Source organism: Bufo gargarizans, chromosome 1, assembly GCF_014858855.1.
Source record: "Bufo gargarizans isolate SCDJY-AF-19 chromosome 1, ASM1485885v1, whole genome shotgun sequence".
Taxonomy (NCBI): Eukaryota; Metazoa; Chordata; class Amphibia; order Anura; family Bufonidae; genus Bufo; species Bufo gargarizans.
This window is the reverse complement of record NC_058080.1, coordinates 737,314,345-737,386,433: the sequence shown is the minus strand read 5'-3', so window position 1 is coordinate 737,386,433 and position 72,089 is coordinate 737,314,345. Positions and strand designations below refer to the sequence as shown.

The 72,089-nt window shown below is 45.3% G+C and overlaps 1 protein-coding gene, 1 long non-coding RNA gene and 1 pseudogene across 4 annotated transcripts; 1 reads left to right on the top strand and 2 right to left on the bottom strand.

Annotated features, from left to right (window-relative positions):
• Positions 1–20,448: 20,448 nt before the first annotated feature.
• LOC122930353 lies at positions 20,449–29,382 on the bottom strand (annotated as a pseudogene).
• Positions 29,383–45,784: 16,402 nt separating this feature from the next.
• On the top strand, positions 45,785–48,329 carry LOC122924905 (zinc finger protein OZF-like). 2 transcript variants are annotated; one of them, XM_044276447.1, is made up of 2 exons: positions 45,785–45,830; positions 46,686–48,329. In XM_044276447.1, exon 2 carries the CDS (start codon positions 46,751–46,753, stop codon positions 48,116–48,118), a length of 1,368 nt encoding a protein of 455 aa, XP_044132382.1. In that variant the 5' UTR covers positions 45,785–45,830; positions 46,686–46,750; the 3' UTR covers positions 48,119–48,329. The 2 variants fall into 2 exon arrangements, with proteins under 2 accessions (XP_044132382.1, XP_044132381.1); XM_044276446.1 differs by having other exon boundaries at positions 45,790–45,830; positions 46,683–48,329.
• Positions 48,330–64,237: 15,908 nt separating this feature from the next.
• LOC122924922 lies at positions 64,238–70,534 on the bottom strand. Of its 2 annotated transcripts, none has more exons than XR_006387450.1 (4): positions 70,489–70,534; positions 67,447–67,529; positions 66,924–67,071; positions 64,238–64,595 (listed from the first exon to the last, which is right to left on the bottom strand). It is a non-coding gene; the product is annotated as an uncharacterized LOC122924922 (long non-coding RNA). The 2 variants fall into 2 exon arrangements; XR_006387451.1 differs by lacking the exon at positions 70,489–70,534 and adding an exon at positions 70,139–70,186.
• Positions 70,535–72,089: the final 1,555 nt, after the last annotated feature.

The following is a 72,089-nucleotide window of genomic DNA, read 5'->3' as shown; positions in this document are numbered from 1 at the left end:
GAGGAAAGGGCACAGCACAGGTACAACTAAACCTGGGCACAGGTGATAGATCATGTGATGCAACATACAGCTCTGCTGTACACATACAGCTCTGCTGCAGCCTGCATACATTACCTACACACAGCTCTGCTGTACACATTACACACACAGCTCTGCTGTACACATTACACATACAGCTCTGCTGTACACATTACGCACACAGCTCTGCTGCACACACATTCACACACAGCTCCACTGTACACATTATATATACAGCTCTGCTGCAGCCTGCATACATTACACACACACAGCTCTGCTGTACACATTACACACACAGCTCTGCTGTACACATTACACATACAGCTCTGCTGTACACATTACGCACACAGCTCTGCTGCACACACATTCACACACAGCTCCACTGTACACATTATTTATACAGCTCTGCTGCAGCCTGCATACATTACCTACACACAGCTCTGCTGTACACATTACACACACAGCTCTGCTGTACACATTACACATACAGCCCTGCCGTACACATTACGCACACAGCTCTGCTGCACACAAATTCACACACAGCTCCACTGTACACATTATATATACAGCTCTGCTGCAGCCTGCATACATTACTCACACACAGCTCCACTGTACACATTACACATACAGCTCTGCTGTACACATTACACACACAGCTCTGCTGTACACATTAAACATGCAGCTCTGCTGTACACATTACGCACACAGCTCTGCTGCACACACATTCACACACAGCTCCACTGTACACATTATATATACAGCGCTGCTGCAGCCTGCATACATTACCCACACACAGCTCTGCTGTACACATTACACACACAGCTCTGCTGCACACACATTCGAACACACAGCTCTGCTGTACACATTACACACACAGCTCTGCTGTACACATTACATATACAGCTCTGCTGCACACACATTCACATACAGCTCTGCTGTACACATTACACACACAGCTCTGCTGCACACACATTCTCACACACATCTCCACTGTACACATTATATATACAGCTCTGCTGCAGCCTGCATACATTACTCACACACAGCTCTGCTTTACTCATTCACACACAGCTCTGCTGCAGCCTGCATACATTACTCACACACAGCTCTGCTGTACACATTACACATACAGCTCTGCTGTACACATTATATATACAGCTCTGCTGCACACACAGCGCCACTGTACACATTACACACAGCTCTGCTGCAGCCTGCATACATTACCCACACACAGCTCTGCTGCACACATTATATATACAGCTCTGCTGCACACGCAGCGCCACTGTACACATTACACATACAGCTCTGCTGCACATACATTCACACACAGCTCTGCTGTACACATTATATATACAGCTCTGCTGCAGCCTTCATACATTACCCACACACAGCTCTGCTGTACACATTACACATACAGCTCTGCTGCACACAAATTCACACACAGCTCTGCTGTACACATACAGCTCTGCTGTACACATTACGCATACAGCTCTGCTGCACACACATTCACACACAGCTCCACTGTGCAAATTATATATACAGCTCTGCTGTAGCTTGCATACAGTACCCATTCACAGCTCTGCTGTACACATTACACATACAGCTCTGCTGCACACACATTAACACACAGCTCCACTGTACACATTACATATACAGCTCTGCTGCACACATTACATATACAGCTCTGCTGCAGCCTGCATACATTACTTACACACAGCTCTGCTGTACACATTACAAGTACAGCTCTGCTGCACACACATTCACACATAGCACCGTTGTACACATTACACACTGCTCTGCTGCACACATTACACACACAGCTCTGCTGTACACATTACACATACAGCTCTGCTGTACACATTACACATACAGCTCTGCTGTACACATTACACATACAGCTCTGCTGTACACATTACACATACAGCTCTGCTGCACACATTACACATACAGCTCTGCTGTACACATTACACATACAGCTCTGCTGTACACATTACACATACAGCTCTGCTGTACACATTACACATACAGCTCTGCTGTACACATTACACATACAGCTCTGCTGTACACATTACACATACAGCTCTGCTGCACACACATTCACACACAGCTCCACTGTACACATTACATATACAGCTCTGCTGCAGCCTGCATACATTACCCACACACAGCTCTGCTGTACAAATTACACATACAGCTCTGCTACAGCCTGCATACATTACCCACACACAGCTATGCTGTACACATTACACATACAGCTCTGCTGCACACACATTCACACACAGCTCCACCGTACACATTACACATACAGCTCTGCTGCAGCCTGCATACATTACCCACACACAGCTCTGCTGTACACATTACACATACAGCTCTGCTAAACACACATTCACACACAGCTCCACCGTACACATTATATATACAGCTCTGCTGCAGCCTGCATACATTACCCACACACAGCTCTGCTGTACACATTACACATACAGCTCTGCTACACACACATTCACACACAGCTCCACTGTACACATTACATATACAGCTCTGCTGCAGCCTGCATACATTACCCACACACAGCTCTGCTGTACACATTACACATACAGCTCTGCTGCAGCCTGCATACATTACCCACACACAGCTCTGCTGTACAAATTACACATACAGCTCTGCTGCAGCCTTCATACATTACCCACACACAGCTCCACTGTACACATTACACACACAGCTCTGCTGCAGCCTGCATACATTACCCACACACAGCTCGGCCTTACAAATTACACATACAGCTCTGCTGCAGCCTTCATACATTACCCACACACAGCTCTGCTGTACACATTACACATACAGCTCTGCTGCACACACATTCACACACAGCTCTGCTGTACACATTACACACACAGCTCTGCTGTAGCCTGCATACATTACCCACACACAGCTCTGCTGTACACATTACACATACAGCTCTGCTGCACACACATTCACACACAGCTCCACTGTACACATTACACACACAGCTCTGCTGTACACATTATATATACAGCTCTGCTGCACACACATTACACATACAGCTCTGCTACAGCCTGCATACATTACCCACACACAGCTCTGCTGCACACACATTCACACACAGCTCCACCGTACACATTACCCACACACAGCTCTGCTGCAGCCTGCATACATTACACACACAGCCCAGCTGTACACATTACACATACAGCTCTGCTGCAGCCTGCATACATTACACACACAGCCCTGCTGTACACATTACACACACAGCTCTGCTGCAGCCTGCATACATTACCCACACACAGCTCTGCTGTACACATTACACATACAGCTCTGCTGCAGCCTGCATACATTACCCACACACAGCTCTGCTGTACACATTACACATACAGCTCTGCTGCACACACATTCACACACAGCTCTACCGTACACATTACCCACACAGCTCTGCTGCAGCCTGCATACATTACACACACAGCCCTGCTGTACACATTACACATACAGCTCTGCTGCAGCCTGCATACATTACACACACAGCCCTGCTGTACACTTTACGTACACAGCTCTGCTGCAGCCTGCATACATTACTCACACACAGCTCTGCTGTACACATTACACATACAGCTCTGCTGCAGCCTGCATACATTACACACACACAGCTCTGCTTTACTCATTCACACACAGCTCTGCTGCAGCCTGCATACATTACCCACACACAGCTCTGCTGTACACATTACACATACAGCTCTGCTGCACACACATTCACACACAGCTCCACTGTACACATTACACACACAGCTCTGCTGCAGCCTGCATACATTACCCATACACAGCTCTGCTGTACACATTATATATACAGCTCTGCTGCACACACATTACACATACAGCTCTGCTACAGCCTGCATACATTACCCACACACAGCTCTGCTGCACACATATTCACACACAGCTCCACCATACACATTACCCACACACAGCTCTGCTGCAGCCTGCATACATTACCCATACACAGCTCTGCTGTACACATTACACACACAGCTCTGCTGCAGCCTGCATACATTACCCACACACAGCTCTGCTGCACACACATTCACACACAGCTCCACCGTACACATTACCCACACACAGCTCTGCTGCAGCCTGCATACATTACACACACAGCCCTGCTGTACACATTACACATACAGCTCTGCTGCAGCCTGCATACATTACCCACACACAGCTCTGCTGTACTCATTCACACACAGCTCTGCTGCACACATTATATATACAGCTCTGCTGCAGCCTGCATACATTACCCACACACAGCTCTGCTGTACACATTACACACACAGCTCTGCTGTACACATTACACACAGAGCTCTGCTGTACACATTACACACAGAGCTCTGCTGTACACATTACACACACAGCTCTGCCGTACACATTACACATACAGCTCTGCTGCACACATTAAATATACAGCTCTGCTGCAGCCTGCATACATTACCCACACATAGCTCTGCTGTACACATTACACATACAGCTCTGCTGCACACACATTCACACACAGCTCCACTGTACACATTACATATACAGCTCTGATGCAGCCTGCATACATTACCCACACACAGCTCTGCTGTACACATTACACATACAGCTCTGCTGCAGCCTGCATACATTACCCACACACAGCTCTGCTGTACAAATTACACATACAGCTCTGCTGCAGCCTTCATACATTACCCACACACAGCTCTGCTGTACACATTACACATACAGCTCTGCTGTACACATTTTATATACAGCTCTGCTGCACACACATTCACACACAGCTCCACCGTACACATTACACATACAGCTCTGCTGCAGCCTGCATACATAACCCACACACAGCTCTGCTGTACACATTGCACATACAGCTCTGCTACACACACATTCACACACAGCTCCACCGTACACATTATATATACAGCTCTGCTGCAGCCTGCATACATTACTCACACACAGCTCTGCTGTACACATTACGCATACAGCTCTGCTGCAGCCTGCATACATTACCCACACACAGCTCTGCTGTACACATTACAAATACAGCTTTGCTGCACACACATTCACACACAGCTCTGCTGTACACATTACACTCACAGCTCTGCTGTAGCCTGCATACATTACCCACACACAGCTCTGCTGTACACATTACACATACAGCTCTGCTGCAGCCTGCATACATTACCCACACACAGCTCTGCTGTACTCATTCACACACAGCTCTGCTGCAGCCTGCATACATTACCCACACACAGCTCTGCTGTACACATTACACATACAGCTCTGCTGCACACACATTCACACACAGCTCCACTGTACACATTACACACACAGCTCTGCTGCAGCCTGCATACATTACTCATACACAGCTCTGCTGTACACATTATATATACAGCTCTGCTGCACACACATTCACACACAGCTCTGCTGTACACATTACACACACAGCTCTGCTGCAGCCTGCATACATTACCCACACACAGCTCTTCTGTACACATTATATATACAGATCTGCTGCACACACATTACACATACAGCTCTGCTACAGCCTGCATACATTACCCACACACAGCTCTGCTGCACACACATTCACACACAGCTCCACCGTACACATTACCCACACACAGCTCTGCTGCAGCCTGCATACATTACACACACAGCCCTGCTGTACACATTACACATACAGCTCTGCTGCAGCCTGCATACATTACACACACAGCCCTGCTGTACACATTACATACACAGCTCTGCTGCAGCCTGCATACATTACTCACACACAGCTCTGCTGTACACATTACATATACAGCTCTTCTGCAGCCTGCATACATTACCCACACACAGCTCTGCTGTACACATTACACATACAGCTCTGCTGCAGCCTGCATACATTACCCACACACAGCTCTGCTGTACACATTACACATACAGCTCTGCTGCACACACATTCACACACAGCTCCACCTTACACATTACCCACACAGCTCTGCTGCAGCCTGCATACATTACACACACAGCCCTGCTGTACACATTACACATACAGCTCTGCTGCAGCCTGCATACATTACACACACAGCCCTGCTGTACACATTACATATACAGCTCTGCTGCAGCCTGCATACATTACTCACACACAGCTCTGCTGTACACATTACACATACAGCTCTGCTGCAGCCTGCATACATTACACACACACAGCTCTGCTGTACTCATTCACACACAGCTCTGCTGCAGCCTGCATACATTACCCACACACAGCTCTGCTGTACACATTACACATACAGCTCTGCTGCAGCCTGCATACATTACCCACACACAGCTCTGCTGTACACATTACACATACAGCTCTGCTGCAGCCTGCATACATTACTCACACACAGCTCTACTGTACACATTACACATACAGCTCTGCTGCAGCCTGCATACATTACACACACACAGCTCTGCTGTACTCATTCACACACAGCTCTGCTGCAGCCTGCATACATTCCCCACCCACAGCTCTGCTGTACACATTACACATACAGCTCTGCTGCACACACATTCACACACAGCTCCACCTTACACATTACCCACACAGCTCTGCTGCAGCCTGCATACATTACACACACAGCCCTGCTGTACACATTACACATACAGCTCTGCTGCAGCCTGCATACATTACACACAGCCCTGCTGTACACATTACATATACAGCTCTGCTGCAGCCTGCATACATTACTCACACACAGCTCTGCTGTACACATTACACATACAGCTCTGCTGCAGCCTGCATACATTACACACACACAGCTCTGCTGTACTCATTCACACACAGCTCTGCTGCAGCCTGCATACATTACCCACACACAGCTCTGCTGTACACATTACACATACAGCTCTGCTGCAGCCTGCATACATTACCCACACACAGCTCTGCTGTACACATTACACATACAGCTCTGCTGCAGCCTGCATACATTACTCACACACAGCTCAGCTGTACACATTACATATACAGCTCTGCTGCAGCCTGCATACATTACTCACACACAGCTCTACTGTACACATTACACATACAGCTCTGCTGCAGCCTGCATACATTACACACACACAGCTCTGCTGTACTCATTCACACACAGCTCTGCTGCAGCCTGCATACATTCCCCACCCACAGCTCTGCTGTACACATTACACATACAGCTCTGCTGCACACATTCACACACAGCTCCACTGTACACATTACACACACAGCTCTGCTGTACACATTACACACACAGCTCTGCTGCAGCCTGCATACATTACCCACACACAGCTCTTCTTTACACATTATATATACAGCTCTGCTGTACACATTATATATACAGCTCTGCTGCACACACATTACACATACAGCTCTGCTACAGCCTGCATACATTACCCACACACAGCTCTGCTGCAGCCTGCATACATTACCCATACACAGCTCTGCTGTACACATTATATATACAGCTCTGCTGCACACACATTCACACACAGCTCCACTGTACACATTACACACACAGCTCTGCTGCAGCCTGCATACATTACCCACACACAGCTCTGCTGTACTCATTCACACACAGCTCTGCTGCAGCCTGCATACATTACCCACACACAGCTCTGCTGTACACATTACACATACAGCTCTGCTGCACACACATTCACACACAGCTCCACTGTACACATTAAACACACAGCTCTGCTGCAGCCTGCATACATTACCCACACACAGCTCTTCTGTACACATTATATATACAGCTCTGCTGCACACACATTACACATACAGCTCTGCTACAGCCTGCATACATTACCCACACACAGCTCTGCTGCACACACATTCACACACAGATCCACCGTACACATTACCCACACACAGCTCTGCTGCAGCCTGCATACATTACACACACAGCCCTGCTGTACACATTACACATACAGCTCTGCTGCAGCCTGCATACATTACACACACAGCCCTGCTGTACACATTACATACACAGCTCTGCTGCAGCCTGCATACATTACTCACACACAGCTCTGCTGTACACATTACATATACAGCTCTTCTGCAGCCTGCATACATTACCCACACACAGCTCTGCTGTACACATTACACATACAGCTCTGCTGCAGCCTGCATACATTACCCACACACAGCTCTGCTGTACACATTACACATACAGCTCTGCTGCAGCCTGCATACATTACACACACAGCCCTGCTGTACACATTACATATACAGCTCTGCTGCAGCCTGCATACATTACTCACACACAGCTCTGCTGTACACATTACACATACAGCTCTGCTGCAGCCTGCATACATTACACACACACAGCTCTGCTGTACTCATTCACACACAGCTCTGCTGCAGCCTGCATACATTACACACACACAGCTCTGCTGCAGCCTGCATACATTACCCATACACAGCTCTGCTGTACACATTATATATACAGCTCTGCTGCACACACATTCACACACAGCTCTGCTGTACACATTACACACACAGCTCTGCTGTACACATTACACACACAGCTCTGCTGCAGCCTGCATACATTACCCACACACAGCTCTTCTTTACACATTATATATATAGCTCTGCTGCACACACATTACACATACAGCTCTGCTACAGCCTGCATACATTACCCACACACAGCTCTGCTGCAGCCTGCATACATTACCCATACACAGCTCTGCTGTACACATTATATATACAGCTCTGCTGCACACACATTCACACACAGCTCCACTGTACACATTACACACACAGCTCTGCTGCAGCCTGCATACATTACCCATACACAGCTCTGCTGTACACATTATATATACAGCTCTGCTGCACACACATTCACACACAGCTCTGCTGTACACATTACACACACAGCTCTGCTGCAGCCTGCATACATTACCCACACACAGCTCTTCTGTACACATTATATATACAGCTCTGCTGTACACATTATATATACAGCTCTGCTGCACACACATTACACATACAGCTCTGCTACAGCCTGCATACATTACCCACACACAGCTCTGCTGCAGCCTGCATACATTACCCATACACAGCTCTGCTGTAAACATTATATATACAGCTCTGCTGCACACACATTCACACACAGCTCCACTGTACACATTACACACACAGCTCTGCTGCAGCCTGCATACATTACCCACACACAGCTCTGCTGTACACATTACACATACAGCTCTGCTGCACACACATTCACACACAGCTCCACTGTACACATTACACACACAGCTCTGCTGCAGCCTGCATACATTACCCATACATAGCTCTGCTGTACACATTATATATACAGCTCTGCTGCACACACATTACACATACAGCTCTGCTACAGCCTGCATACATTACCCACACACAGCTCTGCTGCACACACATTCACACACAGATCCACCGTACACATTACCCACACACAGCTCTGCTGCAGCCTGCATACATTACACACACAGCCCTGCTGTACACATTACACATACAGCTCTGCTGCAGCCTGCATACATTACACACACAGCCCTGCTGTACACATTACATACACAGCTCTGCTGCAGCCTGCATACATTACTTACACACAGCTCTGCTGTACACATTACATATACAGCTCTTCTGCAGCCTGCATACATTACCCACACACAGCTCTGCTGTACACATTACACATACAGCTCTGCTGCAGCCTGCATACATTACCCACACACAGCTCTGCTGTACACATTACACATACAGCTCTGCTGCAGCCTGCATACATTACACACACAGCCCTGCTGTACACATTACATATACAGCTCTGCTGCAGCCTGCATACATTACACACACAGCCCTGCTGTACACATTACATATACAGCTCTGCTGCAGCCTGCATACATTACACACACAGCTCTGCTGTACACATTACATATACAGCTCTTCTGCAGCCTGCATACATTACTCACACACAGCTCTGCTGTACACATTACACATACAGCTCTGCTGCAGCCTGCATACATTACACACACACAGCTCTGCTGTACTCATTCACACACAGCTCTGCTGCAGCCTGCATACATTACACACACACAGCTCTGCTGCAGCCTGCATACATTACCCATACACAGCTCTGCTGTACACATTATATATACAGCTCTGCTGCACACACATTCACACACAGCTCTGCTGTACACATTACACACACAGCTCTGCTGTACACATTACACACACAGCTCTGCTGCAGCCTGCATACATCACCCACACACAGCTCTTCTTTACACATTATATATATAGCTCTGCTGCACACACATTACACATACAGCTCTGCTACAGCCTGCATACATTACCCACACACAGCTCTGCTGCAGCCTGCATACATTACCCATACACAGCTCTGCTGTACACATTATATATACAGCTCTGCTGCACACACATTCACACACAGCTCCACTGTACACATTACACACACAGCTCTGCTGCAGCCTGCATACATTACCCATACACAGCTCTGCTGTACACATTATATATACAGCTCTGCTGCACACACATTCACACACAGCTCTGCTGTACACATTACACACACAGCTCTGCTGCAGCCTGCATACATTACCCACACACAGCTCTTCTGTACACATTATATATACAGCTCTGCTGCACACACATTACACATACAGCTCTGCTACAGCCTGCATACATTACCCACACACAGCTCTGCTGCACACACATTCACACACAGCTCCACCGTACACATTACCCACACACAGCTCTGCTGCAGCCTGCATACATTACACACACAGCCCTGCTGTACACATTACACATACAGCTCTGCTGCAGCCTGCATACATTACACACACAGCCCTGCTGTACACATTACATACACAGCTCTGCTGCAGCCTGCATACATTACTCACACACAGCTCTGCTGTACACATTACATATACAGCTCTTCTGCAGCCTGCATACATTACCCACACACAGCTCTGCTGTACACATTACACATACAGCTCTGCTGCAGCCTGCATACATTACCCACACACAGCTCTGCTGTACACATTACACATACAGCTCTGCTGCACACACATTCACACACAGCTCCACCGTACACATTACCCACACAGCTCTGCTGCAGCCTGCATACATTACACACACAGCCCTGCTGTACACATTACATATACAGCTCTGCTGCAGCCTGCATACATTACTCACACACAGCTCTGCTGTACACATTACACATACAGCTCTGCTGCAGCCTGCATACATTACACACACACAGCTCTGCTGTACACATTACACATACAGCACTGCTGCACACACATTCACACACAGCTCCACTGTACACATTACACACACAGCTCTGCTGCAGCCGGCATACATTACCCATACACAGCTCTGCTGTACACATTATATATACAGCTCTGCTGCACACACATTCACACACAGCTCTGCTGTACACATTACACACACAGCTCTGCTGTACACATTACACACACAGCTCTGCTGCAGCCTGCATACATTACCCACACACAGCTCTTCTGTACACATTATATATACAGCTCTGCTGTACACATTATATATACAGCTCTGCTGCACACACATTACACATACAGCTCTGCTACAGCCTGCATACATTACCCACACACAGCTCTGCTGCAGCCTGCATACATTACCCATACACAGCTCTGCTGTACACATTATATATACAGCTCTGCTGCACACACATTACACATACAGCTCTGCTACAGCCTGCATACATTACCCACACACAGCTCTGCTGCACACACATTCACACACAGCTCCACTGTACACATTATATATACAGCTCTGCTGCAGCCTGCATACATTACTCACACACAGCTCCACTGTACACATTACACATACAGCTCTGCTGCAGCCTGCATACATTACTCACACACAGCTCCACTGTACACATTACATATACAGCTCTGCTGCAGCCTGCATACATTACCCATACACAGCTCTGCTGTACACATTATATATACAGCTCTGCTGCACACACATTCACACACAGCTCTGCTGTACACATTACACACACAGCTCTGCTGCAGCCTGCATACATTACCCACACACAGCTCTTCTGTACACATTATATATACAGCTCTGCTGCACACACATTACACATACAGCTCTGCTACAGCCTGCATACATTACCCACACACAGCTCTGCTGCACACACATTCACACACAGCTCCACCGTACACATTACCCACACACAGCTCTGCTGCAGCCTGCATACATTACACACACAGCCCTGCTGTACACATTACACATACAGCTCTGCTGCAGCCTGCATACATTACACACACAGCCCTGCTGTACACATTACACATACAGCTCTGCTGCAGCCTGCATACATTACACACACAGCCCTGCTGTACACATTACACATACAGCTCTGCTGCAGCCTGCATACATTACACACACAGCCCTGCTGTACACATTACACATACAGCTCTGCTGTACACATTACACATACAGCTCTGCTGTACACATTACACATACAGCTCTGCTGCAGCCTGCATACATTACCCACACACAGCTCTGCTGTACACATTACACATACAGCTCTGCTGCACACACATTCACACAGCTCTGCTGCACACACATTCACACACAGCTCCACCGTACACATTACCCACACAGCTCTGCTGCAGCCTGCATACATTACACACACAGCCCTGATGTACACATTACACACACAGCTCTGCTGCAGCCTGCATACATTACCCACACACAGCTCTTCTGTACACATTATATATACAGCTCTGCTACAGCCTGCATACATTACCCACACATAGCTCTGCTGTACACACATTCACACACAGCTCTGCTGCAGCCTGCATACATTACACACACAGCCCTGCTGTACACATTACACATACAGCTCTGCTGTACACATTACACACAGAGCTCTGCTGTACACATTACACACACAGCTCTGCTGCAGCCTGCATACATTACCCACACACAGCTCTGCTGTACACATTACACACACAGCTCTGCTGTACACATTACACACACAGCTCTGCTGTACACATTACACACAGAGCTCTGCCGTACACATTACACACACAGCTCTGCCGTACACATTACACACACAGCTCTGCCGTACACATTACACACACAGCTCTGCTGTACACATTACACACACAGCTCTGCTGTACACATTACACACACAGCTCTGCCGTACACATTACACACACAGCTCTGCCGTACACATTACACACACAGCTCTGCCGTACACATTACACACACAGCTCTGCTGTACACATTACACACACAGCTCTGCCGTACACATTACACACACAGCTCTGCCGTACACATTACACACAGAGCTCTGCTGTACACATTACACACACAGCTCTGCCGTACACATTACACATACAGCTCTGCTACATCCTGCATACATTACTCATACCAACAACAAAGACATTTCCCACAAAATCAAGGAGGGAATAAAGGGCCTAATCAAACTGGACAATGGCAGGATAGTCACAGGCGAACCCAACACCCACCATACAAGGAGTGAATGTACCGTCTGTATCACCCTCTTTATCTACTATACCTGCACCATCTTTGATCCATGGAAGTATTATACCACAGAATGGGACTCCAGGAGGTCCTACAACCAGTCCTCCTTCTTTAGTACCAGGTGTGCAGTTGAGAGACAACCAGTAGCAGAGAATCTAGATGAGATTGTCAGTACGCAGATTATACACCTGGCTGACATAGATCTAGACCCCCAGCATCTATCCCTATGAAATAAGGGTCTCCTTTACACCTACCCCTGGGTCTGATTGTTTTACCCGGGTAATAGATGTTAACTTGTTTGCCAGGAAACTGGCGCTTCATAAAGAAGAACGGGAAGCTACTGCTATACTGGAAGACGTGTCCAGAGTGTGACCATCCAAGCGCCATTCACTAACCTGCATCCAAAATCGGAATATACACCTCCCTTCTCAGGTTACACAAGTGTTGAAACATTTGTGAAATTAGTAACAAAAGATCTAGAAATGATAAAAAAGAGTGAGGTAGGGAATAGTCTAAGCGTGCAGGAGACGGCGGCCCCGGCGGATCTAATGGAGAGAGAGGATGTGGTGGGAAAGCCTCTGATAAAGGGGGCAACATCGTTCTACTAAATCAAGAATATTATACTGAAATGGCGAAGAGACTCCTTAGGGATGAAACCACTTCTAAAAAACTAGAATCCAACCCCACGGACAAATTTAGAAAAGAGCTGGAGACCATCCTGAAAAGGGCAAAAGAGGAGAACCTGATTACAATAGCAACCTTCTATGCCTTGCCCAAGGTACTCAAAAAGAGAGACCCCCTACCTGGCAGACCTATAGAATTTATGTGAGGGCATCAGCGCCTATGTGGATGCAGTGATCAGGCCCTTTGTTGCAAGTCTCCCGTCCTACATAAAAGACACACTAGACATGGTGAGGAAACTGAAGGATGTCCAAGTGGGGCCCAAACACTTTGATAGCGAGCCTTGATCTTGAGGCTTTGTGCACGAGTATAGACCACGAACTAGGAATTGAAGCAGTCAAAAAATACCTATACACCAAGGGAACACAATTTTACCAACACAATGAGTTTGTAATAAAATTATTACGATTTCTTCTTACTCACAATTATTTTACTTTTGATGGCACTTTTTATTTCCAGACACATGGGACTGCAATGGGCACGGGTTGTGCACCGAGTTTGGCAAATCTTTTTTTAGGGTGGTGGGAAGATCAGCACGTTTTTGTTGAGACTAATACACAGTACACAGATTTAATATTATTTTGGGGAAGGTTCATAGACGACATCCTTATTTTCTGGGACGGGACGAGAACAGAGTTCAACCGATTCCCGGAGAGATTAAATAGAAACAGTCTGGGTCTGAAATTCACTACAGAAATCCAAGAAAAGAGTATTGCCTTTTTAGATTTAAAAATCATAATGGATGGCAGTGGGAGGGTAAAAACGGAGATATATAGAAAACCTACGTCCAGTAATAGCTTTTTACATTGGCAAAGTTATCACCCAAAACCCTTAAAGAAGGGAATTCCTATAGGCCAATATCTAAGGGCGAGACGGAATTGTACTGATATGGAAGCTTTTAATAGAGATTATCTTCCACCCTACCGGACGTCTGCATAGCTCTTCTTCTCTTTCTTACACTACCAGTTACAGTAGCATCAGCAGAGAGATCATTTTCAAAGTTGAAATTAATCAAAACTTATCTCAGGAGCACAATGTCTCGACAGAGCCTAAGTCATCTAGCCATACTAAGTGTTGAAAATGAGAGAGCCAAAAAACGTGATATTCACAGCATGATTGACAAGTTTTCTGGGGCAAAAGCACGGAGACAAACATTTTAGTAGGATTGCGAGTATAAAGTTTCCCAGTTCAGAGTTACCAGTTTTCTTATGGTTTGTACGTTTTCAGTTTCAACTAGTTAAATGGTTCATACTAACTCGTTTCCAGTTCTTGTGGAATTCCACATTACGTTACATGGTTCTGGTTCATTAACCTATTGCATGGTTCAGAGTGATACATTTGTACAGGGAGTGCAGAATTATTAGGCAAGTTGTATTTTTGAGGATTAATTTTATTATTGAACAACAACCATGTTCTCAATGAACCCAAAAAACTCATTAATATCAAAGCTGAATATTTTTGGAAGTAGTTTTTAGTTTTAGCTATTTTAGGGGGATATCTGTGTGTGCAGGTGACTATTACTGTACATAATTATTAGGCAACTTAACAAAAAACAAATATATACCCATTTAAATTATTTATTTTTACCAGTGAAACCAATATAACATCTCAACATTCACAAATATACATTTCTGACATTCAAAAACAAAACAAAAACAAATCAGTGACCAATATAGCCACCTTTCTTTGCAAGGACACTCAAAAGCCTGCCATCCATGGATTCTGTCAGTGTTTTGATCTGTTCACCATCAACATTGCGTGCAGCAGCAACCACAGCCTCCCAGACACTGTTCAGAGAGGTGTACTGTTTTCCCTCCTTGTAAATCTCACATTTGATGATGGACCACAGGTTCTCAATGGGGTTCAGATCAGGTGAACAAGGAGGCCATGTCATTAGATTTTCTTCTTTTATACCCTTTCTTGCCAGCCACGCTGTGGAGTACTTGGACGCGTGTGATGGAGCATTGTCCTGCATGGAAATCATGTTTTTCTTGAAGGATTCAGACTTCTTCCTGTACCACTGCTTGAAGAAGGTGTCTTCCAGAAACTGGCAGTAGGACTGGGAGTTGAGCTTGACTCCATCCTCAACCCGAAAAGGCCCCACAAGCTCATTATTGATGATACCAGCCCAAACCAGTACTCCACCTCCACCTTGCTGGCGTCTGAGTCGGACTGGAGCTCTCTGCCCTTTACCAATCCAGCCATCTGGCCCATCAAGACTCACTCTCATTTCATCAGTCCATAAATCCTTAGAAAAATCAGTCTTGAGATATTTCTTGGCCCAGTCTTGACGTTTCAGCTTGTGTGTCTTGTTCAGTGGTGGTCATCTTTCAGCCTTTCTTACCTTGGCCATGTCTCTGAGTATTGCACACCTTGTGCTTTTGGGCACTCCAGTGATGTTGCAGCTCTAAAATATGGCCAAACTGGTGGCAAGTGGCATCTTGGCAGCTGCACGCTTGACTTTTCTCAGTTCATGGGCAGTTATTTTGCTCCTTGGTTTTTCCACACGCTTCTTGCGACCCTGTTGACTATTTTGAATGAAACGCTTGATTGTTCGATGATCACGCTTCAGAAGCTTTGCAATTTTAAGAGTGCTGCATCCCTCTGCAAGATATCTCACTATTTTTGACTTTTCTGAGCCTGTCAAGTCCTTCTTTTGACCCATTTTGCCAAAGGAAAGGAAGTTGCCTAATAATTATGCACACCTGATATAGGGTGTTGATGTCATTAAACCACACCCCTTCTCATTACAGAGATGCACATCACCTAATATGCTTAATTGGTAGTAGGCTTTCGAGCCTATACAGCTTGGAGTAAGACAACATGCATAAAGAGGATGATGTGGTCAAAATATTCATTTGCCTAATAATTCTGCACGTAGTGTATAGCATCTGCTTAGCTCGAATCCACAGGATAAAACCCTGAACATAGATGTGTATTTCAAAGAGATGACTAGAGTAAAAATAATTTTTAAAGCTAAATAGAATTTATAAAAAACTTTTAGATTCACATACATGGTTGGATTGGTTCTGTGTGTAGTGAAAGCTATGGAAGTGTCACGGAAGGTGTACAGAAAACTAGAAGACACAAAGTGAAGATCCGACTGACTGGATCCAAAACTAAGGAACCAAAGGGAGACCCCTGCATCAGACCTGGCTCTCTCCCTAACTGCTCAGCCTATGCAAAAATCTCAATGGTAGATGATCGCATATCCTCGTTCCTCGACTGTATGACACCTGAACACCCTATAATAGTGAGGGGACACAACCACCGGCTCCCTACACTTGATACGGAGGGAGTCAGGGTCACCTCGAATCCAGCAAACAGGAAAACACAAATGAATGAACAAAACTTATCTGTAGAAGACTCAGTAGTAGCATCCAGCATGCACACAATCCAGGAAGTAATATAAACCGCAAAGTGATGCAGTATGGGAAGGGATTTAAAGGGATGCAATCAGTGCAACTACATGACAGCTGAGAGAGGCTAACGGGATGAGAAAACGAAAGCAAAACAAAAGGAACCTCGAGGAGGAGGTTCTGAAGTAGGTCTGTCAGAGCTTCTCAGATGTCTGGTGGTGACAGGCAGATGCTTACAAAGTTTGAATTGTCTAACATATATAATCCAGTATTAATTGTAACTCTTCTTTTCATAGGATGACCATTCAACTTTACTTGCTCAGTTTCCCTGTTTTGTTGACTGTTTTGGAGTTCGCTATCAATGGTTGATAGATCATGACAACAACGCTGTTCATCTCGCTCAAGTTACCAGTAAGTATCACTTTTTTTGAATAAACAAAATGCCTTATGAATATTGATCCATATGCTAATAATTCTCCATTTTGCAGGTGAATTTGGTTTCCAGTTAATGGTTGTCTTTTGAAGATTAAGAATGTAGAAGATCACAGACCGCTGTCTATTGAATTTACAGATATATTGATGGTAAGTTTTTGGTGTTTACTTTAGTACTTTATATGATTGCACTGAACATTTATTTGAGGAAATCTGGTCAGCACAAGGGGTGGTCTTAGAGAGAGGGTTTTGAATATCATACATTAAAGAGAGCACTTTAAAATACTATTAACAATACTAACTACAAACATTTTTCCTGCTCCTAGGTCTGCCACTGTGCGTTACCGGGCCACTACATTTTATCTCACTCAATAAAATAAAAAATACTTTACTATTTTTAGATGGCATCCTTATCATCATCATTATTATTATGCACTTATTGGATTAAAATGTATTTTCTCTGTGAGATTTTAGTTCTGCCATTCGGCATGGTGGGCGTGCAGGGGTCTGGTGGTGTTAGGAAACGGTATTGAGGGTAGGGGGGCCCAAATTGAACTCTTGCACCAGGGCCCATGAGCCTATAGCTACGCTCCTGCGTGTCAGGCAAATTCAGAGTTCATATTTGGAATCAGCCCGCTCATTTAGTATAAATCACATGTTTTTCTCTCAGTAGCAAAATCATTCTCGTAATTTTCTATTAGAAGCCCAGCAGGAGATCAACAGCGGTAAACGGCCAACCATGTAGAGCCAAGATGTGGCTTTCTCAGTTACTTTGTATGATTACACTTTTGTAACCATCAGATAGTTCTTACTGTCTCTATTAATATATGTATCTGTAGGGGGCGGGAATGGGCACTGGTTCCTGGACATGTCTGAATTAAAATAAAGCCCTTAATACCTCATTAGCATATGGATAAAAGGTTTTTAGGAAGATATAAAGCGAGCTCCAAGGAAAAAGAAAATCCTATGGAAATAAGGTATGAAGTGCTGTAAGGACATACTTTTGGTTTAATATTGATTATCTAGTTGACAGATTCCCTTTAAAACTTAACTTTTTCTTATTTTGGGATAACATTTTTGGGCTTTGGAACAAATTGCTGGTTTTCCATAGAGTTATGGACTCAAGGTACAATGGTTTCAATAATCAATGGTCATCTCAGAACAATTAATATTGTTACTTGAGGGACCACTGTATAGAGTTCTCCCTGGGGGTATCCTCAAACACTGTTAGGGTACAGCCACACACAGTTTTTGGGATAACGGTTTGAGGTATACCTGCCTGCAGTACTTTTTGCCAAAGTCAGAAGTGGATTCGAAAGACAAAAGGAAAGGATGTAGAGAAATTCCTCTCATTCATCTCAGTGAAGCCTGTGGCTCAGCTTGTAAGGATTCTGCCTCCCACACAGAAGGTCCTGAGTTTAAGACCTGGCAGTGACAATCTGAATAAAAGTGGAATACATGTTTTAAATACACAGGGGTGTTCTCAAGCACTATTATAATGCTGAAGGCCATAGTTACATGGGGAAATTTATTTTATATTAACGCCTTCCCGACCTCGCTATACATGTACAGTCTTAAAACATGTACAGACTTTAAACATGTGGCCTGCTCAGAAGCTGACCGGGCACCATAGCCGCTGGGTGGCTGCTGCTTTACATAGCAGACACCCAGAGGCATTGTTTGCCATCTGCAATAAAGTAGATCATGGACATTTAACCCCTCACATGCTGTGGTCAATTGGAAACACAGCATCTGAGGCATCTTTCTCCTGGGGCCATGCACTTCCAGGGTCCAAATGGATCCTTCATGCTGAAATTGAGGGAACCGTTCAGTTGCTATGGCAGCGTTGGGCCTCTGGAAGAAACTGAGGCCTGCCTGTTGCAGGGCTTTACAGGAACACAGTCAATCACCTATAGGCTGCAAATATAAATCATTGCAGTCTATGGGAGAAGTAATTAGACAATCACAAAAAGTTTTAAAAAAAAACTATAAAATATGTAAAATTCAGCCCCTTTTTCCATATTAAAAACAAAAGTAAACAATAAAAACAAAGATCATTGTCACTGTTGTGGGTAAAATGCCTGTACTATTAAATATAAACTATCTGAATGAAGATTAAATATTAATATGTCCACATATGTTATAAAGCTATTACATGGAGTGTTGTTACTTCTCCCCATGTCACTCTGCATTCTCCCGTAGTGTGGGTGGAGGTGTGAATACAGTGATAAGAAGCAAGGTTAATGGGGACAATCCATTTTCACTGCTCTGGAAGTAAACAAGGCTCTTCTTCTCTTCCTTATATACACAATACTTTTCCTTTGTGAATCTCAGTCACAGTTAACCTACTTGTTAGGAAGATCCAGGACAATTTCAACCAAAAAATAGAACGTATTAGCTTTAAGATCCATAAATAAATTGATATCCAAATTTTTTCTCTTCCTAGTGATATCTCTTATGTAAAAGAAGATTTGATTTATATGAAAAGCATTTCCCACATTCTGAACATGAATATGGCTTCTCTCCTGTGTGAAATCTCTGATGTGCAACAAGAGATGATTTCTGTGTAAAACATTTCCTACATTCTGAACATGAATATGGCTTCTCTCCTGTGTGAAATCTCTGATGTGCAACAAGAGATGGTTTCTGTGTAAAACATTTTCCACATTCTAAACATGAATATGGCTTCTCTCCTGTGTGAAATCTATGATGTGTAATAAGAGATGAGCTCCGTGTAAAACATTTCCCACATTCTGAACATGAATATGGCTTCTCTCCTGTGTGAATTCTCTGATGTAAAACAAGATGCGATTTTCGTCTAAAACGTTTCCCACATTCTGAACATGAATATGGCTTCTCCCCTGTGTGACTTCTCTCATGTAAAACAAGGTCTGATTTCATTTTAAAGCCCTTCCTACATTCTGAACATGAATATGGCCTCTCTCCTGTGTGAATTCTCTCATGCATAACAAGACGTGATTTATACGTGAAGCACTTCCCACATTCTGAACAGGAGTGTGGCTTCTCCTTTCTTCGAATTCTTCTGTGTGCAGGAAGTCTTGATCGTTTTTCGAACTGTTTATCACACTGAAATCTTTCACCCCATTCCTGACCTGTACTTGTGGTAATCTGTGATTGGTCAGGAGAAGGTTCTGCAGGATTAGAAGGATTATATAAATGATCTGTACTGTGTGGTCCTGGATGTACATTAAGGGAAATTAGGTTTTCTCCAGGAGAGAGCTGCATGATATCTTCATCTTCTCTTTTGAAATTCAGTGATAAGATGAAGTTTTCCTCAGAATTCTTAATGGGATTTTCTGTTAAGATAAAAAATAAAATGTGTGATTTTTTTCTTCCAAACTGCAGAGTAGACAATCCTACATTAGGCTAAAAGTGGATCCAGGAGGAAGGAGAAGTATAAGCCATTCACTCTGAATCCACTCCTGGCTTAGGCTAACTGCACACTTGATTCCAGCCTTGTGAGGAATATGGATTAATATTTACCATGTCCTCACACCCCCAGTTGCTGACAGATAGTGGAGGTAGTGAACTCCACAGGAGGGCCCTGCTTCAAAGCCCCCCAGCCCTGATTGTCATTTGATGCACCTCGTGGCATGTTCAGTGTACATGCAAAATAAGTTTCCACCCCTTCCCAGCCATCCGAGTGTCGGTTGGCAAGGAAGAAAGCCCCAGGGGGTCCAGGCTTCAAGGAGAGGGTCACACCTTAGTCCACCAGTTTGGAGCCAATCTGAATCCTACAGGATAACCCCCAGCATGGGGTATCCACCCTTGCCCAGGATCAATGAGACCTTCCAGACATGTTGGCACCTACCTTTCATAAGGAATTATGAATCGCCTGCCCATCGCAGGCGCAAACCGGATACATATTTGTGTCCCGGTGGCCACGAGGTACGTTCCCATGCTCTTTGTTTAATGGGACGAGGTCAGGGGAGGGAGGTATCCATATCTCCCCATAGAAACCACATAACGGTACCAGGTTTGGGTTTTACTAGTAGCCGGAACCCAGGCAGGTCCATTTAATCTTGTGTTATCTTGTATCTCGATCACGAATCCCCACGTCCGTGTTTTGGCCTAGTTATAAGCTACCGCGGGTTGGTTTCTGACCCTATATAATCCTGTTAGCGGACCGGGCTTATATCAAACGAGAACTGGTGGCAGATACCCGGGCTGAGGAGGCGCTGTTTTCACTGCGGCAGTGAAAAGGCTCTCTCAGCTTATTGCCTCTCTCGTGGACAGGAGGTGTGTGTGTAAACTATACCAACCTGACCTTACATGCTCCTCTGGAGGGCGTAACTTCACGTTTTTGGTGAACCTGTGACCATACCACGTCTCGCGAGCTTGACGTCAAGCAGGCACGAGGTGTGGTATTCATCACATGCCTTATAAAGCGCTCTATAATTTCCCGAAAAAGAGTCGAATTCAGATTTACGCCCGGTCATGACTTTTATTACAAAGGGTTATCAATATTTGATTGTAGGGGTTCAACTTTCGGCATCCCCACGATCAGATGCTTGTAGAGGCGGCGGTGCTACTTCCTCTTCAAGATTACACTGCACATCATCTCGCTTGCAACAGGAGCGCAGTGTAGTTACAAGTGCTCGTCCTATTGAAGTGAATAGAACAAGCACTTGCCGAGACAATGAGCAGTGTAATATTGAAGAAGTACTCGCACTTCCTCTTCAAACAGCTGATAATGGCCAAGGAGAGAAAAAGGCGCTCATAGGGTAAATAAGTTAAGAATCGAGCCTCCGGAGCAACAGGAAGAGTGGTATTGCTCACCTGTTGTTGATGCACCTATTGTTTGGTGCAACTGGACTGGAGGTGGATAGGACTGATTACTGATTGTCTCACTGGTTGATGCTGCCGATTCCGTCCGCGTTCCCCTTTGGCGGGGGCCAAGCCGTCGTCTGGGTCGATTAATAGGATATATTTCCACTGGACCGGGGGTCGAGTGGAGGGGTGGACCGTAGGCGCAAAAACGCAACCAGAGTATTTTTAGAAACCAATGGTTTTTTTTTATGATTGGTGAGGGTGCTGGAAATCAGACCTTACTGATCAGATATTATGGATGTGAACGTTTTTACAAGGACAAGAAATTTATATAGAGCGCCAATTTGAAATATTGTTTTTAGTATTTGTTGATTTTCAATTGTTGTAATTCAATCTGAAACTGGAGGTGCAGGAGTGCATTGGGGGAACAGGTAAACACTGGAGAACGCTCAGGAACACAGTTGGAGGATAACATACTGAAATCGCATTGGCACTAGATCTCCTACACCTTTACAAGTCGCCAGAACAAGAACTGAAAGCTCAGGCAACATGAAATACCCAGGGACCTGAAAGTTTGCTGGGGTAGGATTAGCAGATGCTAGCTTTGACCTTTGGTGAGCGCACATGCTCCCTAAAGGGACAGAGACTGACTCACACATGCCAGACACCATAGTTAGTCCCATACCGTCCATATCCACAAGGGACAGAAGGGCAGCAGCAACTGTGGGGAGCAGTTCTAACACAGTTGTCTTGATGGACAGACGGACAGGCTGGAAAGACAGAAGTCTGCAAAGACGGACAGGCTGGAGAGACAGGTGTCTGGAGAGATGGACAGGCTGGAGTGACATGTGTCTGGACCCACACGGGAGGCTGACGACGAGGCAGAGGTGGTTGACAACATGATGGGCTGACAAGGTTGCTGTAAGATGAGGCACAGGATTGGTCTGTGTCACTGACTGGAGCAAATTATAGGGCACAGAAGAGTTGTCAATGGGCACTGAGGGGGTTAATTAAATTTGCCTCTATCTCAATAGTACCTGGTCTGTGATTGCTTCCCCAACAGAGGTGAGGCGATCAGAGGCAGAAAATACACTTACATCTGCCCTAAAATGCTGCCCTGAACTGTGATTGGTCGGTCTGCAGTATTGGACCCATCAAAGTGATCACTGGCCAGGGAACGCTGACTGAATCCCGGCCATCATCACTATTTGTCTAGCCAACACAGAGTGCCGTCCTCGCTGAACTGTCATGGCATCTTCCGGTGTGGCGAGAGTGTAACCATGTATGTCAGGAGGCAGCAACAGACGACATTCCAAAAAGGGTTTGCTGTAGTTATAGAAAGGGTTAAGACTGGTCAAGATGGGAGATTCTCCTACTGCTCTAAGACTTTTCATCCCATGTCACTCATCAATATGGAGCTTGCAAATGAGAGCACCAAAAATGATCATGGTAAGTATGAAACGGGGGATTTCAACCATTCTCCGCTCTAAGAACCTGACATTAGTAGGAACAGGTTTAGATTAAGCATCATGTGGCTCGACTTGATCAGGGACCAGGAGGAAATTCTGGATAAGATAGAAAGTTATCTTAAAGATAGTATAAGGACTTTTTCAACACCAGTAGTGGAGCGTGTCCCAAAGGCTTACACAAAAAGAAAACATCTTTGAGCCTCGAGAGGGGGGATCGTGGAGAATGGGAAGATTTATCTAATCCATCTATGGAAAAGAAAGATAAGTGGACGATGCAGCAAGGGTCCTATGATAACATATTGCGTTAATTAGCAAACAGAAGCATGGCCTCGTCAGAGCAGAAGAAAACGTTCCTGATAAGGCTACTTTCACACTGGTGTTTTGGTTTCCGTTTGTGAGATCCGTTTCAGGGCTCTCACAAGAGGACCAAAACGGATCCGTTCAGAATGCATCAGTTTGCCTCCATTCCGCTCTAGAGGCAGACACCAAAAGGCTGCTTGCAGAAATCTGCAAAGGGGTTCTTTTGGGAGGTGGCTAGTCAAACCTCGTAAATCTCCACCCCTGACCCGGAGGCTGGTGCCAGCCAAACCCGCCCGGGGCGTACCCCCTGTAGACCCAGCCCCGGTGGTCTGCTGGCGATGTCAGGAGCCTGGACACATAAGGGCTGACTTTCCCCATCGGGGTGAACCCATGGACACCAACTATGGCTACCGCCACACATTATATGCCAGGAAGTTGTGTGCCACAGGAACCTCCGAGACTATAGACAATAGCCACCTGTGCCAGGTGGGAGTGGGGGACACTCTGGCGGTGGTTCTGCTGGATTCAGGGAGCCTGGTGTCCCTGGTAAGAGCTGTCCAGGTGCAGCCTGCCGAGTATACTGGCTGAAAGGTCCGCGTAGTGTGTATTCATTGAAACTTAAAGTGCTATCCCACTGCCCTGGTCTCTCTATCAACGGTGGCCGGCAGATGGACTCATGAGTATGAACTCATAATTGGGAGAGACTTCCCCGATTTCCCGGCACTATGACCGGATACGAAAGTTACCGGTATTTGGGAGACAGATGTAACCCTAGAAGAGTGGCCCGGCTCAGGGGGGAGACCAGAACCCTGGGAACCTGAGTCCAAAGGGCCAGCAGTAGGGGTGACCGCCACTTCAGTAGAAGACGGGGAGACAACCCCGCTAAGTGTGATGGTGGGAGACGTGGAGGACTTGCCGCCTGGTCTGGAGTTGGCAGACCTCAACGTCTCCGGAAATAATTTTGGTACAGCACAGCACCAGGACCAGACTCTATCTTGAGCCTAGGAAAATGTGGTAGTAGTTGAGGGTGAGACGCAACAACCGGGGGCCGAGTCTATGCCCCCCCGTTTTGTGGTTCAACAGGAGATGCTCTACCGGGTAAATCAACTATGGGGTGAGCATATTGAACAGCTGGTGGTGCCCACGGTGTATCGCAAGCTCGTGTTGGAGTTAGCCCACCAACATGTTTTTGGGGGAGACCTGGGCCAGCAGAAAACGCAGGACAAGATTCTACAGCGGTTCTACTGGCCCAGTGTGTTCAGAGAGGTGGAAGAGTATTGCAAGTCTTGCCCAACCTGCCAGATAACCACCCCCCAGTCCACATTTCCGTAGTCCTCTGGTCCTATCCCGATTATTGAGGTACCATTCGAGCGGATCGCTGTAGGATCTCATAGGCCCAGTACCGAAGTCCGCTTGAGGGCACCAACACATCTTGGTCATCCTCGACTATGCCACTCGGTACCCGGAGGCGGTGCCACTGCGTTATAAATCAGCCAAACTCATAGCTAAGGAGTTAATGGAGAAGTATTCTCGAGTGGGTCTGCCTAAGGAGGTTCTGACTGACCAAGGGACCTCATTTATGTCCAAGGTCATGAGGGAACTCTGTAAGTTGCTCCACATAAAACAGTTACGGACGTCCATATATCATCCGCAAACGGATGGCCTGGTAGAGAGGTTTAATCAAACATTAAAAAATATGTTAAAAAGAGCAGTGTTTAGAAGGCTTAGAAGTTTAGAAGCAAATCTTGAAATTTTTCAGAAATTTACAAAAACCCAATTTTTAGGGACCACTACAGCTCTGAAGTCACTTTGCGAGGCTTACATAATAGAAACCGCCCAAAAATGACCCCATTCTATAAACTACACCCCTCAAGGTATTCAAAACTGATTTTACAAACTCTGTTAACCCTTTGGGTGTTGCACAAGAGTTATTGGCAAATGGGGATGAAATTTGAGAATTTCATTTTTTTGCCTAATTTTCAATTTTAACCCATTTTTTCCACAAATAAAGCAAGGGTTAACAGCCAAACAAGACTGTATCTTTATTGCCCTGACTCTGCTGTTTACATAAACACCCCATATGTGGCCATAAACTACTGTACGGCCACACAGCGGGGCGTAGAGGGAAAGGTGCGCCGTATGGTTTTTGGAAGCCAGATTTTGCTGGACAGTTTTTTTGACACCATGTCCCATTTGAAGCCCCCTGATGCACCCCTAGAGTAGAAACTCCATAAAAGTGACCCCATCTAAGAAACTACACCCCTCAAGGTATTCAAAACTGATTTTACAAACTTCGTTAACCCTTTAGGTGTTGCACAAGAGTTATTGGCAAATGGGGATGAAATTTGAGAATTTCATTTTTTGGCCTTATTTTCCATTTTAACCCATTTTTTCCACTAACAAAGCAAGGGTTAACAGCCAAACAAGACTGTATCTTTATTGCCCTGACTCTACCGTTTACAGAAACATCCCATATGTGGCCGTAAACTACTGTACGGCCACACAGCGGGGCGTAGAGTGAAAGGTGCGCCGTATGGTTTTTGGAAGCCAGATTTTGCAGGACAGTTTTTTTGACACCATGTCCCATTTGAAGCCCCCCTGATGCACCCCTAGAGTAGGAACTCCATAAAAGTGACCCCATCTAAGAAACTACACCCCTCAAGGTATTCAAAACTGATTTTACAAACTTTGTTAACCCTTTAGGTGTTGCACAAGATTTAATGGAAAATAGAGATACAATTTCAAAATTTCACTTTTTTGGCAGATTTTCCATTTTAATATTTTTTTTCCAGTTACAAAGCAAGGGTTAACAGCCAAACAAAACTCATTATTTATGGCCCTGATTCTGTAGTTTACAGAAACACCCCATATGTGGTCGTAAACCGCTGTACGGGCACACGGTAGGGCGCAGAAGGAAAGGAATGCCATACGGTTTTTGGAAGGCAGATTTTGCTGGACTGGTTTTTTGACACCATGTCCCATTTGAAGCCCCCCTGATGCACCCCTAGAGTAGAAACTCCCAAAAAAGTGACCCCATTTTAGAAAGTACGGAATAGGGTGGCAGTATTGTTCAGGGTACATATGATTTTTGGTTGCTCTATATTACACTTTTTGTGAGGCAAAATAACAAGAAATAGCTTTTTTGGCACGTTTTTTTTTTTGTTATTTACAACATTCATCTGACAGGTTATATAATGTGATATTTTTTTAGACCAGGTTGTCATGGATGTGGCGATACCTAATATGTATACTTTTTTTTATGTTTATGTAAGTTTTACATAATGATTTCATTTTTGAAGCCAAAAAAATCATGTTTTAGTGTTTCCATAGTCTGAGAGCCATCATTTTTTCAGTTTTTGGGCGATTACCTTGGGTAGGGTATGATTTTTGCGGGATGAGATGACGGTTTGAGTGGCACTATTTTGGGGGTGCGTGTGACACTTTGATCGCTTGCTATTACACTTTTTGTGATGTAAGGTGACAAAAAATGTTTATATTATTTTTTTACGGTTCATCGTGATATTTAGGTAATATTTAGGTAATGTGATATTTTTATAGAGCAGGTTATTATGGACGCGGCGATACCTAATATGTATACTTTTTTTTATTTATGTAAGTTTTACACAATGATTTCATTTTTTAAACAAAAAAAATCATGTTTTAGTGTTTTCCATAGTCTGAGAGCCATAGTTTTTCAGTTTTTGGGCCATTATCTTGGGTACGATTTTTGCGGGATGAGATGACGGTTTGATTGGCACTATTTTGGGGTGCGCATGACTTTTTGATCGCTTGCTATTACACTTTTGGTGATGTAAGTTTTTTTTTTACGGTGTTCACCTGAGGGGTTAGGTCATGTGATATTTTTATAGAGCAGGTTATTACAGACGCGGCGATACCTAATATGTATACTTTTTAAAATTTACTTAAGTTTTACACAATAACAGCTTTTTTAAAACAAAAAAAATTATGTTTTAGTGTCTCCATATTCTGAGCCATAGTTTTTTTATTTTTTGGGCGATTGTTTATTTTTTGTGGGATGAGGTAACGGTTAGATTGGTACTATTTTGGTGGGCATACGCCTTTTCGATCGCTTGCTGTTGTACTTTTTGTGATGTAAGGTGACAAAAAAATTGTTTATTGAGCACAGTTTTTTTTTGTTTGTTTCTTTTACGGTGTTTATCTGAGGGGTTAGGTCATGTGATATGTTTATAGAGTCGGTCGATACGGACGCGGCGATACCCAATATATCTACTTTTTATTATTTCCTTATTTTTTACCAAATTTTTTTACTTTTTTTGGGGAAATGACATTTGTTTGTTTTTTACTTGAAACTTTAAATTTTTTGGGGGGAAAACGTTATTTTTTCAACTTTTTTTCACTTTATTTTTTGTCCCACTTTGACCTTTTGGGGGTCTAATCCCCTTTACAATGCATTCCAATACTGGTGATCGGAAATACAGGTACGTCCTGTGTCCTTAAGTACCAGGACATCAGGGCATACCTGTACGCCCTGTGTCCGCAACAGGTTAAGTTAGAGACATTGTCGTTGCCTCTATACTGCGTCCGCAAACCTGTCTACCAGAGCAAATCCCCACAATATATAAATAATATATAAAAATATTTATACTATATTGTGAACTAAAAGAGCAGCGTAGCAGCCGGTGATCAGATTCTCCTCCTGCCCTGAAGTCACTTTCTCCATTCATGATTCCATACCTGTGGTGAAATCTCCTGGAAAGTCCTCTTCCTCCTCCTCCTCACTCTTACACGGGGGATCGCCCATCATCCTCTCTTCTTCATTCACTTTAATATCAGTCAGATCTTCCCCCTGATTTGTCATCTGTAACAATTCAGTACAATACAGCAGACAGGTGGGAAATCTAACAGATTTACATAAGAGACCCCCACAATCTATGACCACTCTATGACTGCAGGACCCCCCTATATAGATGTGTATAGGGCTCAGCTCCATCTACCTGAGGATTCTCTGGGACCTTCTCCTCTGGACAGTCCTGGGAATACAGAGGACGGGGACATCTCTCTGGTGGATTTCTCCTCCTGGATCCATCTGTGGAGACACAAGCACACAGTGACTGAATACATGGCCTCCTGTAGATCTGTCTATAGATCAGACTCTTCTCTCAGCTCCTTCACTTCTAGGTTTAGTTATCAGGGGGAAATAACAATATTCTGCTCCTCACCACCTGTGCCGAGGTCCCAGCAACTAACAGACCACAAGACCAAAGAAACCTTTGGTCTATGAGCGTGAATGGTGGGCAGTGGATGACAGCTCCTTCTCCATAATAGTACATACTGAGGATACAGTTATAAGTGTCAGGGCCCTGCAGCACCCTACCAACCAGGAAGGTGTTAGAGCATCGTCCTGACACAATGACACCCTGGTTTTGAGGTAATTGTCTAGTGAGAACTCACATTGAAGACTTTCATCAGTCAACGTACATGGAGGAAGAAACAACTACTTCTAGTCACCTCTCCACCAGGCTATGAGATGTTGGAGAAAGCTCTACATCTATATCCCCCTCCAAGCCTCCTTTCCCTGGGAAGACAATTCCTTTCTCCTAAGGAGCTGTTATTGGGGGAGAAAGAGAAATATCTGATGACATTTACTGGATATTTTCTGTGAGCTCATGACAGCTCAATGAGAGGGACTGCTGCCCTGCTGGACAAGAACAGGAACCTCTGAGATCTCTGAAACTCCCATCCTCTTCTGTAGGAAGATTCATTAGAAGGACAGTTATGTCCAATCACAGCGGAAAGCGTCACAGCCAGCGAGAAAAACGCACCTTCACCCTGGCTGTGACGCTCTCCGCTGTGATTGAACAGCACTACAGCCAGGGATAAGGAACGCCCATTGAGAAACAGGGCAGACTCCTCCTCGGTGTACCGATACTAAAAATAACATACCAGGTGGGTGAATTTAACGGGGCCCACAGCGGGGGAACGGAGATGTGCACAGTAACAAAGGTAAGCGCAGTTAGATCACTGCTTTATTACCTACATATCCTGATACTTAGTTTATAATGCCTGGACCCATGAAAGGTCCTCTTTAAGTTCAAGGAACACACTGATTTTCCAAAAAGGGAACTTGAACTATAACAAAATATTGAGAGGTTCAAGTCAGCCCTATTAGAACGTAAACATCAACAATTCATTAAGGATTTAAATGAATTTAGAAACAAAACGGCATATGAAGTGACACAATCCAGCCAGAAGGGATCGGCAACAGAAACCTCCCTCTCCGAGGCTGAGAGTTTGGATATAGAATATAGTCAACCTCAACAATACCAAAATCGACGACCCAATTGGAGGGGGAGAGGCCACACTAGGTGTAGATAAAGAAACTCCACCTTTAGATCACAGCAAATGGAGAATCAACGAACATCTCAATACCTTTCCAAACAATGGGGCTCTCAAAATCCCCTTACGGGGGAAGGCAGGGACTACAGAAAGGGAACAGGAACAATGAGGAGACACATTGTAATCTGGAGTATCCTCTTTATCGGCTTCCTCTTCAGCATCACCCCCCATTGTGAATACTGCGTCTTTTTTAGGACAGACATCTACAAACACCTACACTTTGAGGGACCGCGTATAACTGATGTCTCAACAGGGCAGAAAACACTAGAAGCAGGTTCAAATAAATCTGTTATCCTGAATCTTTCAGGAGTAATTCTATCCAAAACTGAACAGGCTATTTTAGCGAAAGGTTTATCGTATGTACCCACTACCCAATTTAACCTCTTTAACCTTCTGTTCATCTGATAAAAAGAGGTGTCTTGAACTGGGACTGGAGCCCAGTGATCTACAAGGGTTTGATGATTTGATACAACTGCTAGATGAGAATGAACGTCCATGGGGACAAGGCCCGTTCACTGGTCTTAGAAAAAAAAAAGCACTAAAATGCCTCTAAAAACATTAGGGGAAGTTAACATTGATATTTGAGGTCAGTGATAAGGGACCTAGAGCAGTATGAACCTACGCAGTGTTATAAGAACTATACTTCCACAGAAATTGAGGCTTTACAACAACTAGGCATGAACAAAAACCTGATAATCAAGCCCTCTGACAAGGGTGACAACATTGTGGTTTTGACCCTTCAACAATATATGTGCCTATCACTTCTATCAGATAAGAAAAGCTATGAGCTACTGAAAGTGGATCCTACTGACCTATTTTTACACAAACTGTCACAGATACTGCGGGAGGCCCTTGAGGGGAAATTAATTGACCAGAAGGAATTTTAATATCTGTTACCTACCTTCCCAAAAGTGGCCACTTTTTATGGTCTCCCTAAAGTACATAAGGGAAACTATCCCATCAAGAGCCGACCGATAGACTTCCAATCCCAGAAACTTACTCAACAGGACGGTACTTACATTTACCAAATACTTTGTCCATTTGTTGTACTAATTACCATCTTACCTACAGGACACCACAGATCTTCTTAAACGTCTGGAAGGTATAACAATGGAATCAAATACATGGTTAGCCTCAATTGATGTAGAGGCACTTTACACCTCCATTCCCCACAATAAGGGCCTGGCAGCGGTGAAGTATTTTCTGTACTCTAGATCTAATGAGTTGAGCGAACACAATCATTTTATAATTCAGCTCTTACATTTTATACTCACCCACAACTACTTTGTCTCTGACGTCCGTTTCTACCACCAGCTCAGGGGCACCCCGATGGGAAGCCCCTGTGCACCCACTTACGCTAATCTGTTCCTGGGTTGGTGGGAGGATACCATCGTCTTCTCTGAATCTATGACCGACTGGACCAGATACATTTTGTTATGGTCCAGATTTATAGACGATATTTTGCTGTTGTGGTCTGGAACCAAAGAGGACTTTAGATTGTTCATGGGTGAACTAAATATGAATCACATAGGTCTATACTTTATGCCTGAGCTCCAACGCGATTTGATTACATTTCTTGATACACGGGTCGAACGAGGTGAAAATAACTCTATTAAGACAACTCTATACCGCAAAAAAAATTCGACAATCTCCTAAGATGGGACAGTTTCCACCCTAAATCACTCAAACAAGGTATACCCAACGGGCAATTTCTTAAGGTCCGTAGAAACTGCTCTGATCAGAGTCATTTTACCCGGGAGGCATCTCAGCTGTTCCATCAATTCAAACAAAGGGGATACCCGGACTCATGCCTTCATGAAGCATGGAGTAATGGCAATTCTATAGACAGGACCACGTTGCTTCAATGCAAAAAAAACTAAAAGTCAACAAAAATTGATCCGAATTGTCGGTACATATGATACTGCATCCCATCAAATCCAGGAGATCTTAGGTCCCTTATAAAAACCTATTCTGATTTTGGGAAATTTCTCCCTGGCCACCCAGCAGTCACCTATAGACGTGGATGCAGTCATCTTGAACCTTCATGTGGTTGAAAATTAGGCACATTTAAATGTGGCAAATGTAGAGCTTGCTGATACATTGCAGTAGGCGATACCTTCACTGATAGCATCAAAAGAAGGATCTATAGAGCTCGCTCTTTCACTAACTGTAACATCGTTGGAGTTGTATATTTGGCCCAGCGTGAGTGTGGTCTCAAATATGGGGGGGAACTTGCAGAAGTTTCAAAAAGAGGATCTTAGAACATGTGGGTGAACATCCACAACAAACCTTTGTCGAGACATATTTTGCTTCATCACGCTGGTAATGATAATTCGATATGACTCTCAATGATTGAGACAATCAATCTATAAGGGGCGGTGATTTTGACAGACTGTTGAGACAAAAGGAGGCAAGATGGACATTTACCCTTAGGACTGTAATACGCCTCGGTCTAAATGAAAGTATTGATTATACATGCTTCCTCTAATTGATCCACCAACCCTTAAATAAATAAATTAATACATTTAATAAAAGGGCCACTATCATTTAAATCTAATAATCTCGACTTAATAATAACAACCTATTTAAATGGGATAGTGTAGCCATCTCCCTCATTATCAAGTTTTTTGGCCCTTTTATTATTAATTTTATTTAATAACCTATTTGTTCTTCTTTGATTCTTGTTTATACCATGGGGCTGAGGGTCTAATTAGGATTTATATCCCTCCATTATTTACATCCCCTTGGTTAGGTTGCTGTCATTTTAAATCATTCCGGCATTTGCCTCCTTATGGCTTGTCGTTCACATGACCGATTCTTGACGTCACTATGTTATCAGCGGCTGCTAGGTACTGACACTACAGGTCACATGATGCAGCGTTTGGTCACGTGGTCTTGATCACATAGGTTGGGAAACTCTCGCGTGGCTCCCATCTCCTCGGGGTTGACCACGTGACCTCCTTGCACACATGACGTTCTGACTCTTCCGGTTGTCTATTTAAACCGACGTGTTTTCTGCATACTTACCCGCCACTCCATCCGGACGCCGCTGCCTTGTTAGCCTCCTCATTTTTCATCTGGGTCCTGTTGTCGCTTTATCCCGATGTCTGATCACTTGACTTTCCGCACCAGTTCTTATCTATGGGCAGCACGCAAGTAGCAAGTGATTTGCACATTTATTTTGCTGTCTTTTTTACATACTTCTGAGGAGGCAAATCATCCGCACATATTGTATGAATTATTATATGAACCTGTTATGTGCGGTACCTGCAAACATGATTTGATGATCTGTGGAAGGCAGCATATCTTTTTTGAATTCCGCAATACATTGGTAATGGGGGAGATACCTTTCGGGTTGTTTATAAAGTATTTTTGAGTTTGCGGTCCCCAATGCACGGGAAAAATCCGTGCAACTTGAATGGGTCTGAGATCCGCCCGCAACGTGAAAAAATTGAACATGTTCTTGAATGGGTGTTAGTGGGCCGCAATACGGCCACAGCCGGGCAACGGCCGTGTGCAGGACACCTTATGCAGGATTAAATTCTGGGGAACTAAAGTTCAATTATTTCTGGATCTCTATCATTACTCGTCAACAAAGTAAACCTTACGCCCCCGAGGGACAAGAACATCAATTATCAATGTGGATTTCCCTTCAGTCTAATTGTAAAAAGATGGTCATGTCACACATCTGAACATCTACCTAAGTTTTGCTATAAACTTCAAATTACTGTTACCTCTCTTGTGGGATCAGCTTACTCCTCCACCACCACCATCTGCATGGACAACCCATCAGCCCCGCAGGAGCAGACCATCTACTTGATCTTCTAGAGAGGTTCAGTCTGGATCCTGGATTCGGATGCTGTCCTTCTACCCTGATTGGCCGGTGACTGTGGATCTTTATGGATTATTAATACTTCATTGCTATTTGTCGGTTGCTGTTTTGTCACAGTTTGGTTTATATTATATGGGGTCACATGTCCTCTGTGCCGGGCACAGCTCTGCTTCATAGAAACATAGAATGTGTCGGCAGATGAGAACCATTTGGCCCATCTAGTCTGCCCAATATACTGAATACTATGGATAGCCCCCTGGCCCTATCTTATATGAAGGATGGCCTTATGCCTATCCCATGCATGCTTAAACGCCTTCACTGTATTTGCAGCTACCACTTCTGCAGGAAGGCTATTCCATGCATCCACTACTCTCTCAGTAAAGTAATACTTCCTGATGTTACTATTACGTTCCGATCTTCACTGCTGTTTTGGGGATTTCTTCAATTATTACTGGAACTATTTTATACGTTTTATTCTCTTTTCTTCTTTTCTCTCCTTTTTGTCTCCGTTAAATGGGTTGTCCAAGATTTTGGTACTAATAGCCTATCCTCAGGTTAGCTCATCAATATTAGATGGGTGAGAGTCCAAAGCCCGGCACCCCCACCGATCAGCTGTGTGAAGAGACGGTGGCACTCCGGTGAGCGCTGAGGCCTCTTCCTAGGACAGGGACGTCACATTCATTGCTGACATGGCCTAGGCAGAGCTCAATACCCTGTGGATGAAGTTGAAGTTTAAATGTGGGTCCAAACGCTGTCTGTGCTGCCGGAATATTTCTGATCATTTAAACATAGTCACTATCTCCAATACTAGAGAATCCATTCCCCTGAAACACCACACGAACTGCAACTCTAGATGCGTTATTTGTATGCTGGAGCGCCCTTGTGGCCTACAATATATCGGCAGAACAACACAAACATTAAGGGAAAGACTCAACAATCACCGTTCGAACATCCAACGTCAGTATCTTAAACATGGGGTGTCCAGACATTTCTCTGAAGCACATGCTGGGGATCATACGGGACTTATACTAACACCCATAGATCGGATTCCACAATCCTACTCCCAGCTGTGCAGACGAGAAATGTACTGGATCTACTGGTTCAATACACTTTCCCCCTTTGGCCTTAACGAGAGCCTGGAGTACTAGTCACTACTAAAGTGATGATGCATTGGATATATCGTTTCAATACTCCGTCTCCCTTTGGTCTGATCTGCATTATTATTATCCTAATCATATATATATATATACACACACACAAGTAAACTAGTATCACTATCGAAGTCGTGGCTAAAACTTTGATTATTATAGGTAACTCTACAGGTCTATATACACATATACCACGGTCCCTTTCAGTGACGACTTTTATCAGTATATTTTAGATGATAATTTATTTGTGACAATTTTCATTTGGGATAATTTTTATCAGTGTATTACACATTTTATATAAATGTACCTGTATTTCTATTTGTATTATATATTTCTATTTGTATCTATATCTTTAGTTTATATTTTTTTTATCCATTTCCCCATATATGTTTATATTTACCCCCCCCCCCATATATGTTCTTCTGAAGTCCTAATTTCCCTTAAGCTTGTTATCTATATCTTATATACCATTCTGATATACATATGCCACTAATATAGGGGTAAATGAGCTGATGGGAGGTGTCCAGGAGAGCGACGGCTGGTGGCCCACTAGTAGCGTTCCACGCCTCCTCCGACTCCCTTCTAAATCCAGTGCGTTCCAACTATGCGGTCCACGGACCGGAAGTCAATTCACTTCCGGTGCACGGCTGCTGCCTTGTATAGCTTCATACAGACGCTCTCCCCCCCTTCTCCTCTATCCGACCACAAGGTTCGGTAAGTGGTCGATTATTATTATTATTTTATTTTAAATTATTCTCTGCATATATAGAAAATCGAGTACGTTCTACTGTGGAACGCATCACTTCCGGTACCGTAAGTGACGCTATTCGTGCACTTCCTGGCGCTACTTTTGATTTCCACATCTGTTGGACATATATGTGTATATAAACCCTTGTTTGTTGTATATTCTGTATTATTGCTCCTGAGGAAGGGGTCTTCAACAACCCCGAAACGCGTTGAGCTGACCTATTTATTAAAGGATACCTTGCATATGAGTTGGAGTCCACCGGGTCACCTATTCACGGGACTGCAAGGATATCTAACATTCTACAGGCGATCTTGGCCAGGAAGGGGGGGGGGGGGGGCGTTTATGGCATCAAGTGTCTTGAGATTCATCTTGTGCCACCCCCCCTCCCGGTGAAGTGAGTAAAAACTTATGTGGATGTACAATTGTAGCACAATATTGTGTTAGTAATATAGACTTTTTACACATTGTTTTTATTCGTTATGTTCATCCATAGAACAACATCGGTAATAGCACCTCATTTTAATCCCATTGTCACAAAATCAATTCTTGAGATTAGTAATTCGTGGATCGAACGTACACATCAACATTTGCTATCTGGTGCTCCACTGATCTTTCTCATTCACCCTATTCCTGTGGATAAAGTGTAATACCAAACAATTGATCAGCGGAGGTGTCGGGCCCCCACACACCACATCTTGAGGAGAGGTCATCAATATTAAACAAATGGGGACCCCCTTTAAGGTGATATTAATCTCCCTTTCTCTAAAACTGCAGACAGACTGACGGCCCCCACTGCTCCTGTGATCTCAGATCTCCAGTGTCACCTTCTCCCCCATTTATTCCTCCTTCTTCCTCCTGGTTTATGGAGAATAGATATCTCCACTAGTGGACAATACACTTATAATGCCCCCCCAGGACTGGTTATGTTCCCAGTAACATTCTAACCCTTGGTTTCGGCTGCTGGAGGGGACTTCATGGTTTGGGGCCATTTTGCTGCAGATATTTCGGTGACTGTCCGACCTCCTCCTCCAGTCACATGTAGCAGGCTGCATCTTCTCTGCTTGTGGAGTGACTAGAGGATCCCAGACTTGAAGGACAAGAGAACGACTGGAAAGTGACAATGATGGACTCTCCTTATAAAAGTAAGGACCTGTTCACACCACGTCTGAGCCTGCAGCAGAACATACAGTACAGACCAAAAGTTTGGACACACCTTCTCATTCAAAGAGTTTTCATTATTTTCATGACTATGAAAATTGTAGATTCACACTGAAGGCATCAAAACTATGAATTATCACATGTGGAATTATATACATAACAAAAAAGTGTGAAACAACTGAAAATATGTCATATTCTAGGTTCTTCACAGTAGCCACCTTTTGCTTTGATTACTGCTTTGCACACTCTTGGCATTCTCTTGATGAGCTTCAAGAGGTAGTCACCTGAATTGGTCTTCCAACAATCTTGAAGGAGTTCCCAGAGATGCTTAGCACTTGTTGGCCCTTTTGCCTTCACTCTGCAGTCCAGCTCACCCCAAACCATCTCGATTGGGTTCAGGTCCGGTGACTGTGGAGGCCAGGTCATCTGGCGCAGCACCCCATCACTCTCCTTCATGGTCAAATAGCCCTTACACAGCCTGGAGGTGTGTTTGGGGTCATTGTTCTGTTGAAGAATAAATGATGGTCTAACTAAACGCAAACCGGATGGAATAGCATGCCGCTGCAAGATGCTGTGGTAGCCATGCTGGTTCAGTATGCCTTCCATTTTGAATAAATCCCCAACAGTGTCACCAGCAAAGCACCCCCACACCATCACACCTCCTCCTCCATGCTGCACGGTGGGAACCAGGCATGTAGAGTCCATCCGTTCACCTTTTCTGCGTCGCACAAAGACACGGTGGTTGGAACCAAAGATCTCAAATTTGGACTCATCAGACCAAAGCACAGATTTCCACTGGTCTAATGTCCATTCCTTGTGTTCTTTAGCCCAAACAAGTCTCTTCTGCTTGTTGCCTGTCCTTAGCAGTGGTTTCCTAGCAGATATTCTACCATGAAGGCCTGATTCACACAGTCTCCTCTTAACAGTTGTTCTGGAGATGTGTCTGCTGCTAGAACTCTGTGTGGCATTGACCTGGTCTCTAATCTGAGCTGCTGTTAACCTGCGATTTCTGAGGCTGGTGACTCGGATGAACTTATCCTCCGCAGCAGAGGTGACTCTTGGTCTTCCTTTCCTGGGGCGGTCCGCATGTGAGCCAGTTTCTTTGTAGCGCTTGATGGTTTTTGTGACTGCACTTGGGGACACTTTCAAAGTTTTCCCAATTTTTCGGACTAACTGACCTTCATTTCTTAAAGTAATGATGGCCACTCGTTTTTCTTTACTTAGCTGCTTTTTTCTTGCCATAATACAAATTCTAACAGTCTATTCAGTAGGACTATCAGCTGTGTATCCACCTGACTTCTCCACAACGCAACTGATGGTCCCAACCCCATTTATAAGGCAAGAAATCCCACTTATTAAACCTGACAGGGCACACCTGTGAAGTGAAAACCATTTCAGGTGACTACCTCTTGAAGCTCATCAAGAGAATGCCAAGAGTGTGCAAAGCAGTAATCAAAGCAAAAGGTGGCTACTTTGAAGAACCTAGAATATGACATATTTTCAGTTGTTTCACACTTTTTTGTTATGTATATAATTCCACATGTGTTAATTCATAGTTTTGATGCCTTCAGTGTGAATCTACAATTTTCATAGTCATGAAAATATAGAAAACTCTTTGAATGAGAAGGTGTGTCCAAACTTTTGGTCTGTACTGTATGTGCGGAGGGTTTCCTGATATCTCCCTCTGACAGAAGCTCTGACGCTCTATACAGTCACACAGGGGCGGACATTGCACATAAACTCCATGTATGATCTACACTGTATACGCTGCGGAACATAGATTATACAGGACGCCCCTGATAGAGCAGTGTAATCTACTATACCGGCCCGACGGAGGCAGAAGGACACGCTCCCATCATGTGACTGGAGATCTGTGGATATGACTGACATATAAAGAACACAGAGCCTCTAATGTAATGTGAGAAGAAACTGTGGAGCTCCTCCATTACATGTCACTGCACACACGTGTACACACTGCACATGACGGCTCTTACCTTGTGATATAAGAGGCTGGTGCTCCTCCATTACATGTCACTGCACACACGTGTATACACTGCACATGACGGCTCTTACCCTGTGATATAAGAGGCTGGTGCTCCTCCATTACATGTCACTGCACACACGTGTATACACTGCACATGACAGGTCTTACCTTGTGATATAAGAGGCTGGTGCTCCTCCATTACATGTCACTGCACACACGTGTATACACTGCACATGACGGCTCTTACCCTGTGATATAAGAGGCTGGCGCTCCTCCATTACATGTCACTGCACACACGTGTATACACTGCACATGACGGGTCTTACCTTGTGATATAAGAGGCTGGTGCTCCTCCATTACATGTCACTGCACACACGTGTATACACTGCACATGACGGCTCTTACCTTGTGATATAAGAGGCTGGTGCTCCTCCATTACATGTCACTGCACACACGTGTACACACTGCACATGACGGCTCTTACCCTGTGAAATAAGAGGCTGGTGCTCCTCCATTACATGTCACTGCACACACGTGTATGCACTGCACATGACGGGTCTTACCTTGTGATATAAGAGGCTGGTGCTCCTCCATTACATGTAACTGCACACACGTGTATACACTGCACATGACGGCTCTTACCTTGTGATATAAGAGGCTGGTGCTCCTCCATTACATGTCACTGCACACACGTGTATACACTGCACATGACGGCTCTTACCTTGTGATATAAGAGGCTGGTGCTCCTCCATTACATGTCACTGCACACACGTGTATACACTGCACATGATGGCTCTTACCCTGTGATATAAGAGGCTGGTGCTCCTCCATTACATGTCACTGCACACACGTGTATACACTGCACATGACGGGTCTTACCTTGTGATATAAGAGGCTGGTGCTCCTCCATTACATGTCACTGCACACACATGTATACACTGCACATGACAGCTCTTACCCTGTGATATAAGAGGCTGGTGCTCCTCCATTACATGTCACTGCACACACGTGTACACACTGCACATGACAGCTCTTACTTTGTGATATAAGAGGCTGGTGGTCCTCCATTACATGTCACTGCACACACGTGTATACACTGCACATGACAGCTCTTACCTTGTGATATAAGAGGCTGGTGCTCCTCCATTACATGTCACTGCACACACGTGTACACACTGCACATGACAGCTCTTACTTTGTGATATAAGAGGCTGGTGGTCCTCCATTACATGTCACTGCACACACGTGTATACACTGCACATGACAACTCTTACCTTGTGATATAAGAGGCTGGTGCTCCTCCATTACATGTCACTGCACACACGTGTATAACACTGTACATGACGACTCTTACCCTGTGATATAAGAGGCTGGTGCTCCTCCATTACATGTCACTGCACACACATGTATACACTGCACATGACGGCTCTTACCTTGTGATATAAGAGGCTGGTGCTCCTCCATTACATGTCACTGCACACACGTGTATACACTGCACATGACGGCTCTTACCTTGTGATATAAGAGGCTAGTGCTCCTCCATTACATGTCACTGCACACACGTGTATAAACTGCACATGACGGCTCTTACCCTGTGATATAAGAGGCTGGTGCTCCTCCATTACATGTTACTGCACACACGTGTATACACTGCACATGACGGCTCTTACCTTGTGATATAAGAGGCTGGTGCTCCTCCATTACATGTCACTGCACACACGTGTATACACTGCACATGACGGCTCTTACCTTGTGATATAAGAGGCTGGTGCTCCTCCATTACATGTCACTGCACACACGTGTATACACTGCACATGACGGCTCTCACCTTGTGATATAAGAGGCTGGTGCTCCTCCATCATGGCCTCCTTGTACAGATCCTTGTGGCCTTCTATATACTCCCACTCCTCCATGGAGAAATAGACAGTGACATCCTGACACCTTATAGGAACCTGACAACACAATGACACCGTCATCACCCAGACCCCTCCAGTGCTGTTACTGGAGAATTTCCCAGTATTCCCAGCAGTGTCACCTCTCCAGTTAGCAGCTCCATCATCCTGTGGGTGAGTTCTAGGATCTTCTGCTCATGTTTCAGGGGATGAGGGGGAGGCTCTGTGATGGGGTGAGGGGTCCTGTTCCCCCCTCCTGACTCCTGGAGATGGATGATGGGAGTCACACAGTCCCCCGATGTCTTCTTCACTATTGTGTACTCCTGTGGATGGAGAGAGACACTTAGGGAATAAACCCTACAGGGGCCATTTGCTCTCCTCAGACCCTTTCCTCCTGGGTACTACGTGCCTACTTACCTTCTCATGGCTCCTACAACATGACTATTGGTCACTGGTCACATGATACATCACTCACCATACTGGGGGCTGATCTTCAGGTTCTCCATCACTTGAAAGGTCTGGAGGCCGTTCTCCAGGACCCTGGACTCTTCCTATGATGGATTCTCCTTCCCGATGTCTGACTTGTTACAGAATACAATAAAGAGGAGAGAAATCTAGAAAAGTTTACCTCTCCGCTAAGCAGGGAGATGATCTCCAAGGTGAGGTCTAATATCCTTCTGCTGATCTCCTTCCTGTCCATCCTTGGTGGCCGTTCAGGAGAAGAGGAGAGAACTGGAGGAGCTGGAGGCTTCTAGTACTGCAGGCGCCTTTATGAGGAGAGGAGAGGAAATCATCCAGGGGACAAGACCAAATGTCACCTCCAGAACCGCACTTCCTGAGCCTGGAGGGGCCCCGCTTCTCAGAGCCCACACCACATGGATTACAGGGCCCCAAAATGGAGATCTCTGGTGGCTCCACAGGAGATAAATGTCTGATAGATGCAGGTCCCACCTCTGGGCTGTGCTCAGCTGTGTCCAAAACTTCTAGAGAAGAGACTGGAAAGAGCTGAGCTCAGGCCGGGCCCCGCTCCATTCATTCTCCTCCTGGATGCAGGGGCCCCTCACCAGGACAGTCAGGGGCCAGCAAATAATGACAACCCCCACTATTCGCACTACTACTCCCCCATCATACTAAGCTGAGGAGCGGAGAATGATTCCTTGTGTGTAATGGAGGAGAATCTCCAGAGGTGACATGTCTGAGCTCTCCACCACACTGTCTCCTCACAGCTCATCTTACCTGCAGGCTGGAGGAATGGCTGATACCAGAGAGAACAAGAGCCCTGACTACCGACCAGGACCTGCCCAGTATCTGCTGCACTGCCAGAGCTGAAGGACCTGCCCAGTATCTGCTGCACTGCCAGAGCTGAAGGACCTGGGGTGACATCACCATCATGTGATCAGTGCAAGGGGCGGGGCTGGGCAGTGAGTCACTAATCACATGATGGTGACATCATCACAGGTCCTTCATCAACTCTATTGCTGAGCTCCAGCTCCTCCAGTTCTCTCGTCTTCTCCTGAATGACCACCAAGGATGGACAGGAAGGAGATCAGCAGAAGAATATTAGACCTCACCTTGGAGATCATCTCCCTGCTGAGCGGAGAGGTAAACTTTTCTAGATTTCTCTCCTCTTTATTGTATTCTGTAACAAGTCAGACATCGGGAAGGAGAATCCATCATAGGAAGTGATAGGAAGAGTCCAGGGTCCTGGAGAACGGCCTCCTGACCTTCCAAGTGATGGAGAACCTGAAGATCAGACCCCAGTATGGTGAGTGATGTGTCATGTGACCAGTGACCAATAGTCATGTTGTAGGAGCCATGAGAAGGTAAGTAGGCACGGTGTACCAGGAGGAAAGGGCCGGAGGAGAGCACATGGCCCCTGAAGGGTTTATTCCCTAAGTGTCTCTCTCCATCCACAGGAGTACACAATAGTGAAGAAGACATCGGGGGACTGTGTGACTCCCATCATCCATCTTCAGGAGTCAGGAGGGCAGAGCAGGACCCCTCACCCCATCACAGAGCCTCCCCCTCACCCCCTGATACATGAGCAGAAGATCCTAGAGCTCACCCACAAGATGATGGAGCTGCTGACTGGAGAGGTGACACTGCTGAGAATGCTGGGAAATTCTCCAGTAACAGCACTGGAGGGGTCTGGGTGATGACGGTGTCATTGTGTTGTCAGGTTCCTATAAGGTGTCAGGATGTCACTGTCTATTTCTCCATGGAGGAGTGGGAGTATATAGAAGGACACAAGGCTCTGTACAAGGAGGCCATGATGGAGGAGCACCAGCCTCTTATATCACAAGGTAAGAGCCGTCATGTGCAGTGTGTACACGTGTGTGCAGTGACATGTAATGGAGGAGCACCAGCCTCTTATATCACAAGGTAAGAGCCGTCATGTGCAGTGTGTACACGTGTGTGCAGTGACATGTAATGGAGGAGCACCAGCCTCTTATATCACAGGGTAAGAGCCGTCATGTGCAGTGTATACACGTGTGTGCAGTGACATGTAATGGAGGAGCACCAGCCTCTTATATCACAAGGTAAGAGCCGTCATGTGCAGTGTATACACGTGTGTGCAGTGACATGTAATGGAGGAGCACCAGCCTCTGATATCACAAGGTAAGAGCCGTCATGTGCAGTGTGTACACGTGTGTGCAGTGACATGTAATGGAGGAGCACCAGCCTCTTATATCACAAGGTAAGAGCCGTCATGTGCAGTGTATACACGTGTGTGCAGTGACATGTAATGGAGGAGCACCAGCCTCTTATATCACAAGGTAAGAGCCGTCATGTGCAGTGTATACACGTGTGTGCAGTGACATGTAATGGAGGAGCACCAGCCTCTTATATCACAAGGTAAGACCCGTCATGTGCAGTGTATACACGTGTGTGCAGTGACATGTAATGGAGGAGCACCGGCCTCTTATATCACAAGGTAAGACCCGTCATGTGCAGTGTATACACGTGTGTACAGTGACATGTAATGGAGGAGCACCACACATTAGACTCTTTACACATGACTTTAGGTCCCTGAATTTTCCTTGTAAGTCAGACATATTGATGGGCTCCATTCACCTGAAGGATCTCCGGTGGCTTCCTGCTAAAGTTATTCTTCTCCAGGAGCTGTTGGGGGATGTCTCGGTGCAGATGCCCCTTTTTGATGCAGTAGATGATTGTTGAGCTCTTCATCTCTTGCATAACCCAGTTCCTACGGAAGATGATAGGAGGATCTGTCGTCTGTCTCTCCTTTTCCATCATTGTCGGCAGTAATGTTGTCAGCAGTTTGTTCTTCAGTAGCTCTTCTGTGAGATCAGACCAGATAGTCGTCTTCTCCTCCGCGCACTAGTCATTAGTGAGCCTCGTACTTTGATGTGGATTCTTTCTCTTGAAATTTACCTCAAAAGCAGAGGTGTCCCCAGGTGCTGTAGAAGGCTCTTAAAAGGATCCACTCCCCCCAGCCATATATATCTGTATGCTCATCCTTAAAATGTACTATTGTGGAAAAGTAGCCATCGTCCCACTGCCCGACATTTGCTCTCATAGACCAGAGGATATTTTGGACCTGTGGCCTGCTAGGTGCTGAGACCTCGGCATAGGTGGTGAAACACAGAATATTGTTATTTCCCCCCGATATATAAACCTAGAAGTGAAGGATCTGAGAGAAGTGTCTGATCTATAGACAGATCTACAGGAGGCCATGTATTCAGTCACTGTGTGCTTGTGTCTCCACAGATGGATCCAGAAGGAGAAATCCACCAGAGAGATGTCCCCGTCCTCTGTATTCCCAGGACTGTCAAGAGGAGAAGGTCCCAGAGAATCCTCAGGTAGATGGAGCTGAGCCCTATACACATCTATATAGGGGGGTCCTGCAGTCATAGAGGGGTCATAGATTGTGGGGGTCTCTCATGTGGATCTGTTAGATTTCCCACCTGTCTGCTGTATTGTACTGAATTGCTACAGATGACAAATCAGGGGGAAGATCTGACTGATATTAAAGTAGAGGATGAAGAAGAGAGGATGATGGGCGATCCCCCAGTGTAGGAGTGAGGAGGAGGAGGACATACCAGGAGATGTCACCACAGGTATGGAATCATTAATGGAGAAAGTGACTTCAGATTCTGTCTTTGGTGCCGTCAGGGCAGGAGGAGAATCTGATCACCTGCTGTGCTGCTCTTTGATTGGAGATGTCCTCATCACATCATGTAATGTTTCCCTTATCCAGCTGACAGTTATCACCGCGGATAATGCAGGCACAGCTTTTGTGTCTGTGATATCATGATGAGTTATATGTACCTCGTGCAGGAATTACATGCGGCCAGTGACCTTTGTGTACTGTCATTGTGCATTGAGGCTTTGCAAAGATGTATGGATTATTATTATTTTTTTCATAATGGTTAAAAGGGTTTTGCAGTGTGAGATATCAGCAGCAGCAGAGGAGGAGGAGGTACATTAAAAAGAGCTTGTCAGGTAATCCATAGGTGGGCATTATAGTATAGATTTTACTAGTAAAAACACCAGGTCCATCAGGTCTAAGAGATCGATTTAATAATGAATGCAGTTTGTGATGAGGAATTTTGTGATCGATCCTTTTACGTTAACTTATTGTATTAGTGTGATGCCCACTTGGCATAGAAATGTCAAATATGTTGTCAGAAGACAGGCTTGTTGGGTTTTTCACAATTTTGAGCTAGATTTGGGTAATAAAATTAGGTGTAGACCTGAATCCTGAACTTTGTGTTATAGAAAACTTTAAAATTCTGGAATCACACATTCAGTTTTGGTGCTGCTTTTTGAACCAAAGCCAGAAGTGTCTGGAAAATCAATGACTTACTATATACCTCTAGTTCCTGCTGGATACACTTCCAGCCTAATAGGAAATCTATGTGTCTACTGTAGATTATTAAAAATCCCACAAATTTAATTTTTTATCTTAGCAGAAAATCCCAGTACAAATTCAGAAGGAAACTTGTTGTCACTAAATTATAAAGTAGAAGATGAAGATATGCAGCGCTCTTCAGGAGAAAATATTAATGTACATCCAGGACTTCACAGTACAGATCTGTCATATAATCTTCCTAATCATGAGGAACCTTCTCTTGACCAGAAGGAGGGTGAAATGTTTCACTGTGGTAAAGAGTTCACAAAAAGATCAAGTCTTTCTACATACACAAGAATTCGCACTAAGGAGAAGCCATACTCCTGTTCAGAATGTGGGAAGTGCTGTACAGATAAATCACATCTTGTTAGACATAAAAAAAGCCACACAGGAGAGCTTTTTAAATGTTCAGAATATGGAAAAGGTTTTAAAATCAAATCAAATCTTGCTATACATGAGAGAATTCACACAGGAGAGAACCCATATTCATGTTCAGAATGTGGAAAATGTTTTACACAAAAATCTGATCTTGTTAGGCATGAGAGAAGTCACACAGGAGAGAAGCCATATTTGTGTTCAGAATGTGGGAAATGTTTTACACAAAAAACAAATCTTGTTACACATCAGAGATTGCACATAGGAAAGAAGCCTTATTCATGTTCAGAATGTGGGAAATGTTTTGCACAAAAATCAACTCTTGTTAAGCATGAGAGAAGTCACACAGGAGAGAAACCATATTTGTGTTCAGAATGTGGGAAATGTTTTACACAGAAATCAGAACTTGTTACACATCAGAGATTTCACACAGGAGAGAAGCCATATTCATGTTTAGAATGTGGGAAATGTTTTACAAATACATCAGGTCTTGTTAGACATAAGAGAAGTCACACAGGAGAGAAGCCGTTTTCGTGTTCAGAATGTGGGAAATGTTTTACAGAAAAATCTAATCTTGTTACACATCAGAGATTTCACACAGGAAAGAAGCCATATTCATGTTCAGAATGTGGGAAATGTTTTACACAGAAATCTGATCTTGTCAAGCATGAGAGACGTCACACAGGAGAGAAGCCATATTCATGTTCAGAATGTGGGAAATGTTTTGCACAAAAATCTGATCTTGTTAAGCATAAGAGAAGTCACACAGGACAGAAGCCATATTTGTGTTCAGAATGTGGGAAATGTTTTACACAAAAATCAAATCTTGATACACATCAGAGATTTCACACAGGAGAGAAGCCATATTCATGTTCAGAATGTGGGAAATGTTTTACAGATACATCAGGTCTTGTTAGACATAAGAGAAGTCACACAGGAGAGAAGCCGTATTTGTGTTCAGAATGTGGGAAATGTTTTACACAAAAATCAAATCTTGTTACACATCAGAGATTTCACACAGGAAAGAAGCCTTATTCATGTTCAGAATGTGGGAAATATTTTGCACAAAAAACAGATCTTGTTACACATCAGAGAAGTCACGCAGGAGCAAATTTCTGAAATTGAATCAGTCAGCAGATTCCATTTGGGTACAAATAAATTCAAACCAAAGTGACAGTGCTCAGATTGCCCTAATAAATTGTGAATGACATTCTGAAGTCTTGTAGGGTTTTAACGTCAAGGCAGCATTGGCAATCTTAAAGTGGCAGTGAAATATATAGATATGGATAACAGATGGTGGCCGGTGGTAAAAAAGAAACTGTTTAAAGGGAACCTGTCACCGGGATTTTGTGCAAAGAGCTGAGGACATGGGTTGCTAAATGGCCGCTAGCACATCTGCAATATCCAGTCCCCATAGCTCTCTGTGCTTTTATTGTGTAAATAAACCGATTTGATACATATGCAAATTAACCTGAGATGAGTCCTCTCCCTGACTCATCTCACATACAGGACTCATCTCAGGTTAATTTGCATATGTATCAAATCGGTTTATTTACACAATAAAAGCACATAGAGCTACAGGGACTGGGTATTGTGGATGTGCTAGCGGTCATCTTGCAAACCGTGTCCTCAGCTCTATGCACAAAATCCTGGTGACAGGTTCCCTTTAACAACACATTGCACTTTTGGCTTTGTTATGCTTTTTTTAAATAAAAGAAATCATCCAAAACATCTCTCTATTGGGGTGGATGTCTGGCAGTGTTTACACTCAGGGTGGTGTCAGAAGCAATGGCTTGTTCTGAACAAGAATTTCAAGAATGCTCACTTTTTTGGGGAGCAGCAGCAGTATTGTACTGGACCTGACGGACAAGGCAGGAGATGTGCATCTGTGTAGGGGTAGTAGAAATGGGAGCAGTACAATATTATCCTGACAAAGTAGGAGATCCGCAGCTGTGCAGGGAGTAGAAGTAATAGCAGCAGGTGTAGTAGTAGTTTCAGTGGCAGATGTACAGTATAAAACATGACAGCCAAGGCAGGAGATTTGCGGCTATGTAGGAGTAGCAGTAGTGGCAATGGTGGCAGTAGTAGCTGCAGCAGTACAGTATGAAATCTGACAGAAAGGCAGGAGATTTGCGGCTATGTAGGAGTAGCAGTAGTGGCAATGGTGGCAGTAGTAACTGCAGCAGTACAGTATGAAATTTGACAGACAAGGAGGCAGATGTGCACCTGTTTAGGAGTAGTAGTAATGGGAGCAGAACAATATTTAACCTGACAAAGTAGCAGAACTTCAGCTGTGTAGGAGTAGTGGTAGCTGCAGGAGTACAAACATAACAGACAAGGAGGCAGGAGATTTGCGCCTGTGTAGGGGTAGCAGTGGTGGCGTTGGTGGCAGTACAGTTGGTAATGTCCCTTCTATTTTAAATATACTTTTTCCTCACGTTTATTAATTTTGTTCTCTTCACGTTCTCTAGATCTCGTCCGAACCCTTTGAACCTTGAGATCCCCCGACCTTCCCTCCCTTTTACTTGATTCTCCATTTGATAAGTGCTAGGAAATTGATCTCTGGAATAGGTGCCTTATTCTCTAGGCCTTTGCGGCCCATGGCAAAGTGTCATGCCTTCTTCTTGAATCAGCCAGCTAAGCGCATCGAGGCGGTTGTGTAGGGGTAGCAGTAGTGGCGTTGGTGGCAGTAGTAGCTGTAGCAGTACGGTATTGAATCTGACAGACAAGGCAGGAGATTTGCGCCTGTGTAGGAGTAGTAGTAGCAGTGTAGGGAACATGATGGACAGGTAGACAGCGGCAGTGGCATCATTGGGCTGGTGATAAATAGCCACTGTCCACAATAGAAGTTCTTATGGATCCATTTTCACAAATGTTTTCTCTGACAGTACACTGGAGGCTGGATAAGACAGTACACTGATAGCAAACCGGGCCCGACCTGCGGCTCGTCCACTCTGTCTACTCAGAAGGCTATGGGGTCAGGGTATGTGCTGAGGAAAGGGCACAGCACAGGTACAACTAAACCTGGTTGTTCAGTTGGCGTCTATCAGTTTGCTGATTTGCATCTGGTCGGTGCAGTGGTTGAATAATCTTCCATCATGTTCAGCAATCTGTTTTGGCTGCTGCTGCTGGATCTGGGCATGGCTGTACACATATCTGTCCCTGTGGTCTGTCGCAGTGCTTGTCCCCAACTATATTCACACTGGCTGCGGTGAGCAGTGGCAGTGCTTCTCTCCCCTATGCATCGGGGAGATACATGAGCCGGCTTCCATCTTCTGTCTGCAGTGTACTAAACACTGAATTCGGGTTTTTATTAGCAGTCTGCAGTTTTCAAACCAGGATCTGGATCTGGATGTAATAAAAAAAATTAGTATAGCCCATAACTTCCATTCAATTTCATGGACATTCCAGAAACAGTAGGGCAGGAAATGTGGCAGCTTGGATCTTTGATATAGTGGCCAATAGGACAAGATCAGGGCACCCCCCCCCCCCCCCCCATTCTAAAGATAGGTGCAGATCCAAGAGGTGGACCCCACATCTCAGATATGTCTGGAATCAGAATAAAACAACTCTGCTGTCTTCATTATATTGCACATAATTAGAGTTGAGCGGACACCTGGATGTTTGGGTTCGACGGGTTCGGTCGGACTTCACAAAAAAGTTTGAGTTCGGGACCACATTGAAGTCAATGGGGACCCGAACTTTGGAGCACTAAAATGGCTGTAAAAATGTCACGGAAAGGGCTAGAAGGCTGCAAATGTCATCAGAATGTGGTTAAGAGCATGGCAAGTGCTCTGCAAACAAATGTGGATAGAGAAATGACTTTAAATAACATAAAAATAATAATCTTGATCTAGGAGGACTGAGGTCCATATGGAGAAGGAGGTTGAGGAGGCGGTGGATGTGGTGGTGTAGGTGGAAGCTGCGGTGGAGGAGGAGGTAGTCTACACTGCTTTTTGGTTTGAAATTTATTTTTATTTTTTTAGATTAGGGTACATCCCGAAACATTGGGAAATATAACCTGTGATGACCCCCTCCAGTCGTGCTAAACACACGTTCAGACAATACACTGGCTGCAGGGCAGGCCAGCACCTCCCAGGGGTAAAGGGCAAGCTCAGGCCATGTGCCCACGTTGGAGACCCAGAAGTTGCAGGGGCTGACCCCTGTCAGTCAGTTCGTGTAGGCGTGTGCACACTTACTGCCACACCATGTCGCACGTCCCCATGATGTTCACCATCCAATGACATTACACATACAGCTCTGCTGCAGCCTGCATACATTACTCTTACACAGCTCTGCTGTACACATTACACACACAGCACCACCATACACATTATATATACAGCTCTGCTGCAGCCTGCATACATTACTCTTACACAGCTCTGCTGTACACATTACACACACAGCACCACCATACACATTATATATACAGCTCTGCTGCAGCCTGCATACATTACCCACACACAGCTCTGCTGTACACATTATATATACATCTCTGCTGCAGCCTTCATACATTACCCACACACAGCTCTGCTGTACACATTACACACACAGCTCTGCTGCAGCCTGCATACATTACCCACACACATCTCCACTGTACACATTATATATACAGCTCTGCTGCAGCCTGCATACATTACCCACACACAGCTCTGCTGTACACATTCCACACAGCTCTGCTGTACACATTACACACAGCTCCACTGTACACATTACACATACAGCTCTGCTGTACACATTACACATACAGCTCTGCTGCACACACATTCACACACAGCTCCACTGTACACATTACATACACAGCTCTGCTGCAGCCTGCATACATTACCCACACACAGCTCTGCTGTACACACTACACACACAGCTCTGCTGTACACATTATGCACACAGCTCTGCTGTACACATTCACACACAGCTCCACTGTACACATTACATACACAGCTCTGCTGCAGCCTGCATACATTACCCACACACAGCTCTGCTGCACACACATTCACACACAGGCCCACCGTACACATTACATACACTGCTCTGAGGCAGTTTATACAGACAGTTCTTCTGACCAATTGCAGTGCTGACTCCTCCTACACATCTGATCATGACATCATCAAAGGTCCTTTATACTACCAAACGGTCAGGTCCTGTAGCTCTGTAGGGTCTACCATAACCTCAGGGTTGAGACTAGAATGGAGTTGTTACAATGAGGTCCTCCCCCTGGAGTCAGTAATCTAGCCTGTTCAGTGTAGAGCAGGCTAGAATGGAGGTGTTAGGAGCAGGTTCTCCTGTTCTTCATGTTACTTATTATATTCTTTGCGTTCCTAATTCTGGAAACTGTTTTACTGGATTTATGAATTTCCTACATCATTTTTTCCTATATATTTTTATCGATGCAATAAAAAAAATTCCATTCTGATTGTTTTCACAAATACATAAAAATAGAACTAAGGGGTCATTTATTTTCAAATATATACGACCTTTTGGTGTATATTTGGTGCAGATTTTTTTCTCAAAGGTGATTTGCGGCAAAATCTAAGACTTCTTCTTCCCCTTCCAAGTCACTTACACCAGTTCTAAATAAGAAGGAATGGCGGGGGAGGGGTGGCCCGGCTCATTTATCATTTTCTACACCAATGATGTAATTCTAAGCCGACATGATCCCATCCAGAGTCTTACAGTTGTGTTCACACAGCGCGGACATTTTCTGTTAACTCTCATTAATGGCTGTGGTTTTGCCAATAAAACACAAGCGTCAATCAAAATGCCACTTCTAAAACCAGGCCGACCGCATGAGCACACCCTTCGTGTATTTTAATTTCACAGTTTTATCTGCCACAGCCGACTAGATTAAGGACTTCTCAGAGAGGACCAATATTAACTCAATAAGCCACAGCAGATACAGGAGGACCTCCTTCTGCCCACTCCATTCTAGCCTCATCTATATAGAAGAGACTAGATTACTGACTCCAGGAGGAGGACCTTCTTCTAATATCTCTACAGCTTATATTACTGATAATAGAGGAGGACCTCCTTCTAACACCTCTACAGCTTATATTACTGACTCCAGGAGGAGGACCTCCTTCTAACACCTCTACAGCTTATATTACTGACTCCAGGAGGAGGACCTCCTTCTAATATCTCTACAGCTTATATTACTGATAATAGAGGAGGACCTCCTTCTAACACCTCTGCAGCTTCTATTACTGACTCCAGGAGGAGGACCTCCTTCTAACACCTCTACAGCTTATATTACTGACTCCAGGAGGAGGACCTCCTTCTAATATCTCTACAGCTTATATTACTGATAATAGAGGAGGACCTCCTTCTAACACCTCTGCAGCTTCTATTACTGACTCCAGGAGGACTTTCTTCTAACAACTCTGCAGCTCATAGCAATGATAATAGAGGAGGACCTCCTAACAACTCCATTCTAGCTGATTCTATAGTGAACAGGCTAGATTACTGACTCCAGGAGGAGGACCTCCTTCTAACACCTCTACAGCTTCTAGCAATGATAATAGAGGAGCACCTCCTTCTAACAACTCCATTCTAGCTGATTCTATAGTGAACAGGCTAGACTAAAGCATATCCTATTGGCTCCAGGAGGAGGCCCTCCTCCTAACATTCCTATTCTACCATATTACTGGCTCCAGAAGGAGGACCTTATTTCACCCACTATTCTAATAAGGGTCCATGCACATAAACATATGCCATCTGAGATATACAGTCCGTGAGCAGGGCATATGTCCCAGAGCGCATAGCTTCATAGTTTACTATAATTCAGTGCACATCGGGCCACCCGCGGGACTACCGTCCCAGACTCGTATTATCATGGGACATGATTGATGCCGCTCTGGGACATATGGCCTGCTCATGAATGCTATGTCTCGGAAGGCACACGTCTGTGTGCATAGCCCTAACATGCAGTTGTTAGGAGGAGGTCCACACTCTGTAGTCAGTAATATATTAGAATGGAGTTGTTAGCAGGAGGTCCTTCTCTATTATCAGTAATATAAGCTGTAGAGGTGTTAGCAGGAGGTCCTTCTCTATTATCAGTAATATAAGCTGTAGAGGTGTTAGCAGGAGGTCCTTCTCTATTATCAGTAATATAAGCTGTAGAGGTGTTAGCAGGAGGTCCTCCTCTATTATCAGTAATATAAGCTGGAGAGGTGTTAGCAGGAAGTTCTTCTCTATTATCCGTAATATAAGCTGGAGAGGTGTTAGAAGGAGGTCCTCCTCCTGGAGTCAGTAATCTAGCCTGTTCACTATACACTCACCTAAAGAATTATTAGGAACACCTGTTCTATTTCTCATTAATGCGATCTAGTCAACCAATCACATGGCAGTTGCTTCAATGCATGTAGGGTTGTGGTCCTGGTTAAGACAATCTCCTGAACTCCAAACTGAATGTCAGAATGGGAAAGAAAGGTGGGCTACAACAGCAGAAGACCCCACCGGGTACCACTCATCTCCACTACAAATAGGAAAAAGAGGCTACAATTTGCACGAGCTCACCAAAATTGGACTGTTGAAGACTGGAAAAATGTTGCCTGGTCTGATGAGTCTCGATTTCTGTTGAGACATTCAAATGGTAGAGTCCGAATTTGGCGAAAACAGAATGAGAACATGTATCCATCATGCCTTGTTACCACTGTGCAGGCTGGTGGTGGTGGTGTAATGGTGTGGGGGATGTTTTCTGGGCACACTTTAGGCCCTTTAGTGCCAATTGGCCATCGTTTAAATGCCACGGGCTACCTGAGCATTGTTTCTGACCATGTCCATTCCTTCATGACCACCATGTACCCATCCTCTGATGGCTACTTCCAGCAGGATAATGCACCATGTCACAAAGCTCAAATCATTTCAAATTGGTTTCTTGAACATGACAATGAGTTCACTGTACTAAATAGGACCCTCACAGTCACCAGATCTTAACCCAATAGAGCATCTTTTCGGATGTGGTGGAACGGGAGCTTTGTGCCCTGGATGTGTATCCCTCAAATCTCCATCAACTGCAAGATGCTATTCTATCAATATGGGCCAACATTTCTAAAGAATGCTATCAGCACCTTGTTGAATCAATGCCACGTAGAATTAAGGCAGTTCTGAAGGCAAAAGGGGGTCCAACACCGTATTAGTATGGTGTTCCTAATAATTCTTTAGGTGAGTGTAGAATCAGCTAAAATGGAGTTGTTAGAAGGAGATCCTCCTATATTATCATTGCTAGAAGCTTGAGAGGTGTTAGAAGGAGGTCCTCCTCTATTATCAGTAATATAAGCTGTAGAGGTGTTAGAACAGGCATCCTCCAACTGCGGCCCTTCAGCTGTTGTAAAACTACACCTCCCATAATGCCCTGCTGTAGGCTGATACCTGTAGGCTGTTCGGGCATGCTGGGAGTTGTAGTTTTGCAACAGCTGGAGGGCCGCAGTTGGAGGATGCCTGTGTTAGGAGGTCCTCCTCTATTATCAGTAATATAAGCTGTAGAGGTCAGAAGCCAGTAGTATAAGCTGTAGAGTTTTTAGAAGGAGTTCCTCCTCCTGGAATCCATTGTTCTAAAAAAAGTTTCCTTGAGAATGTAAAGAATTTAATATCAAGAACAGGAGAACCGCCTCCTAACAACTCCATTCTAGCCTGCTTCATAGTTAGTGAGCAGACTAGATTTCTGACTCCGGGGGGGTTTACGGGACCTCCTAACAACTCCATTCTAGTCTCAGTATTCTAGCCTGTTCAGCGTGGAGCATGCTAGAATGGAGTTGTTAGCAGGAGGTCCCGTAACCCACCCTCCCCCCCAAGGTCATAAATCTAGCCTGCTCAATAACTATAAAGCAGGCTAGAAAGGAGGAGTCGTTAGGAAGAGGTTCTCCTGTTCTTAATGTTATTAAATACCTTACATTCTCAATTAAGTAAATAGTTTTACTATTAAGAATTTACCTTTATTATTTTCTTGTATATTTTTCTATACAATCTGATGCCACTGAGTGTTTGATATCCGAAGCTTGTCTTCATGCTGCAGATATCAAAAACCTTTCCATAGAAAAAGAGCCTCATCCCCCACCATTTTTTTTTTATTTCACATAAAATGTTATACGAATGTAGTGTGAGGCGGGTGTGCAGTTGGCCTTCTCTACCACCTCACCCTCCATTCCTGCCAATTTTCAGAGCTCTGGTTACTATGTAGTGGGCAGAAGAATATGTAGGTGTTCTGTATGGGCCCTATTGCAATTTGATATATATATTTTAGTGATGTGAACCTAGGGGGTGTCTATCTCACCTGGTGGTTCAGTTTCACTGGGTGAGGTAGCTGAAATGCAGAAAAGCACTGCATCAGTAAGGCATAGCTTGCTGGAGATTGGTTAAAGTTGTATGGGCTGGATTTCTTTGGACTGGGAGTCAGGTTGGTAGCGGGAGACTCAGTCCACACCCCTAATCAATTACAGGTTCCCTCACCCAGGTGAGGCCCGCAGGTTTGGGGGACACCTGCAGTGGAAGGGTCCCTAGGTCAGAGTTGGGAGGACTACTACCACAACCCCCCCCCCCCCCCTTCCCAAAGGTACTGAATAGGTACCTGGCCTCTAGTTTACAGGACTGTGAGGCTGAGAAAGCCATATGTGTTCACACACTGTAAGGTAGGGGCATATGTTGTATAGGTAGTGCCTGGACGGGCAGGAGTTTATTGTGTACCGTTATGATCACATGGATATGCCGCAATAAAGCACAGTGTTTGGACCTTAAACGTGGTGTCTGGCAGAGATATGTGAGAATGACCCCCAAAGTCAAGAGATCCCTTAATGTATATATGAGTATTACACTCACCGGTAATCCGGTTTCCTGGAAGTCTCCATGACAGCACAAACTGAGATTGCCTTCCTCTGATAGGACAGGAAAAAGCACACAGAGGTTAAAAACCCCACCCCCACCCCTCATCGCCAGTGTATTATAACAGGACTAGGATTAGGGGTAGAACATAAAACTAGCCAAATAGTCTATTGACAAAGAAAACAAGAGCGGGACAAAGTTGTGCTGTCATGGAGACTTCCAGGATTACCGATGAGTGTAATACTTATTTCCCCAGTCGTCTCCATGACAGCACAAATTGAGAACTAACAAAGTAACTTAGGGGGGACTACAGCACCTAGGACTTTGCGTCCAAAGGCCAAGTCCTCGTCAGCAAACACATCCACCCTATAATGCTTTGTGAAGGTGTGGGCCCTCTTCTAGGTAGCTGCCCTGCAGATCTGTTCTAACGAAGCAGAGGCTCTTTCAGCCCAAGAAGTGGAGACCTATCTAACCGAGTGGGCTCTAAGGGAAGGAGGAGCCTCCTTACCGGAGGCTTTATAGGCCTAGGAGATGGTGCATCTAATCCAGCGGGATATAGAGCTCTTAGCTGCCTTCTTACCCCTATTTGGACCTGCAAACTGGATAAATAATTTTTTGTCGATACGCCACTCCTCTGTGGCGTGTAAATAATGAAGAACTGAACGCCTAAATTATGGAATCTAGATTCCTTCTCGTCTTTAGGGTTAGGAAAGAAAGACGGGATAACAATATCTTGCGACCTATGAAAGGAGGAGACCACTTTGGGGAGAAAACAGGGGTCTAATTTGAAAACGAGCTTGTCGTCTAGCACTTTAAGGAAGGGTTTCTGTATGGACAGAGACTGGAGCGGTTTTTTGACACCAAGTCCCATTTGAAGCCCCCCTGATGCACCCCCAGATTATAAACTCCATAAAAGTGACCCCATCTAAGAAACTACACCCCTCAAGGTATTCAAAACTGATTTTACAAACTTTGTTAACCCTTTAGGTGTTGCACAAGATTTAATGGAAAATAGAGATACAATTTTAAAATTTCACTTTTTTGGCAGATTTTCCATTAAAAATTTTTTTCCAGTTACAAAGCAAGGGTTAACAGCCAAACAAAACTCATTATTTATGGCCCTGATTCTGTAGTTTACAGAAACACCCCATATGTGGTCGTAAACCGCTGTACGGGCACACGGCAGGGCGCAGAAGGAAAGGAATGCCATACGGTTTTTGGAAGGCAGGTTTTGCTGGACTGTTTTTTTTTTTACACCATGTCCCATTTGAAGCCCCCCTGATGCACCCCTAGAGTAGAAACTCCAAAAAAGTGACCCCATTTTAGAAACTACGGGATAGGGTGGCAGTTTTGTTGGTACTAGTTTAGGGTACATATGATTTTTGGTTGCTCTATATTACACTTTTTGTGCGGCAAGGTAACAAGAAATAGCTTTTTTGGCAGCGTTTTTTTTTTTGTTATTTACAACATTCATCTGACAGGTTAGATCATGTGGTAATTTTATAGAGCAGGTTGTCACGGACGCGGCGATACCTAATATGTATACAATTTTTTTATTTATGTACGTTTTACACAATGATTTCATTTTTAAAACAAAAAAAATGTTTTAGTGTCTCCATAGTCTAAGAGCCATTGTTTTTTCAGTTTTTGGGTGATTATCTTAAGTAGGGTCTCATTTTTTGCGGGATGAGATGACGGTTTGATTTGCACTATTTTGGGGTGCATATGACTTTTTGATCGCTTGCTATTACACTTTTTGTGACGTAAGATGACAAAAAATGGCTTTTTTTACACCGTTTTTATTTTTATTTTTTTACGGTGGTCACCTGAGGGGTTAGGTCATGTGATATTTTTATAGAGCCGGTCGATACGGACGCGGCGATACCTAATATGTATACTTTTTTTTTATTTATGTAAGTTTTACTTAATAACTGTTTTAGTGTTTCCATAGTCTAAGAGCCATAGTTTTTTCAGTTTTTGGGCGATTATCTTAAGTAGGGTCTCATTTTTTGCGGGATGAGATGACGGTTTGATTGTTACAATTTTGGCGTACATGCGACTTGATCACTTTTATTACCTTTTTTTGGGAAGTAAGGTGGACAAAATTTCAATTTTATCATAGTTTTTTATTTTTTATTTTTATGGCGTTCACCGTTCGGGTAAAGTAACATGACCGTTTTATAGATCAGGTCGTTACGGACGCGGCGATACCAAACATGTGTAGGGAATTTTAATTTTTAATCAGTGATAAATGTGTTTTTTGATTTTTACCTTTTTTTCACTTTTTTTTTGACCCAGACCCACTTGGTTCTTGAAGATCCAGTGGGTCTGATGTCTGTATAATACAGTACTGTACTCTATATAGGGCTCTGTACTGTATTTTACTTACACTGAACAGATCTATGCTTTCAGCACAGATCTGTTCAGCACCATGGACAGCAGGACGCCTGAGCAGGCGTCCTGTTGCCATGGGAACCTTCCCCGTCTGCTCAGAACTTCGCAGACGGGGAAGGGTGAGCACGGGGCTGCGGGGGGCTGTCTGGGGGCTCTCTCCCTCTCCATCGGGGGGCTGCAAAGGCACTGCAGCCCACCGATCGGAGAGGGAGGGAGCTCCCTCTTACTGTTAACTTTTTCCATACAGCGGTCCGTACGGACCGCTGTATGGAAAGGGTTAAACGGCTGACATCGCATCACCGATGTCAGCCGTTTATACCAGGGTGCCAGCAATGTGCTGGCACCCTGGTATACCCACTGTACACCAACGATTACGCAATAGGAGGCGGGCGGGGGATCGCGATCCCGCCTGCCGCACCGCCCGCCTCCCGCACCGCCCCCACCGCCCGCAACACCCCCCCTGCACCTCCCACCGGGCTAAAATCATTCAGAGGTGCAGGGGGGGGGGGGTGATAAATATATATTTTCGCCACACTAAAGTTTCTGATCGCCGCGGTCAGGGACCGCAGCGATCAGAAACTGCAGAAAGCGCAACAAACCGCAGGTCTGAATTGACCTGCGGTTTGTTGCGATCGCGGACATGGGGGGGGTCACGGGTCCCCCCCGCGCATTTAGCCGAGGTGCCTGCTCAATGATTTGAGCAGGCACCTTGTTCCGATCACAGCCGGCCGCACGGCAGTGATCGGAACAACACATGACGTACCGGTACGTCATGTGTCCTTAAGGACTCGGGAAACATGCCGTACCGATACGTCATGTGTCCTTAAGGGGTTAATAGATAAGGAGAGAAGAGGCTCAAACTGAACATCCGACAGCCCTAAAAGGACGGTGTTGAGGTTCCATGGAGCGACCATATTCCTGACTCGGGGATTTAGTCGATCTGCTGCTTTCAGGAATCTTGCTACTCAGGGGACCTCATAAAGGCTGGTATTATAGAGGGCCCCCAAGGCCGACACCTGAACTCGCAATGTGTTAGGAGCAAGACCCAAATCCAGCCCATCCTGGAGGAAATCCACGATAAGAGGGATATTAGGTGTGGACTGGTTGAACCCGATTCCGCCCCAGGAGGCGAACTTTCTCCAAACCTTGAGGTACGCCTTGGAGGTGTTGGACTTCCTACTGAGTAAGAGGGTCTTAACTACTCTTTCGGAGAGCCCTAGCAAGAGGGATTGCTCAGAATCCAGGCAGACAGCTTGAGAAGGTTGGTATTGGGGTGCGGTATGGGACCCTGGGTTAGAAGACCCTCCTTCCGGGCTGAGGGACCTGAGGAGCCCGAACCAGCTTCTCCTGGGCCAGAATGGGACCACCAGAATCAGTCTGCACCTTTTGGACTGAAACTTTTGGAGCACTCTTGGGATTACTGGTATCGGGGGAAAGGCGTAGACTAGGCCCGTCGTCCAGCTCTGGGTAAAAGCGTCTATCGCCACACATGGGTCTCTTCGATTGAGGGAGAAGAAATTCTGAACCTTACGATTCTTTGCTGATGTGAACAGGTCTAGGATGGGATCCCCCAACGATCCTGAATCTGTTGGAAGGCAGTCTGGGACAAAGACCACTCGCTTGGATCCAGACTTTGCCGACTGAGGTAATCCGCCTGGAGATTCAGGGATCCCTTTAGATTGATGCACTTCTCTTTAGCCACTCTGTTTTTATTTATCTATAATGTTATATATCATATGTTATTTCATTGACATCTGAGGCCTTCCCACACTGCACGGAGTTCTCTGTAGTTGGAGGACATCCTTCTCTGGTCCTTGGACCAAATCTCTTGAAAAGACTCTGAAGCCGTAAGGGCCCCCCAGCCCCAAGAGCTGGCGTCCGTCGTGAGAGAAGACACGCTTTCCTGCCTCCATGAAACTCCCGATTCCAGGTTCTTGGTCTTGAGCCACCAGCCCAGTGAAGCCTTTACCTTCCGGGACACTGACAACCCCTGATCCAGGGATGATCGAAACCTGTTCCATTGTTTTAGAACCAGCTTCTGTAAAGGTCTCGTATGGAATTGGGCCCAGGCAACCGCGGGGATGCAGGAGGTTAGATGGCCCAGCGTTTCCATGCCCTGCCTTATTGAGCAACGGGACTGCTCGGTGAAGTCGAGGACCTTTGACCTCAGCTTCTGTACCTTTAGCGGAGGGAGAAAAGATTTTTGAAGAGCTGAATCCAAAATAATACCCAGGAATACCTTCCGATGGTCTGGGAACATGTCGGACTTCTCCCGGTTGATCAACCAGCCCAAGTTCTGGAGGCGCGAGAGAACCACTTGGATGTGTCTGTGAAGGAGATCTGAGGTTTCTGCCACTATTAGCAGGTCGTCTAGGTAAGGGACGATTATTATCCCCTCCTTGCTTAGGGAGGCTACGACCTCCGCCATCACTTTGGTGAATATGCGGGGTGCAGATGATATGCCGAACGGGAGGCACTTGAACTGATAGTGGCATACTGTCCCACCTTGCTCCACCGTGAACCTCAGATATCTTCTGGAATGGACCTGTATTGAGTTATGGAAGTATGCGTCGGAGAGGTCTATTGTAGCCATCATAGACCCTCTTTTGATGAGCTTCACCGCTGACTTGACTGTCTCCATCCTGAACTTGTGGTAGGTGATGTGTTTGTTCAGGGGTTTTAAATTTATGATGGTCCGAAAATTGCCATTCGATTTCCGGACCCGGAATAAGGGGGAATAGTGACCCCCTCCCCAAATCTCTGGCAGGGACCTTTTCTACTGCCCCCAGGCGTAGTAAGTTTCTTACGCCCTCGGATAAGGGAGACTTGAGGCCCCTGGTGAGCTTGGTCAGGACGAACCTCTGCGGAGGAAGGGAATCCAGTTCTATAGTGTAGCCATGTTCTACGATGCCTAATATATACGGATCCGTGATGGTTTGTTCCCAAACCCCTAGAAAGGAGCTGAGCCTTCCTCCGACCGGGATGATGTCATTGTATTGATGAAGAGGGAGAGGGATCTCCCCTGTTGGGATTAAGGAAAAAACCTTTTCCTCTCCCGCCTCTCGTAAATCCGTGACCCTAGCGGCTCCTCCTATCGGCCCTGGGATCCTGCTGGGGCCTCCGAAAAAACTGTCTCCTGGACCCTTCTTACGGTCTGTGGCATTCTCAAGGATCTTGTCCAGGTCGGACCCGAACACGTACTGACCATGAAAGGGTAGAGATATCAGCCTGTTTTTTGATACGGTGTCGCCCGACCAGGCTTTAAGCCATAGTACCCGTCTGGTGGTATTGGACAGAACCGCCGTGCGGGCAGATAGCCTAACCGATTCTGCAGTGGCATCAGCAAGGAAAAAAGTTGCCTTCTTCAGAAGAGGAATACTGTCCAGGATCTCCTCCCGAGGGGCCTTATTCGCTATATGGTGCTCTAGTTGTTCAAGCCACACTGCGAGCGTACGAGCCACACATGTCGCCGCTACCCCCGGCTTTAGGAGAGCTGCTGTAGCTTCCCAGGTTCTCTTGAGCAGACTCTCGGCTTTCCTATCTAGAGGGTCCTTGAGCTGCGCTGTGTCCTCAAACGGAAGGACCGTTCGTTTCGCTACTTTAGCAACGGGAGCATCCACCCTGGGAATAGCCTCCCAGTCGGCACAGTCCGCTTCGTCGAAGGGGTATTGCCTTTTGAGGCCCCGTGGGATAATGGAAACCCTTCTCCAGCTTCTCCCATTCTGCCCGTATCATCTTCTGGACATTGTCCGGGACCAGGAACACCGATTTGTGCCTCTCCCCTAAACCCCCAAAAATCTCCTCCTGGACTGACTTGGATCTCTTAGGGACCTCCATCTTAATAGTTGCCCTGATGGTTCGGATAAATTCTTCGATATCCTCTGGGTTAAAGAGGAATCTCCTGTACTCGCTACTTTCCTCCAATTCCTGAGATCTAGCCGAAGTCCCCGCATCTGACAAAACAGAGTCGGCCGAGTCCAGATCACTTCCGGAGTAGTCAAGGCCTCTGGAAGAGGGTGGTCTGTGGCCCTGACCGGGCTGGGGTATAGGGGAGGCAGGGGGGTCCCTAGCTGCCAACGCCGATTGGACCTCCGTTTTGACCAGAGTCTTGATCTTCTCCATGAAACTAGAGGACTCTGCCTTCACCACGGTAGAGGTGCAGTCTTTACATAGTAACTTGGACCCTGAGGAAGGAAGGCGCTTAGAACAGACGCCGCACTTCCTGGGTCTGGGTTTAACGGAGGAGGAAGACTCCTTTTCTCCCTGCAACACCAAGGGAGGAAAGGGTCAACCACTGCAGGGAAAATAAGCAATATGAAAAGGGTGCCAGCAGGCTACTCACACCGCCCAGAGTGGTAGGGGGCTCAGGACCCGAGCCAGTGGTGTTAGGGGTGCTCATCTTCTCAGCTCCCGTCCACTTGCATCGCTGTCAGCAGGTATGGTGACCGTGGAGGCCTCAGAGCGGCCGAATCGGCTTCCCTTTTGGAATTTGGCGCCGGCCGCGGCCTCCGTGACGTCACGACGTTGGCCATGCCTCCCGGCGTCTGACGTCATCACCTGGCGACTGGAGGAAAGCGAGTCACAGCGTCGCTCCAGCCGCCCTACCTCACTGCTTCAAGCCCGCCTGGGCCGCGGCAGAGGGAACTTTGCCGGGATCACCATGAATGAGGGTGACCCAGGCATAGACCGCGCCTGGAGGAGGGAGAGCCGGACCCCGGAACAAACCTCTGGTCTAACAGATGACACCCTGCCGTAGCAGGGTGAGAAGAAAAAAAGGTAAAAAAAAAGAAAATCTAAAGAAAAAAAAACTAGGGAACCCAGAAGGGCTCCCAGTACCTCTCTGGCATTCCTTCCCTGACAGGAAAGGAAAAAACACTGGCGATGAGGGGTGGGGGTGGGGTTTTTAACCTCTCTGTGTGCTTTTTCCTGTCCTATCAGAGGAAGGCAATCTCAGTTTGTGCTGTCATGGAGACGACTGGGGAAATATATACATACACACAAAAATTAAAGTCACATACTTGATTTATTAAATATATGGTTTATTTAAAAAAATTTCAATAAATACCATTTGTCCTGTGTGTGCATAGATATAACTGCAGGGTGTCTGTATATCTGAGAACACTGCACCTTAATGTAAATTGTTGACGTTCTGAGAGACCAATAATAAAATTTGGTTGTCTATTTTCAGCCCCCCAACACCAAAGAGAAAAAAAGTGGGATAATATCTCCGTCTAGTGTGTTCTGGAACCTCAACATTCAGAAATAAATCTTTCTTAACAAAGTGTTCCACCAATCTTTTCAGCTCACTTTTTTTCCGGATACCAGTGCGGTAAAATTCTAGAATTTTATTTCGAACTCTAGGATCAATTTTCTCACGCAAATTTGCTACCTAAAAAATTAAAAGACAAAATATATCAATACACATACACACAATTGGTCGTCATTGTTCAGCAAAATTTTAAATTGTTAATCTACCAATAAGCTATAGGGAATGATGACTAGAATATTATTCTTAAGCTACCCATTTTGGAGCCTATTCCATACAACTAACCGGCATGACTGATCAATTTTGCAGATGTTTTTAGTTCATGCAAGGTATTTTTTTTCTTTAAACACCCAATGACTACAATGGGGAAATAATCATGGACAGTGGTTAGTAGATTTATGAACAGGGAGCTATAGTCTTAATTTACATCAAGATTACTTTACAACATAGAAAAATGTACACTCTTGTAGCGGCATTACAACCCTCACACTACCAGGCAGCACAATTGCATGTTGTTAACACCATCAGCGGTCTCTAGTTCAAGAGGTACACTCCTCAAAAATATGAAATTACACACACAGAAAGGAGTGCAACCACATCGATTTTCAGGGATTAAACAACAATATTTTATTTATAACATGGTAAAAGAAACATGTATTCAAAGTACATAAATATGTGTACACGGGGACAAATCACAGATATAAATCACCTATTCAACAGACCCATAGCACTAATTATACCGAGACCAGCCCCCTTGCTTTGTACTCTCCGGAAAACTCCCGGCAAACTGGATCATGCTGGGGGGATCTGGATCAAGGCAAACAATTCAATTGCACGCATGCTATCTATGTAAGACTATGCCTCACTTATTCAGCTCTAATCATCAGATTTAAAAGAAGCCGAAAAGGTGCACTACATAACGATGTTACATACCAAATGCAGGGGCTGCGGGCAAGGTGAAGTTACTCCTCAACGCGCGTTTCGCGTATAGTTTGCTTCCTCAGGAGGAGTTGGAAATCAAGGGACAGAGAACAGATTAAAAGGCGGCCGCTCACCAATCAAGCGCTAGGCTTACGATCATGTGGTGCATCACATGACCCCCACGTCACTACGACGGCGCATGGCCAATCAGCATCTGCCGCGTCACCGGGCTTCCGCCCTTCCCCTGAGGCCGATAGAGGAGAGGGCGGTCAATCTGATCGCCATCGCCCCCACCCAACCTACACTTGAGAGAAAGGGCCAAAGCGGACCGGCAGACCGAACGGCCATGCGCACATGTGACAGGTACCAATCGCGCACTGATGATCACCCAAGATCTTTTTTTTAATATTCTTATGAATATATTTTTAAAACAATATACTGCTGCGATGTAACATCTGGCCAGTGGATGCTTATGAGGTCCTTAATATTGCAGACATCATTATGTTTTAAAGAAAAAAGTGCTAGTGCCTATTGTGCTCGAAACCATAAAAAATTCGCATCATTATATATATTCATGGTTTTTAGTTCATAACTCGAAAAAGGACTAATTTATATTATAAGATAAAGTGCAAGTGCATATTATACTCTAACCCATGGAGAACGAATTCATACCATGAGACAAAGTGCAAGTGCATATTAATCTTAAACCATGAAAAATATATACTGATGATTCATGACATGACTCAAATAACAAATATCCCATACAATTATTGGTACATTTCAGAATTATAGTACCTGGATTAATAGAACAAACAAAATAAACGAATAATAAATTTAACGTGTTAATATTATCTAACCACATATAATTAGTGCCTAATGGTAATGATGTGTATATTACTAAAAATCCTAAAAATAGTATAAGACTGTGCATATCTAGACATATATAATAAAAAATGCTGCAAATTTAATAAATATATAAAAACGGGATCTCCATCTACACATATGTGTACACATATTTATGTACTTTGAATACATGTTTCTTTTACCATGTTATAAATAAAACAATTGCATGTGGTGTTGAAAATGTATATAAATACATAGAAGAGTGAGCGGGGCAGCACTACGCCATGGGCACTAACAAGCTTCAGTCCCTTGCCACCACTGGTAACCATGCAGTACGGTGGTGCTCAGCCAAATGAAGAACCAGTTATAATGTATTCGAATGAAGAAAAAGATGAAAGCGGCACTCACCACTGCTGTATTTCTTCGATTTATTGGATCACAAAATCGAAACATGTGAGATAGACTCGAGGACATCGGGCGGACGCCTTCAGCATGAGGCATGCTGAGAGGCTACTCATGCTGAAGGCGTCCGCCCGATGTCCTCTATTTTACATGTTTTCGATTTTGTGATCCAATAAATCGAAGAAATACAGCAGTGGTGAGTGCCGCTTTCATCTTTTTCTTCATTCGAATATGTTGAAAATTCATATACTTAACCACCGAAAAATAAAAAGAATTTAAATAGACCTCTCCAGAAGTGATGTGATTGGTGTGGTCAGACAACTTTGGGAATAAAACAACGTAGATATTAATTCCTTTGGCGTCCTCCTTCAGAATATAATTTTTACGTTTCGTTGATGCACTTCTCTTTAGCCACTTCTCTGTTTTGATTTATCTATAATGTAATATATCATATGTTATGTTATTCTGTGTAGCCAGGGTACATATTGTATCTCATGATCTTGGACAATGGTGGATCCTGCCTAGGTGCTGGCTATATTCTATGCCAGCACCTGCTCATATTGTATACAAGTCTTTTAAAACGAGTTTGTGTGTCAGTGTTGTCTTAATAAACCTGTTTTAAAATGTCTTATTAAGTTTGGATGTGCATTCATTTTGTGTCCCTCTTGACTGCTTTGCAGCCTATGTTGTTCAGGTCACGGTTGCACTCGGGCTTTCATTACATTGTGTGCCCCCTTGCTTTGGTTTTCTGTATTGTATGCTATATAGGTTTGCCAAATAAAGCCCATTGCTTAAAATTAAAACATACCATGTCACACTGTTTTTCCAGAATTACATTTTCAGTCTCTGCACAAGTAACGCCACTTTCACCATTTTGATCAGTTTGTTTACCTACAAGAAATTTTAAAAAATAAAGTTAATGATACTGTAAGTATATAAAATTGGCCATTTGCCTCTTGTTCCTGGTGACCCGGCCTCCATACGCAAGACAGCTGAAGTGACCGAAATATGAGGGATGTCGTTATTAAACCAAGTGCATGGAGGCCAAGTTCAGTCGCTGTATTCACAGAGCGCTTACGCACTCGCCCATTGGGGAGACGGCACAGACAAGCCAGGATACCTTTCTACTAAGTCATCTGAACTTGGCTTTAGAAAAATACAGCCCCCCCCCCCCCCACACTCATTGGCCTGTCTGTCCTGCTCATCAGTTCACCTGTCTGTGTGCGCTCTCCAAAAGGACAGACAGACGTTATCTGGCCTGTAATACACTTTCAGGCTGTTTGCTACTTCAGTAGGTAAAGTAGGGTGGCCAGAGGTCCAGTTTTAGGCTCCCTGTCCTCCGTCTGACGCAGGGCCTGAATGGACTCCGCTCCCTCTCATACAGCAGCACGGTGCAGGGACAGTCACCATCTCTCCACAGCAGATGACAAAGTTTATTTTGCCTTAATTTTTTTAATCCCTATTGGCTGCGGAATCGGAGGGAGTATTTGCTAACATGGTCAGGTGTGGCTTAGTGGGGTCAGCCTAGAGTATGGGCACCCTAAGGTAGAGAAGCAAGGCTGGATTAGGACAGCATATTTAGGACACTGCTTCCAAACTAGGGCTAGCCTGTGTCTGCTGTAAGGCCGGAGTCTAGACGCTGTGGTGTATAGGCACATAAGCACTGCCATTATGCCATCTAAATACAGTGGAATTACACAAGTAAAGTGCCAATGGCACACTGGAATGCACCCACACCGCCATAGAAACACTCTGCTATGCTGTTAAGCTGACATCACCAATTTGAATCCCAGCTAAGGGTGCTTACATGGGACTTCAGCTCTTCTGACACAATCCTGCGGTGTCTTTAGGACAGATTCTGTTTACTGACTGCCACCGAGACATGACAGTGACACCATCATGTACAGGTCCTGACACAACAAGCCCTTATATATAGTGTGTAGTGGTGCATACAGCATCCTTCCTGCCATCAGACTGTACAGCGGTGGGCACTGTGTGCTCGTCTCCATGGCAACCCCTCTGCTCGTCTCCATGGCAACCCCTCTGCTCGGCCAGTCTGCTCTCAAGAACAAAATCTATTGGGTGAATACACATCAATGTTACCACACACCGGCTACAAGATACACCCAGCCCCATACACAGAGGCCCCCCCCCCCTTACTGATCTGCCCCCTCTCCAATACACCCCATAAAGCCCCCCTCCCACAGATCTGCATCCTCATGTCCCCAGAATACACCCACATGCCCCCCCCATAGATTAACCCCCCCCCCCCATGTCCCCAGATCTGTACCTGCCTCCTCATGAATGAGCTCCTATGGCCTCTCGCTCTGCAGCTCCTCCTCCTTCACAAGCTCCTGCAGTCCGGGTTTATAAGCACTTCCCACACTTGACCATGTGACCATGAAGGAGCACGTGACCAGTGACGTCACAGACCTCGTTCTAACAACTCCACTCTAGCATCTACCGCAGTCTCACTGGCAACCAAACCCGGCGGTCAGCAGCACACCGCTGCTCACTGCTCCTCCTGACCTGAAGCCGCTCCCCTCCTCACTTCGCCGGCACAGTGCACGCAGGGCTCGCCTCTCAGCCTCCGCTCCGTCCCCTAGGTGATTTTAGTGAGCAACTTAGCTGCGGGCCGCGCCGCCCGCAGGTACGGCTTTACTGTGGCTCTCCTGGCTTGAGGGGGCCCCCCTGACTTAGGGGCCCGGTCGCAATTGCGACCCCTATAGCTACGCCAGTGATCCCCACTACTACTACTCCTATCATACTAAGCTGAGGAGCGGAGAAGGATTCCTTGTGTGTAATGGAGGAGAATCTCCAGAGGTGACATGTCTGAGCTCTCCACCACACTGTCTCCTCACAGTGCAACACGCTAGACCTGCAGGGTATAGACGAAGTGAGGTCACGGTTATGGGCAATTCGAGGGTACTCACTGTATTGGAGAACCCTGGGCAGGCATGTGGCAGTGAAGGAGAGGTAGACACAGTTCCTCTGGGGCACACTCTGTATGTAGGGACCAGGCCTGATGGTGGATGAGGTGCCCTGGATGTTACGGGTATTTTGAGTGCCTGGAGCAAGGTCCCTGTTGTATTCGTGACGCCAGTGCCTTTGGACGGTGGCACGCCGGTTGGTAGTTGGAATGATGGAGGTACACAAGTAGAATAGTGAACCAAACGTAATTTTACTGAACAATCCAACTTTGTACAGCAGGTAGGAGTACAGTCTTCCGATCACAGTTCCACAAGTAGGCTTATTCACACAATGGCAGGTAATATTTATGCAAGATACGCAGAGGGTAAATTCACAAGCACTCAGCAGCAGGTTGTACCTTTCCTCAGAATCAATGTACACTGTCCTTTCTAGAACTCCTGCTCTGGCTTTATCTCCCAAGGCCCGGATGCCTAAAGGGTGGCTTAAATCCTTGGTTACTATCTTCCTCAGGTATTAGATTCTTGCTGCACTTTCTAGTTTCATCTGCCCATCAGGGTCACTTAGCTTACCCTGGATCGCCCTCTCTTGTAAAGTGGATGACTGTGGGTTTCTCCCAGGAGGTTGGATCCTGCAACTGCGGTGTCTCTACTGAGCTGATCCTAGCTTCAGGAGCTTCAGATGGACGAAGTAACTCCTCTAGTCCCCTGGAATGAACTAACTCTTCCCTGTCTGGGCCTTCCTATATATAACTAGGGTTTTCCAGCTCCCTCTAACGTCCGGGAGGCTAAACTACACCCTGACAGGCCTGACACCCAGATAATACAGGGAAAACAAGCACATGACATTTAATGCAATGCAACACATTAACCTGTGCAGTGCCCACCTTTACATAGTGGGACACTACAACAGCTCATCTTACCTGCAGGCTGGAGGAATGGCTGATACCAGAGAGAACAAGAGCCCTGACTACCGACCAGGACCTGCCCAGTATCTGCTGCACTGCCAGAGCTGAAGGGCCTGCCCAGTATCTGCTGCACTGCCAGAGCTGAAGGACCTGCCCAGTATCTGCTGCCGGGTAAAGCCTACAATGTATGGGCTCTGGAGAGGTCTAGGACACTTTATGAGGTGATGTTCTGATATGGAGGCTGAAGGACTTTTCCGACAAGTTTAGACATTAGTTCACAGAAGGATTTGAGGGCGGGGCTAAATTCTATTAAAAGCCCCTTCAATTTAAAATGTACTGTGAGAGCTAAAGGACCTGTGATGATATCACTGTCATGTGATTAGTGACTCACCAACCTAGCCCCGCCTCCTGCACTGATCACATGACGGTGACGTCACCGCAGGTCCTTCAGCTCTGGCAGTGCAGCAGATACTGGGCAGGTCCTGGTCGGTAGTCAGGGCTCTTGTTCTCTCTGGTATCAGCCATTCCTCCAGCCTGCAGGTAAGATGAGCTGTGAGGAGACAGTGTGGTGGAGAGCTCAGACATGTCACCTCTGGAGATTCTCCTCCATTACACACAAGAATCCTTCTCCGCTCCTCAGCTTAGTATGATGGGGGAAGGAGAAGTGGGGATAGTGGGGTTGTCATCATTTGCTGGCCCCTGACTGTCCTGGTGAGGGGCCCCTGCATCCAGTAGGAGAATGAATGGAGCGGAGCCCGGCCTGAGCTCAGCTCTCCAGTCTCTTCTCTAGGAGTTGTGGACACAGCTGAGCACAGCCCAGAGGTGGGACCTGCATCTATCAGACATTTATCTCTTGTGGAGCCACCAGAAATCTCCATGTTGGGGCCCCTGGAATCCATGTGGTGGGGGCTCTGAGAAGCAGGTCCCCTCCAGGCTCAGGAAGTGCGATTCTGGAGGTGACATCTGGTCTTGTCCCCTGGATGATTTCCTCTCTCCTCATAAAGGCGCCTGCAGTACTAGAAGCCTCCAGCTCCTCCAGTTCTCTCCTCTTCTTCTGAATGACCACCAAGGATGGACAGGAAGGAGATCAGCAGAAGAATATTAGACCTCACCTTGGAGATCATCTCCCTGCTGAGCTGTGAGGTAAACTTTTCTAGATTTCTCTCCTCTTTATTGTATTCTGTAAAAAGTCAGACATCAATAAGGGAAAATCAGTCATAGGAAGAGTCCAGGGTCCTGGAGAACGGCCTCCAGAACTTCTAAGTTACGGAGAACCTCAAGATCAGCCCCCAATATGGTGAGTGCTGTGTCATGTGACCAATAGTCATGTTGTAGGACCCATGAGAAGGTAAGTAGGTACGTTGTACCCAGGAAGAAAGGGCCACAGGAGAGCACATGGCCCCTGAAGGGTTTATTCTCTAAGTATCTCTCTCCATCCATAGGAGTACACAATAGTGAAGAAGACATCGGGGGACTGGGTGACTCCCATCATCCATCTCCAGGAGTCAGGAGGGTGAGCAGGACCCCTCACCCCATCACAGAGCCTCCCCCTCACCCCCTGATACATGAGCAGAAGATCCTAGAACTCACCCACAAGATGATGGAGCTGCTGACTG

What these genes read in the sequence shown, in the direction of transcription:
- LOC122924905 (XM_044276447.1), top strand. Translation starts at nt 46,751, where the DNA reads ATGCAGCGCTCTTCAGGAGAAAATATTAATGTACATCCAGGACTTCAC.